Source organism: Agelaius tricolor, unplaced genomic scaffold, assembly GCF_023055355.1.
Source record: "Agelaius tricolor isolate 1412-34295 unplaced genomic scaffold, bAgeTri1.0.p SCAF_2, whole genome shotgun sequence".
Taxonomy (NCBI): domain Eukaryota; kingdom Metazoa; phylum Chordata; class Aves; order Passeriformes; family Icteridae; genus Agelaius; species Agelaius tricolor.
This window is the reverse complement of record NW_027269262.1, coordinates 65,737,172-65,809,260: the sequence shown is the minus strand read 5'-3', so window position 1 is coordinate 65,809,260 and position 72,089 is coordinate 65,737,172. Positions and strand designations below refer to the sequence as shown.

The 72,089-nt window shown below is 35.2% G+C and overlaps 2 long non-coding RNA genes across 2 annotated transcripts; both read right to left on the bottom strand.

Moving 5' to 3' along the window:
* Positions 1-31,224: 31,224 nt before the first annotated feature.
* LOC139600810 (uncharacterized) lies at positions 31,225-35,621 on the bottom strand. The gene is made up of 3 exons (XR_011682677.1): positions 35,408-35,621; positions 34,482-34,509; positions 31,225-31,816 (listed from the first exon to the last, which is right to left on the bottom strand). It is a non-coding gene; the product is annotated as an uncharacterized lncRNA (long non-coding RNA).
* A 7,324-nt stretch (positions 35,622-42,945) lies between these two features.
* LOC139600805 (uncharacterized) lies at positions 42,946-67,028 on the bottom strand. The gene is made up of 5 exons (XR_011682675.1): positions 66,894-67,028; positions 47,677-47,740; positions 45,830-45,933; positions 45,076-45,145; positions 42,946-43,672 (listed from the first exon to the last, which is right to left on the bottom strand). It is a non-coding gene; the product is annotated as an uncharacterized lncRNA (long non-coding RNA).
* Between the last annotated feature and the right edge of the window lie 5,061 nt (positions 67,029-72,089).

The following is a 72,089-nucleotide window of genomic DNA, read 5'->3' as shown; positions in this document are numbered from 1 at the left end:
ATGATTTTGAGCTTCTGTCATGGTTTCCTCTCAAAAGTGTAGGCAAGTATACCTCAGTGGGATCTGATACTCAGGACAAGATTCAAGTATTTGGTAGGTGACATATGGAATTCAGAATAAACTAATAACTAAGATAATTGCAATATTTCTGGTCCTTAAGACACCTTCTGCTCATGAGCCTCAATATGGTGCAGATTGTCTGTAATACATGCCTGATTCTTGAGGCTTGTTGTCTTCTGCTGTGTCTGAAGATTGGATCTGCCCATTAGGTCTGCAGACACAACCATCTAAAGCACTCCTTGCATACTTGAAAGACATTGACCAGATGTAGGAGACAGAGGCAAATGCAATGGTCACTCAGCTGCTCTTCAGATTCTAGCTTTCTCACTAAATGTAAATTATTTTAAAGCCCTATATAGACACAGTCTGAGGAAGTCTAAATCCAGTTTAATTTGTAGTCCAAGACTCCAGGCACAATCTTTCTGCTGCTGCTGCATCATTGGAAAAGGCGCTGCTCTGGAATGCTGTCAGACAAGACCATCTTCATAGGTGCTCACACATTTCCTTCACATATTCATGTCACAATTCAGCTGGTAAATTCTTCTAAATTAATTACTTAATCTAGACCATTTTGATTTAGGTAGATGAGAAAGCTATTATAAGAGCAATGGAGCTGGAAAAAAATGTTTGGTAAGTTAGAGTGAAGTCATAAATACTTAATAAATTATAATCTTTCTCACATGGCACAGATGCAACAATAATTGTATATTTATCCACTGTGGAAAAGACTTAAAGGTCTGTCAGAAGAAAAGCAAGAACAACTGAGGTACCCAGTATTCTCAGGAAATAGATAAACTTCTAAATTACATATAAGGCTGCCATTTAAAACTCTTGTAATGTAAAGTGATAACCTTTGAATGTTAAAAAAGCATGAATGGTGATTTCAGAATATGCAGTGAAGTGTCTGTCAGGCAACTTTGAAACTAACAATCTTTTCAGATAAAATTTATGTGAAAGTCAAGGCTTATGTTAAAAGAATGTTGTTCAGGTTGAAGAATACCCAAAATTTAGAAAATTTAGGTAACTTATGCATATGTGGAATAGCATGCAAACCCAAATGACAGGATCACATATTTAAACCACTCTCAGTGGCCTCATTTTATCTGTGTCCAAGACAATCCCTGACAATGAGCCTCTTCAACATTTTTATTCTCACTGCTATTTATTGGCAGCAGACCTTACTGAATGTGCACTGCCCACATTCTGTTCTGTGGTCACAAAGGCTGACTTCCACAAAGATTTTTCTGTGGCCACTCACTAATGTACAATACACCTAATTCAAAATGTTAGCCAATATGTTTCCTCTGATCATAAGTCGTGAGAATTTCACTACTGAGTAACTTCATCTCTTTTGGTAAAAAATAAGTATACCAAATTATCTGAAAATCTGGGGAAAAGAAATTAAAGCCAGAAATACATAGTAATTTTAGAAGGCCAGCTTAAGACCTCAGAACCTGATTTTTGAGGCACTTCACCATTGCATTGCACTCTATAAATATGGTACACAGACCCACCATTTAATCAGTACTGTAGATTACATACTAAGGTTTTTCTCCTCATTGAAATGAGGGATACCTAACTTTGGATAACCTGAAAACTTGTTTTTTTTTTAATTTGGCTAACACTACATAGCAACTTGAAGGTGTTTCTTTTTGTCCATAGCATCTTTGTGAGAGAAACAGGGCAAACACCAAATTCATGGCAGGTTTCAGTTACTGTTGCCATGGGGGAACGCTTCCTTTCTTACTGGAGTTACTGGGGTTTACTTAAGTACCAAATTGATTAGAGCTGTTATACCTTTTTGTTAATCTTAGACACTTGATAATGCACTCTGGCTCAATTATAATCCCAAGGTCTTGACTTCCCACCCTCACAGAGAGGAAGATGCTGATTGTGTCAGTTTGTGCTCTGAAGCTTCTCACCATTCCAATCTTAGATGTTACCAATAAAGATCTTTTGGTGTCCCATGACGTCCATCTGCATGCATCTCTCTGAAATACAGGATCTTACTCAATTCCATTAATTTTTCTCCTGCCTTTTCATGTTCCAGCCTCCCTTCTTGTTTGCTGCAACCAGTTCTTCCTTTCCTGAGACCATCTTTTTGACCCCTAGGCCTTGACTTTTCTGGGCTAAATAGTCTACGTGCAGATGTGCAATGCATGATCAGTCTTCTAACAGACAGCTATGCCTCATGTCTCTGTATTAATTGGAGAATTTAGGACATGCTTTTTTGCTTCACCTTGCAAGGTGCACTGTTTTCAAAGTTTAAAATCATTGCCTACCAGTGGCAGCTAATGAATGACAAGCTTCTGCAAAAGTGCCAAGGTTCATTTTGGGGAATTACCTGCCTCCTCCCTGTTCCCATATATATTTTTCACCCGTGACACAGTGCGTGCTAATTTTTTGGGGGTTTGTAAATTTTTGAAATTTGGAAAGATTTTTCTAGAGACAGTAATATCTAAATCCATAGTTTTGGTAAAAATAGCTAACTTCTGTAGTTTTAAAATATTAGTGGATATTTATTTTTCTTCCTGTCAGGATCACCTCCCTAAGTAGCCCAGCCCTATGTGAGTAAAGAGTCAGTGGTAGAGACAAGCTCTCAGAGGCAGACCTTTGATTTTTACCTGATTGCTAATTCCAACTTTCCCAGACACAAAGGAAAGTGTTAATATGGTGAATTTTTTTTAATAAAAAGGAAAATAAATTCTTAATATTTGTTTATCACCAGCGGACATTGAATGGAATCCATATTTAGACAACTTGCCTTTTAGTACTTTTGATGACAATACCTAGGTTTGAGATATGCCAGAGCTTAATTATAGCAGTTTCACACAGTATAGGGCTAACTGCTTTTCACTATTTGAAATATCTTAGACTAACCTCAGATTTACAGTATCTTCAGTTCCCTGTGAAAATATCTCCCAATATTGCACCAGAACATGTCTTATTAAAACTGTAATTTTCTAATCATACACATAATTTTACTCGTACTTTACCTTTTTTTTCTTCCCTGTTTTCATATTTTCTTAAAGATTCCTTAGGATAGAATTTTTTTTGACGTATTTTGAAATCTTCCAATTCATGGAAGTGTTCAGGGCTAGGCTAGAGGGGCCCTGAGGAATGTTATCTAATGGGTGACATCCTTGCCTTTGGTAGGAGTTCTGGAGCTAGATGAGCTTTATAGTGCCTTTCAACCCAAACCATTATATGATTTAAGATTTATTTCTCCAAAATATTTTGCTAATTAAAATTTGGTGTCTGTTTTTGTGCTAATTACTTATCAAAATTTTTTCTAACACTCTTCTCTGAACTACCAAATATAAATTGATTTCAGCACACTCATTAGATACTAATTTAATTAGAATGATGGTGCCCCTTCTGTTTTTACAATTTAAGTTATTAATGTATCAAAATGATCTTAAACTTGAAAACTCATTATTAAACAGATGTAAATGCAGAAATGGTGCTTTATTTGCATCAGTCTCATATTGTGGATTGATTCTTTGATGAAAATGGGTCATTTTATAATGACAGAATTTGTATATCTCAAAGGTTAGTCATGAAAAGACACTAGTAACTCAATCTGAATCTCACAAAAATATTGTCTGTACTTTAATGACTTTGTAATTGCTACAACTCTCTTATGCTACTAGTATTTGTTACTTGCAGACCTGAAGGAATATTTTCACCTACCAACCCACCTTTCCCTTAGGAAGAAGTGTGGGATATAGGTCAAGAGTTCAATAGTTTTCTACACAGTAAAAAAATATCAGTACTCAAGTCTCTTCCAACTCCTGACTAGGCATAAACAACAGTAAAAGAAACTGAACCATACCCTTCTGTACATTCAGAAGACAGCTCTTAAGTGTGTGAAAAGGAGGCAGAGTAATGAACATTCAAACAGGATGCTACTCTCAGAGGACTAGAAAGTTAACAGTCAGGCTGCCCTCCTGCCATGTATAAACTATGGAATAAGTCAGTCCTTAGCTGCATAAGGAGTTAATATTTATTTGAAAAGTACTTTATAGAACAAAAATGGTGGGTTTAGTTTATTGTTATGTTAAATATTTTAGGTTAAGATATCCCATTCCAATGCAAATATATGTAAATATATGTAATTCCTGTACAATAGCTTTTGCAAAGGCAACTGATAGAGCCAAATAAGGTTCTCTAACTTGGTTTTGATGAAGACAGTCAGTCAGTCAGTCAACTTCTGCCTCTAGAATACAGTATGGATGTCAGGTAGAGACTTAGGTCATCTGGTGGCCTCCATGCTACTGAGTAAAAGTCAACAGCTGCAAGCAAGGATGATGGACACTTACCACTTGTAAGGATGATGGACATTGATTAAATCCTACTGGGAAACTAGAAGCCAAAAGGGCTAGTGGAGCAACAGACTACCCTTGCCTCAGAAAACATTTAGAAAACTAGCTTGGTAGATGTGCTGTTCACTCACGTATATACATGTATATATATATATGGTACAATTTGCATCGTTACAATTTTTAATTAAATATTATCCTATAATCTGTTAAAGTGTTAAGAGCAAGCAGATGCCTGGTGAAATTTAGGAAAGAAGTGTACAATAAATGTAATGGTGTGAGTATATGCATTGCCATATAATCTCCAAATCACTCTGTCGTCCCAAAATTGTTCTATAAATGCATATCTGTGTTGTTTGAGTGTTGACTGACAAAAACTCAAGGCAGGATGTAATCAAGAATATTGCAGAGCTCTGGATGAAACAGAATGGCTTAATCATTTCTGAGACCTGGCAATTTTGGAGCAGTTCTATTGCTACAAAAACTGAAGTTTTACTTAGATTTAAATAAGATCTGTAGTCACATTACATTGTGAAAGATGGACAGAGAAACAAAAAGGTCAGTACTGGGGGCTGTGTGAGGTATTGCTTTTTTTTTTCTTAATCCAACTAATATAGGTTTCTTGTGCTATGATAAGAATGTTTGATCAGTGAAAGCATGTTTTAATGCCTTGAGGTGTAAAAGATGTTTTCTAGACAGACACAAGACAACGAGGATGATAATTTGGACAAGATGTTTCTAAAGGACCAACTACCAGCAAAGTAATCAGCTTCTGGGCAAAGAAAACACTAGGGGAGGAATGACACAAAATAAAGTGACAATATCAACAGAAGACAACGGAGCTGGAGGAAATCTGTATTACATTGTGCCATCCTGCTAGTGTAGACAATGATATAATCATACTACAATTTGATAAAAAGCAAAATAATCTTATTGCACTTACTTGAATGCTTAAGGCAATTATGGCTGATTACAGTAACTTATTAATATGCCTGTACTAGTAAACTCTTAATTGACATTTGACTGTCAATTTAAGGCCAAAACTCAGACTGTAACAAATAAACCTAAAGTAAATAAATGTAATACAAAGTTTATTAAAACCAGCCTCTATCAGTTTATAAATTACTTAATTCATACTGTGAACACAGCGTACTAAAATATTTGCAGAAGTATGGTACATACATGAAAAAATATATAATTGAATATTAAATTTAAATTCATATGCAGCTACATATTTCAATAATAAAATCAAAACTTGAATAGAAAAATACCAAAAGGAGTTTAGTCTTTGTTTTAAAACCATTGTAATTCAAACATCTCTATCAACAATAGTACTATATATGCATGATGTCTAATTTTTAATGAAAATGACATGATCTGCATGCATGGTCAACATAAAAGACAATTTAGCCCTTTATGTTTATAAGAACACAGAATCACTGGCTGTGGGTGACAGCTAATTTCCTCTAGACTCTTTATGCCCTGCAGCTATTAATGCACACTGATCTTCAAGAATTATTGGAAAAAATTAAACACAAACATAAAAAGAACAAAAAGAAAGCCATCAATTTAAGGCTAATTTCAACAAAATAATTTGAAATGCACTACTACTTTTAAAGAATATACAATATAATGCTGGACTAACAATTTTGTATGAAAAACAGCCAAGTATCACACACACAAAACTATTATAAAGTACAGATGTTCTCTTAGATTGGGAAAAAAAGCTCTCTTTTGGTATATTTAAACAAACCATATGGGATTCATTTTAGTTATTTCAAAGCTTTTTTAGATACTTCTTGTACAAATACTTCAGGCGAATGATATGGGATGTGAAAAAACTCCCTAACATACTTTTATTCCTTGGTATTAAAAAGGTACAAGGCAATAATTTAAGAACTTAATACCAAATGGATTAACTAGAAACCAAAAACCAGTAAAATAAGAAAAATAAAGAAGCAGAGTAAAATTTTCTTCTGGGTTTTACTGCCTTTGCCAAATCATTTCCTATTTTTTGTTTAAGTTAAATTACTGCGGTATATTTCACATCTAAATTCATTCACTTTTACTTTCCGGTAATCTGTGCTTTCCTCTAGCTGTGCAGAAAGTTGTCCAACATTTTATCCAGTCTGATTTATTTGTTTATCCTTGGTTGTTCAGCATTCCTTCTCAATAGAAATTCCATTTTGCCCTTTGAGGAAACTTTTTGGTTATTTGATTGCAGGATGTGTGTGACAAAGTTGTGATTAGAAGAAAAAGTCTCAAGCAAGTTGATATCATTCTGCCCTTGCTTCTCTTTGTATTGAGCTCCAAGACATATATCCTGATTACAACTAGCTACCTGCAGTTCAGATTGCTGACACTGATTTCAGGTTTGAAATTGTGGTTTTGCCTGTGCAAGTTATTCATTTTCTCAAGATGTACACTGAAAATAAACATGAATTATCTATATTGGATATAGCTGATATATCTAATATAGGACGTGTTGTTGTTGCAGCTTATTTCTATGGAAGAATACGAAAAAGAATGCAATTCTCTTAGGTGGTCTTCAGGGTTCAAGTTTTGTTCCTTAACCCCAGCTGAATGAGCCAGGATTGGTAGCCTGGAGAAGAGGTGATTCAGTGGGATCTTATCACTGTCTACAGCTACCTGAAAGGAGCTTGTAGTGATGTGTTGGTCATTGGTTTCTTCTCCCAAGAAAAAAGTGATGGGATGAGAGGAAATGGCATCAATTTGCACAAGGAAGGATTTAGATGGAATATTAGGGAAAACATCTTCACTGAAAGGTTAGTCAGGCCCTCAAACAGGCTGCCCAAGAGAAGTAGTGGAATCACCAGTCCTGGAAGCATACAAAAAGATTTGTGGATGTGGCCCATGGGAATATGATTTAGAGGTGAGCACAGTGGTGCTGGGTTAAAAGTTGGACTCAAGGATTTTGGAAGTCTTTTTCAACCTTAATGATTCCATGGTTCTACTATTCCATTGCAGTTTCCAATCTTTTCTGTGAAACTCCAGTAAACATCACAATCACTGAATGAAGTGACTTTACTAGATGGATATGTTTAGTCAAGGGTGTCATACATAAGCTCTGTAGCCAATTTGAAAATGGTCTAAAGTCCAATATGTAGATTTTGGGGTGAAATAACATAGTGATCTTTTCCACATCAAAGGCAAAATAAATGCAGCATTTTATTGAAGAAACTACAGAAGAAAGGAATTGTTTGGTTTTAAAGATTGGTAGCAGGAGGTAAGAGCTCATGCTTCCAAACCAATTGCACACAATCTTTTTTTCATGTCAAATGGTTATCTGAGATCTACATACAATTAGTGCTGTTTTTGGCATATTTTCTAGTGAAGAGTTGACCTCGTCCCACAGTCCATAATTATGAAACAGTTACTATCTGTCATTCCATCCAAGCAGGATCTCATGATTAAATGACTCAGCAAACTCAAGCTGCCTTAACAAAAGATGTTTGGTCATTTGCTAGTGGCATGAAAGACAATGAAAACCTTGTTTAGTATACTTAGCAGAATGGCAGTTTAATCATATATGATTGGTATATGACTGGTAAGCATTTGCATTCTATTCAGACTGAATATTAACATAGGTGAATAATTGGAAATTATCTGAAAGAGCATGGCTTCCAAAAAGGAAGTAACAACATGGTGATGTGCTTAAATTCTGAGGATGAGAATGCTTGGAGATTCAGATTTTATATGAATTGGGACACTCAGTGTTCCACAGAATATATTCTGAACTCTTACAATGGCAATATTGCATGTTGAGGAATTAAATTTTTAAATTTTCTTTTCTTAAGACTTAATGACACTTTTTTTCTGGTTCAATTTAATGTGAAACTTTGCTTGTTTGATCATATTCTAGATCAACCTAGTATATATAATCTTTAATAGGTAATGGTATAGATTTCTGTGGATTGGATACTTTCTATTAGCAGTCACTCAAATTGCTAGATTTAACATTGTCATTAGTGATAATTATGATTCATTTTGCTACATGAGAAAACTGAAATAGAATATGATGAATCACACCTTTGCAATGTCATGACATAATCTGTTGGCAAAAAATATAGCATATAGTTTAAACTAGTTTAATTTTTATTCGTTGTGCTAATCCTCAACATTTCAATCAACTTAATAACAATAATTTTTAGCTCAGCCCACGTATTTCCAAAAATAAATACTTATATTAAAGCTATGTAATCCCATTTCCAGAAACATTTATAGAATGTCCATGTAACCATGCTGGTCAGAAAAGGGCAGTTACTTCTCTCATTTCACTTAACACATTTTACTTGCAAATAAACATTGAAAATATGTCCTTTTTAACACCTCTATACATTTTTGTATCCTGGCTGTGTTGTCTTGACTGCTGAGATTTTTTAAAGGAAAGAAAAAAAATTAAGTCGCAGTACCATGGCCCCATACCAAAAACATATTGCTGTGCATTCAATTGCAATATTTCTCCTGAGGCCAAAACACTATTTTCACCAAGAATAATGGTATGCAAAATAACAGGAAACATACTGTGAATAATGTCTTACATATGGAACCCTTGGTACTGTTAGTAAAACATTGGTTATGTGCATGCAAAATTAAATGGCTATGAAGAAGAGACAACATAATAGTTTGTGGATTTATGATGTATTAGCTAATCGCTATTTTATTTTATTTTAAACACTAATATTTATACTTTAAAAATATTTCTAAAATTATTGCATATACCCCTACTGTTACACAAGGCAAAATGAAGTTAAAAGTACATTTAAAAAAACTCCAATACTTGCAAAGTGAATATAAGGAAGGTACAGATGAGCAAATACCATTTTGACAGCGATGCTGGACTTCACCTTGAGTTCTTCCAAAAACTAGATAGGTCAAAATGATCAAGCTTTTTATTAACCTATCATAATGGATTATTAGTTTGGTTTGACTCAAAAATGCAAGGACTTACCCTTCCTTCTGAAATTACTACTGCTCCTATATCTGACGCACCTTTCTGTTGAAGTGGTTTCTGTAAGGTCACTGCCAAAATGTGAGGAATCCTGCTCTCTGAATTCCCCTCCCTCTCAAATTCTGGCTGAGGTATCATCAAATAATATCATCAAATTTTTGGATACCATAACTCACCCTAAACACTAAGTCTTTATATGTAAATAGAACAATGACTTCTGAAAACATTGGTGCTTCCAAGGTTCATCATTGCTTCAATGCCTTTTGGACAGAAATAACATAGCTCCAGGGAATCCACAAGTCTCTTTATCAAAGACTGAACTGTCTGGTTGCATATCACATAAAAACAACCACAGTCTCAGATTTCCAGGAGAATTTTTGAAAATTTTCTGGCAATTGAATAACCTAAGAGGCATGGGTTTATAAAATCAGGCAATCATAGAATGGGGTGAGAGGGAACCTTAAAGATATCTGACTAGTCCAATCCCTCTGCTGTAGGAAGGGACATCTTTCACTAGATCAGGTTGCTCAGACTCCTAACGCTCCTGATTTTAATGCATTGATAAATTCTTTTGTCAGGAGAACCTGTTCTAGTTTTGCCTTACCTCATCAGAAAAACCTTTTTGCTTATGTCCAACTAAACCTGACCTCTTTCAGTATAAAATCATGGCTCCTTGTTCCGTCACTACAGGCCCTAGTATAAAATCTCCCTCTGGCTTACTTATAAGCCCTCTTTACAAATTGGAAGGTCACAATAAGGTGTCCCTGGAGCCTTCTGTTCTCCAGGTTAAACAACCCCAACTCTCTCAGCCTGTCTTCACAGCAGAGGTGTTTCAGTCCCCTGATCATTTTCATCAACTCCATCAGGACCTCCTCTAACAGATCCACGCCTTTCTTTCATTGCAGGCCCCAGACTTTGATGCAATACTCCAGGTGGGGTCTCATGAGAGATGGAAGAATCACCTCTATCAGCCTGCTGGCCACGGCTTCTTTTTGGTGCAGCCCAGAATATGTTTGGTTTTCTGGGTGGCAAGAGCACATCATCAGCTTAGGTCCAATTTTTCACCCACCAGTATCATCGAGTACATCTCTGCAGGACTACTCACTATGAATTCAGTCTCCAGACTGTATTGATATTCACTTACAGAAGTCCAGATAGACAGCATCTGCAGCTCTTCCCATCATCATCTTCCCAGAGATGAACTCACTGCATATTAGAAGGCCACCAGATTATTGTGGCACATAGTGCCCATGGTGCAGCAGTGTTGTCTGTCTCTATGCATCTCTCTTTCACATATATTTTGACATAACTTTCAGGAGGGCTTCATGATCTTCCCAGCTGTAGAGCTAAGACAGACTTATTGCTCAGCCAGGGTGAACTTTTTTTAAAAATAGGTGTGACCTTTCCCTTTTCTCCAGCCACTTGGGACTTTCTCTGACTGCCACTTTTTTTCCTGTATGATCAAGAGTGGTTTGGCAACCACAGCACCACTTAAGCAACACTATCTGACCATTATCACAGATATCTTCACACTTTTTAGACACATACCTTTCTGGTATATGAGCTACAGATGCATGTGATTACCTTTCAGTAAGGATTTTAATATGAATAGCTAAACTATATCTAGAAAAAAATATAATCAGAAAGCCATACTGTGTTGACTGTCATATCAGACTGATACTTGCTATTTTTCCTAGATTCTTTTCTCACCAGTCACACTAAAATGATTGCACAAAGTCACAGGTTTGTGCTTTATTGCTAAAATCAAAACAGTTATTTTCTTGAGATTTCTTAACACTTTCTTGCAAAACACAGTGACATCTCTTCTGGAAATATCACTCTGAAAAACCTCACAGGTCTGCTTCCCTAAGGATGCACTTTATACATTTTACACCTTCTACACATTCTTTAACTATATTGGTCAATGCCTTGGGCATGATTGTTACTGGCTGCAGAAATAACTTCTGACAATCTTACATCAGAATTTACCATAATATCACCACAGTTACACTGTTATCACCATTTACTACACATTCATTACAAAGAAGAATTTTTGACAAATAATCCAAATGTTCTAATTTAAGGAATATTCTATCTTTCTTTTTTCTTTTCCTCTTTCCACAAGCAAGTAAGATCACAATAACCTTTTAGTACCAAGGGTAACTTCTATATTTAAGCACATGAATAATGCCATCTACTTTTGTCAAGAAAACTTAGGCATAAATTATCCTTTCTTGTATTTCTGTAGAGCCCACACCTTGAGAAATTAAATAACTGAATTAGAAATAAATTCATTCTAGACAGATTCTGGAAGTGTGCTATCTTGTGTGTCATTTCATTGTAATTCACATGCTGTTTCCTGGTACTGTGAAGCCTCAAATATATGAAACTACTCATCAAAGAAGAGGTCATTCTTAAAGAGGAAAGAAAGCATCAAATGCACAGTCACATTACACACAAAAAATTACTCACAAAAAATTACTCACAAAAATACACAAAGCAATCAAGAGAACACAGTCAGAAGACATAAGAAGATGCTTATTCTTCAGTTTGCTGTTATCATTATGGTATTTTATCATAAAGTCAGATTGTGAAGAACTGAACCAAAAAGAGATTTTATTCACCTTGGGTCTGTATGAAATGGCTAGGACCCTAGGAACATTTGCAGAAGAATAGTTAATTTTAAAGATAGAGTACTCAATTTTCAAATAGGTTTCAAACTAGACTTCTCCCTTTCTAGGTATGTGAAAGACCACAATAAATGCTCAATTTTATGTAAAGACAAAATTATTATGTTTATTATTAAAATTTTATTATTATTTCATTTAAATTATTACCTTGTTCTTGTCTCAACCAATGAGGTTAATTTTTTCTTTACAATCTTCCTCTCCACAGGGGGATATTTGCGGGGAGCAGTGAGAGAGAGGCTATATGGTGCTTAGCTGCTGGTTGGGGTTAAAACACAACAGGGAATTTGGCTGTGAAACAGAGGCTATATTAGCTCTTGGGCATCAAGGAGGTGGAGCTGCAAAGACTGACCATTTTACTTAATGCTTTAGTCATGAAAAAAACTAGCTGTGATATAGGATTCTGGCTTGTCTTTTTGACAAATCTGATCCCAGGTCAATGCTGCAGTCATGAGGACATGGCGTATAAGAAAGGGTAGATATCTGCCTCTTCTTTGTTTCACTAAGTACTTTAAATATAGGCCTAAATCACCACTCTTCTGTCTGTCCAAATGACTAGTTTAATATGATTAAAAAAGCCAACAATGTAATAAGAGGCCTAACTGGGACTCTTAACCAATCTGGCTAAGAGGCTGCCCCACATCTGCTTTCTTACTCCTCCTCTCAGAGGAATGGATAGGAGAAAATAGGGAAAAAAATAATAATAAAGCTCATGAAAAGGAACAAAGACAGGGAGATAACTTGCCAAATATTGTTACAGGCAACCAAACGATCTGAGGAAAACTAATTTGTTGCCAATTTAAATAAATTTGTGTAGTGAGAATCATAAGCAAAAACCAAACATGAAAACCATATCTTTTCTTCCACTTTCACAGCCTCAGCTTCTCTAGACTCCTTATCTTACACTAAGTGGCACAAGAGAAGTGGGAAATAGGGAGTTGCAGTCAGTCCATAACATCTCTGCTGCTTCTTTGCTTTCACTGTTCCCGTACTCTATCATGGGATCTCTATAGGATCAATTGTTCAGTAATGAACACCTCTTCTGGCATTGGGTCCTCCACAGTCTGTAGTGTAGATATCTGTTCCCCTATTAAATTCCATTTTCTCCTCCTCCTTTTCTCACTTTGGTTTTACCTCTTCTGTTTCTTACTCTTTTTCTTCCCCCTTTTGTGTACCTTTGTGGGGTTTTTGCTCTTCCTTGAATATGTGTTCTCACAGGTACTGCCATCTCAGCTGAGGGGTTCAGCTGTGCTCTGTGGTGGGTTAATTGGAGCTGGCTGAATATCCAGCACAGAACAAACCCTGAGTTCCTACCACAGAGGCCATCCCTGAACCCCTCTGCTGCAAACACCTGACTGCTATACCCAACACAAATGTCAACTCAAATCTCTGCTTGCAGGATAGGACTGCATACTCTAAGAAACAAATGAACAAAATGGAGAAAAGGAAATGTTCAAAGGGGAGGAAGTTCAAGGCTGTGAATTTCAACTGAGAAAAGATTTTCCTAGAGCTACAAAGAGGTTAGACACCATATACTCTCTTTTGTGTGTCCTGTCTGCATGTACATATTTTTTCTTATGCACTCTGAGCAAGCTAGATCCACATAGATCACATGAACCTTAAAGTGCATATGATCCTGACACTGGAAAGAGATTTATAAGGCAACATGACAGTAGAAATTGCAAGCATACTTGATTAAAACTATATGACTGGAGAATTTTTAAGATTCTTTGGGGCACTTTTCATTTCTGTCAGGCTGCATTTCTGCCCCTCTACATTTCTGAATGAGCGCCTCAGTATTTGCTGTAGAAGATATCACATCCTGAAGATATCACATCCTGAATGACATTTCACTAGTGATGCTCATGCAGCAGGGTGACGTGAGACTGACAGCATTGCCTGCCCATGCAGGTTTAGTCTTTGCCCTCTCTCACATTATGACCTCTCCCTCTGCTTTGTTCAAGGTGGGATCTCATTCCTTGCTCTTAGAAGTCTAGTCCTCCAAGTTCACCCAGCAGGGATGTGACTGCAGCAGCACAACTCTGCTTCCACACCAGGGCTTTGGTGACCTTGAAACCTTCTCTCTTTTCCATACTGTTAATGTATTTTCTTTCCTGAGATCTCAAGAAGAAAATCAAAGCAGTATCTTTTCCCTGTCAGAGTTAGGAGGAACCTGTTCTGCTTTGAATTCATATATTCTTTCAAACTTAACAGGTCACTATAATTTCAAGCTTCATGCCATATTTTATGGATGATGTATTTTAAAAATATTCCATGCATGAATATCTCAACTAACTTGAAAACAATATCCTGGTTTTCCTTCTTCAGAGAGACTAAACATGATACTAAAAATACACAACAGATATGACATCCTTTTGTTTATTTCAGCATTACCACTTCCTTTGCTATCTTTCTGAATATTAGAATGTTTTTACTGTACAAACGTACACAGGTGCTTACAGTCCAACTTGTATTTTAACACATTAATTATGATTGTTGATCACAATGCAGCTTTCACCGCAGATTTCACATGGCTTTCTCTAGAAAATTGGAGGTTACATTCTAAGCTTTTTAAGAGTACGTTGCCTTTTAAATAAGAGCAGTTTGGAGAAGTGGGTGTGTCTTTCTTCTGCGCTGTGACTAAAAGAGCTGTTTACTTACTCAAGCAAGATCGTTTCTGAAAGAAGACATGACTTTTTTTAATGGTAAAATACTGTAGTGAAAAGATCAATGTATGTTAACAGCAAATGCACCCTTAATTACAAAATGGTGCAACCTAGCCAAGATTATACATATTGTATGAATGAGTACTTTTCTAGATTCTAGAAAAATAGTATCTAGCATTAGGATTCACAGGATTGAATGTCACTTGTCTAAAGGAACAGACATGCCTGGCAATAACACCATGAATCAAATCAATGGAAACAAGTTTCAGTAAAGGCCAAGGTAGGTTGGCCTCTTACTCAAAATGCCATATGTCATAAAGAAGTCAGTCCTAAAATTAAATCTGCCTATGGCCAGTTTAAGTGATATAAGAGTGCAACTTACATAATAATAAAAGCTTTAGAAAATAAAAAAGGGATAATATATCCATTGACACTTGATAGTAGAATAAAACAAAGATTAGAAAGGGAGTAATTACACTAATTACACTTGTAAGTATCCCTGAGTGGCCCTCCACGTATGTGGGAAATCATTTATAACATAACTTGAACTTCTTAGTCTTAGGGGACTCATGAGTAGAATTCCCATGTTGGCTGTGATGACTGACAATGATAGGCACCCTTGTGAGGGACTCAATTTGATGACCTACTACCTACTTACATTTCAGGCTTTGGAGGACTGGTCTCCCAGATAAGGATGGATTCCAGCCAATGTCATTACTGGGTTCATGAAACATGTCACAGAGATGAGAAAGAGTTTTCTGTGTATTCACAGAACAGTGACATGATGGGCAACTGCAACCTCTAAACACAATGCAATGCTGCCTTGAAGTGACTGTCTCTGGGGACAAGAAGCTGTCTCTCCCTTCCTGTCTTTCCAGCAATGGTTTTGGCATTGCTGCTTTTACCATAGTAAATCAACACCTTCCAAGGAGCTGGTTTTTGAAATAAAGTGTTTGTCTAAAAATGTGCACTGTCAATAATTGCAGTTACCTCTTTGGTTTTTGTTTTTTTTTTTTAACTTTTATTCTAGATATTTAAGTGCATTCTTAGAACTTTTTATAGTTCTTGAGACATTGCATGCTATTCAAAGTGCTTTTCACAGTCAAATGATGAACAGCTGAAAAAAGATTTCTAAAGGAAATACTTGCACATCCTTAAATCTAATAGCAGTGCCAGCTACAGATATTGTACTCAAGAGAAAGGAATCTTCTGTTCTTGTAGATACTAATTAAGCTGTAGTGTTCATGGGACAGTAAATATCAGTGACCTCTTTTTTTCTTTTTTTTTTGTTTAAGTCTTAACATGCAGATTATGACAGGGTAGTTTGGTTCTCACTCTTATGGCCATTTTCTTATCGTTATTATGCAATATAATAAGATATTTCATTATTATTTAGTCTGAAACTTTTGCTAAGAAGTTGCTGAAATTACCTCAAAATTTATACTTGAGTTACTGGACTCATTATTTCAAACATCTTGGTCTGAATCAATATCAGTAATGATTCATTCTTTTGATTAAGAAGTGACTCCATCTGTAGATGTCAGATAATTACTGAGATGACCTATAATGAGAACATTTCACAACTCTGACTTAAATTTCTTATTCCCTCAACAGCATAATGACTTCCTCCTAGATCTTTTTATAGTGTGTCTATGCTCCTGGGGTTTCTTTTCATGATCAGTCACTATCAGTGGTTGCTTCTATCATCTTTTTTTTAGTCAAAGAAAAATAGTGGCTCCATATAAAAAAAAAGTGTTTTTACTAGGATTATATTTTATATTTTTTCTTTTCCTGTGTATTACCAAATTTTGTTCTAAAAGCTCTGTTATACTACTGAATGTTTAAAGCTGACATGGACTGCAATGGTAAGAGATGATAGAAGATACTCTTTGTTATTCATTTAAGTAGTCTAAGGGGAATCAATGTGTTTTTAAATATAAAATATTAAGATTAGAAATGCAAGATATTCTTTTGATCCCAACAGCTGGGAATATGGTATTTAAAAGTTTGTAAGAAGAAATGATAACTTTCACTGTGGGGCTTGCTGCAGTACTTGAAATTCATTGCTATGGCAAAATACAAAGAGTACTTTGTAGTTAAGTCATACATTCTTTGTTATTTCTTTTGATTCTTTTGTGAACCATTTCCAGGGAATAGAAAAATTACATCAACATCAGACTCTGCCTTTTGACTCAAAACATACCATTTTTTACTCATATATATTCACAAATATTTAATATTTTTCTAATATAGTCATGTAAATAGATTGTGACTATCTGCTTTTACTAACAGACTCTCTGGTCTCTGCTCTCCTTCTCAGTATTTTTTGTGTTGATTTAACAAATGCATTGATTCAATATTGGCCTTTAATTTGGTTAGTATGTCATCCATGGCTGCCAGCTTCTCTGCCAAGAGATTCTCCAGTGCATTCCTAATGCCAAAAAAAAAGCTACCTTTTTTGAGTTCATACTGAAAACCAATAGGTCAAATATATGTTAACTATTTAAAATACAACTATTCAGACAAGCAGTGTAAGGGAATATAGTCCCTACTGATGACTGCATTTTTTTCTGAGTGAAAGAAACTTCAAGCTCATTAATTACTACCACTTCATTCTTTTCCTATGATTTACATTCCTGTTATGTGACTGGACTTGCTTAAGCAGTTGGAAATAATGAAGGCCAAAATGACAGGCTTATTTCCCAGCTTCCTTTTATAGGAAAGAGAAAGAAATTTTGTCTAACAATAGACCTTGAGTACAGCAGGTCAAAAGCTTCAAATATACTTCTATCACAAAATATCTTTAACTGTACATTTACTGCATCAATAGACATGTGCTGTATTAGTATCAAAAAATGGAATTATTATCCCTTCCTGATGTACATATCAATTTTAGACTTTACATTAAAAATACATGCATGAATAAGACCAGCAAGAACACTAATGGATGAAACCCATCTAACTTAGTAGACCTGGTCTCACTGAACTGGGAAAGAAATCCTAACTGATGACTACCCCTTTTGTAATGGGTTTTGTGTGTGTGTGTGTGCATGTGCTTTTGATGACAGGAAAAAGAAATAGAACAATGATGAGCAAGGAGGAACAACCCAGATAGAATTCAGTGATTGTTTGAAATGGTAAAAATCATCAAATATTCACAGTAAGAATTGGAGCTTCTTGCAATGAAGTCACAGTCTGGTGGGTCCTCAACTACTGGGTTCTATACTTCTGCTGTGCTGCTCCATATCAGAAATCACTTGCACATTGTGTATTGTCTAAGCTGCCAACAGCTTCATAATTGTGAGAATATCAGAAGTGCAAAGAAACCAGATGTTTAAATAGATGGATGAGGCAAAATTTGATCTCTAGAACGACAAGGTCTTAATAAAATAAATCTAATATAATACTAAATCTTAAATTTTCTAGAGCGCATTTCACTTTTTTTAATCGGGATAATGGGATAAATTATTTCATTTTGTGTGAAAATGAACATCCAATAAAGTAAATTGTTGGTTTTGATTAATTCCTTTCCATTGCAAAGAAATTACCAGTACCTTTCACAAGTATCCCCCTGCGTGTTTGTTGGTATCTTACTGAGAAAAAATTCTCAACTTCCAAGACAGAATCATTTTTAAGGAGATTCTCATATATGTCAATTATTACAGAGTACACTAATTGTTACCAACGTTAATTGGTTCATTTCTCTTAAGATTTGCTTATTTGAAATTGACCTAGATTTTGTTGAGAGATCAGCATTAAGAATTTTTACCACAAGATATTTTGCAGATCTGGCAAATTACACTGGTGATTTGAACTCTCAGATAAGTATTTCTCAGTATCATAATGGAAACTCTGTTTAAAATGAGAACATGAACTTCACTAGTTTTCTCCCATGAAAGAGTGTCTATAAGAACACAGTAAACTTCCATTTATGTTTTTAATTTATCATCTTGCACTATGGACCTTCAGATTTTACGCCATTATTGCATCCTGCATAGTGTGTGTCTCTAAAAGCTGAAGGTTCTATCTTATGGAAAGAGTTTAGACTGCACTATCACACATGCTGATGTGGTTTGGCCTTCCTTATAAACACATACTTCCATGTTTGCCTCATACAAAAGACAAAACTTTCACTCCTTCCTTCTGTTTTGAAATAACCAAGTCAGGCAATTTCATGCAATTCAGGAATGTCAGGCAATTTCTTTGCAATTTATGCACCTTCATATTTAATGTAACTACCTAAAAAAAAAATAAAAATCCCAGTGCATATATGTAAGATGTTCATGAAATAGTAGTTGTTTTAGAAAGAATAATTCAGCTTTCCTGGAAGAAATGCATGAATGAAATTCCAGCCAAATACTGTGCTTCTGCGACCCACTGCTGAGAAAATTATGCTCTTCAGATAGGTATGACTAATTTTTAGAGTTCAGAAGATTCTTTTCTTTTTCAATTTTAATCCCAGAGAAATTTATGCATCAATTTTTTACAAACAAGAAATACTTTTAGAATGAGAACAAAATGTGCTTCTTTTTCAGTCAGAAAATAAAATAAAATAAATAAATAAATTGAGCCTTAAAATTCTTTCTACAATTTGACCACTACTTTATTAGGTGCTTTCCATTTGTCTTGATATAATAAATACCTAATTTTCTCTTGATGCAATAAGTGTAAGGTTTTCAAGTAACTTTCTCATGCACTTTTGAACAGCTCGCCTCGCTTCCCACCCATTTATTCATTTTTTTGCAGCTACTTACTGTTTAAAATTTAAGATCAAAATAAATGATGTTGAAAAGATGATAACAACTTGACACTGAAATATTTCCTCCTCTCTGCAAGTGAGTCATTTCTCCTTTCATTAAATCTCAGGTAGGTAAGAGTCACTCTCAAAACAGCTACAACATTCTCTTTAAATAACAATGAATAATTTAAAGCTTAAAACTTCAGGGCTTGAAGGTTTTGATATAGAAATTTAGTAACTCAAGAAGTTACTAACAGCTTCCCAATGAAACCTAGTATATCTTGCCACAGTTGCCAAAGTCAAACATATCAGGCCGAGCTAAGTGTTTCTGTGGTTCTTTTGGAAGTTTGTATATTCAAACAACATAAAAAGAAATGCAAGAAATAGTCTTGATAGATTTTCAGTAATTTTCTCTGCATCTGTTTACAAAGTAGTTGTCAAACATAATGTCTAACTCGTTTTAATGTTCCATTCACAAAACGAATTCTTTCCATTTTAACAAAAGAATTGTAAGATTAGAAATATCAAATTAGGTGGTCCAAATTATAATCTCTTAATAAGAAACTTTGCCATAGTATCTAAGAGCTTTTAAGAAAAAATCACCATGTTCTGAACAGCTTTCAAAATAGAGAATAAAGGCTTTTTCCATCACCTTATCCCAGCCCCTGTACCATGCTTAGTCAGATGACTAGCAGGGACTATTTTTGAAACAATCTCATGTTTTCAGAAGGAATTCAGATCCTTCCATTGAATCTCATATAAAAATGATCTGGTCTTCTAAATCTTCCTGTTAAATCATAATCTGCTTAATTGTTTGCCACTTTCTATCCTCTCTCTCTCTCTCTCTCTTTTGCCCTTTCTTTTCATTTGCTGATGAAAATATTTTAGCCTTTTAAAAACATATAATGCATGGATTGCTCTCTTTGCAGTTTTTAGGCACTACTGGGCAAAGCCATTATCAGTGTAAAGCCCAGTGGGAGTTAAAGTGAACAAAATAGAGGAAATATGTACTGCTTTTTTGACAATGAACCAAAGAAAATTTCAGAATTACTTTATGATGATTTTTTCAATTGCAATAGATAATTGCAAAGACAAAGGTAAATGATGAAACAAACAGGTGTAAGCAAGTTTTTCTCATATAGATTCTGATGAAATAGAAAGTAATGATGTTTTGTTGAAATATGTTCTATTATCAGCTATCAACAGAGAATTGTTTCAATGCTCTCTATGTCATGGCATGCAACTGGAACAGCACTTTATCACTACCATGGTACCCAAGAGTTAAAAGTTAAAAGTTAAATACAGAAACTTAAATCATTTGGGCAGATTAGCTACAGTGAGACTGTTCAGTTTATGGAATTGTGACAACAGTGCCCTGAGAAGGTTGACAATTAATGAGATGATTAAGTTTAAAAAGTAAAACTAAAGAAAAATACATGTCTAAGAAGTTTTCTTTTTCTCAGCCTTTGGTATCTATCTATAGATACTTGTGTAAGCTATATGGATAAGCTTCATGACCTTCAGCACTAGTTTTTCTCTTTTCAGACTAGTACTGTTTCTGTCTTCAAATTAAGACAAAAATAAGGTTTTGCCTTCCTCTTGCATACTAATACAAGGTCTAGATTGTTGACCAAAGGGGGTAGCAGAGATGAGTTCTAATTTTTCTTCATTCTGAGGGGTTTCAAATGATACCTTAAAGTTCTGCAGATGCATATGCTAAACACCAAAATAAATTTAGTTCTGGACTGTGCTACACTGCTTGACTCTTCTGTTTCAGTCAATGTGTAAATGATGTAAGATTCAGAAAGAAGGTGTGCTAGCCAGAAGCAGCACGAGCACTGCACCTGCAAGAGAACCTTGCCTGAGTGGGGGGAATCCAGGCCTTGCCCTCACTACTACAGAAGAATTTTGCATTAGCAAGTCATTGGCTTGAACACTCTCATTCTACATTAGGCACATGGTGAGCGAATCTACATGACTAGAGACTAGGCACGGGCAAACTTGTTCACAAATCCTTCATAGTCTTATCTGGAAATCAGGATTTGAATCATCTTGCTCAGTAGCATGGTAAAGTCTTTGAACATGTTACAGAGATACAGATCTCAGGACCTAAGCATGTTTTAAAATTGAAATTCAAAGGGATCAGTCTACTTAAATGCTTGCCAGTTTGTGACAATGTTAAGTGTTGGAATTTGAGTAAAAGTGAATTTTAGGAGCCTGCATCACACTGGGACTAAAATGCAAAATTGAGAATTTAAGACATTCAAATCAAAGATGTTTTTGAGAAGGTAATGTCTGAATTTACTGAATTCACAACTTTAATGAATGTCTAAGAAGTATTAAGTATGTTTAGTCTACAGTCTCACATGTAAATAAGCACTGTACAATAGCTTAAACTTTGATTAGGTATTAGTTTGGGAACTTTGCTGGCCAATATAGCAAAAAGTATCAGGTTCTCTGAAGCTGTCCAATTTTAGCTATATGGATCTGCCAAAGAGAAAGGAAAATAGAATATCTTGTATATCGGTAAGGAAAAAACATGTTTATGAATAACATTTGAAGAAACACAGCATGCACAGCACTATACATGTTCAGCTATGTTGATATGCACACACCAGGCACCTGCAGATAAATACCTACATAATGCCCATTGACACAAGAAAAACTACTAAGGTGTATATATAAACATATTTATGACTGATTTTATTCACAAATTAATTAAAATGAAAAAATCTATGGAAAACCAAATATGAAATTCAGATAAAGTGTCTTCTGAGAGGACAAAGAACCATCATAGGTGAAGAAGAGAGACAAATTTCATACTCTGTATTAAAAGCCCAGCTTGTCAAGAAGGGAGTTGTTACTCCAGTCCATGTATTTCTGTGATTAGCAGATTGAAATAAACAAAATCAAAACCACACATTAAAATTAATATTAATTAAAATATTGGAATTTTTAATAGAAATATATTATATATATTATTATTTAAAATTAAATTGGAATTTTAATAGAAATATATTATTTATCTTTTTAAATAAAGTAAATTATAAAACATTTTCTTTTACATTCCTTTCTCCCCCTGCAGACTTGTTCATATTTTCTGCAGGGACAAAAGATAGAACTAACCACATTAAAGACCTTAAAGTAATTATGAGTCACTACAGTGAATGCTATATTTAACATAAGGAAAGCAATGCATTTAAGTGTGTGAGGAATGTCTGTAATTGTAAGTGCAGGGTCTAAAAAACCCCTGTGAAATTCTATAGCTGACTAGCAAAACGGTGTATCTAGTCTTTTGTAAAAATTTCAAATATATAAATACATAGCTGCATAGCTTTATACTCCAGGGATAAAATCTATTTTACCAAGTGCTGTATGATGCACACTCTAATTTAATTGCTTGACAAAGATAAACTTTAAAAAAAAAAAGCCCAAACCTTTAGATAAGTTAAATAACACCACCAACCAGATCCTTTGCCATCTGTCTTCCCATGATGTGTTTAAAACACTCATCTTCAGGAATGTGGGCATGTGAAGAGAGAGTGCAATTACTCCACTTGGTGAAGCATCACATAATCCAGTGATGTTGCTGGAGAAACTCTGTTCATGCTCCTTTTCTTTTTTCTAATCAGTGTCTGCTATCATCTTTATTTTTAAAATTTGATTGAAGGCTCAACACCAACGCACCCAAGACAGCTGGTCACCACCATTACAGATGAATGCAGCCAAGAAATCATGTGCTAAAAATACCAAATATTTCTTACCAGTATGTCACTGTTGCAAAGGCATCTATTACACTCATTTAGCAAGCAGCCACCCTCTAGCTAGGTAGAATTGCACTCATTGTTTCTTCAAGGAATGAAGTTTGGGTAGCCTATCGCTAAGGAAATCTTAATTTCATATTAATATTTTTTCAAAGAGATTAAATATTTTATCCATGCATTCCAGATTCAGTGAATATGAAAAATTTTGAGCTTAGGACTTGGTGTTTATAAGGGATCTTAAAGAGGATCTAATAGCTCAGTTTTGTGTTTTTAAAAATGGTTGACACTCAGTCCAGTTAAGGGCCTTTGAAATTTATTGCAATGTAATAGCTCTTTAGAAATGCAGAAGAATTTAATTAATAGCCTAACAGGAAACCTGATTTTTAATGAACACAGACAACCTTTCTACTATTGCATTTTTTTGCCTGTTTAATCAGAAACTTGTATAAATAATAGCTGAGAATGTTCCCTGGAAGTGTCTCTTAGTGGAGATGATGCCTTTTGTTGTTGGTTTGTGAGGACACTAGAGGTGTTCCATATCTTTTTCTTCATATTTATCTGGGGTTAAAATATGAGACATCTCAAGCGTTGATTTGCTACCATTAATCAGAGTTAAATGTTCTCAGGAGTTTGGTAGATATGCAAAGTCAGGTTAAAGAGCTGTGATTGGAAGCAATTCTTGAAAATTTTGCTATAATAGCAAAGGATTAATCTCAATGAAATTTTGAATTGCTGAAGTGCATAAAATTCCCCAGATAGCAATGGTTTGAAGAGCTGGAATATGGCTTGAGAAATGCTTGTTTTGTACAACAGTGTTGGGATAATGCTCTTTCCTTACATTTGATGACCTTTGGTTATTAAACAGGGTAATATGTGAACACAGTGTGGAAAAAACCAGCGACCTGAAAAACCCCTTGCCAGGCTCCATCACTAAGTGGTGGAGGATTATATTTACACATACATGATTTGCTTCATTTATGGACAAGGACATGTGAAGTATGGTTCCCATTACAAGCCTTTGGGAAACCAGTGAAATGAAGACTGCAAAACAGTCCTTTACACACAGCATCTCTTGACACTGTTCAAACTTGGTAGGAGGACAAGACTTTTTGCAATGAGGTTGCTGAAAGAGTGGAACAGGTTCCCTGGAAAGATGATATATGTCCCATTCCTGGAAATGGTCAAATCAGATTGGATGGGGTTCTGAGCAATCTGATCTAGTTGAAGATGTTGCTACTCGTGGAAGAGAGGTTGGAGTTGATGAACTTTAGGTGTCCCTTCCAAACCAAACTATTCCATGATTCTATGAGTCTATGACTCTGTATAGTGCCTGAAGTTTAGAGTTATTATAAATTTTACTGGAAATGCTAATTAATCATTGACATCTGAATGCTTTTGTAAACTGCTGTCCTTTTGTTTTCCTCACTTTAATGACAGAAGTGTTCAGCATCATAGAACCAAGTCCTAAACTAACAGAAACTAAGAACCATCAATGATTGTCAATGTCAGCACATGACTAGGGAAACAAATACTACTCTGCCAATAAACCTACAGTTTTTGTCCTATAATTTCAAATAAATATTCAGTGTCTTTGAATAATATATTTTTTATGTTATGTATAGAAATGCCAAACACTGTCATCACTAAAAAAAATTCAACTCATTTCCTTAGTGTAAAAGATAATATTGTTTATCATATTTCTCTGATTTTCTTTGGTAATGAGTACTGAAGCACTGGGATTTCAGATTTCACTGTGTGTGGGAGAACAAAACCCTTCCTGATTTATTTGTGGTATGAAGCACTGGAAGTGATAGAAAAAAACAAAATAATCTGGTTTTAGAGTGTGCTTTGTCTTTCCCTGTATAAACAAGCTGAGAATTCTTTTTAAGTGTAGGATTTTCATACCTGGATGCAATTTCTAACCAAGGAAAGAAGGAAAAGAAAAGAAAAGAAAAGAAAAGAAAAGAAAAGAAAAGAAAAGAAAAGAAAAGAAAAGAAAAGAAAAGAAAAGAAAAGAAAAGAAAAGAAAAGAAAAGAAAAGAAAAGAAAAAAGAATGTCAAAAGGAAAAGAAAAAGAATGTGAAAAGGAAAGAAAGATTCCCCTAGCCTCTGCTTCTAGAAAACCTTAAAGTTATATAGTTAAGAATCTGTGTTAGGAAATGGCAAGGAAGCCTCCACAAGTAATCTTAACTCTGCCTCTTTACAGGGATTTGTTACAATACTGATTAATTCTCATTAATGACTAATTAATATTCATTAATGATCACATAGTATTTTTCCAATAATAGAATATAATTTAGTTTTATGTGACCTTAGATGCATCTACTTAGCATCTTGGAATCTATTTATTTTTTTTTCCAGTGTATTTTTTACTGTCATAATGAAACACTCATGTTTATTAACTATGACTTTGATTTAATAACAACATATAATTCTTTCCTAGGCTATGACCACTTTGGGACTCTGAGGTAAAATTTAAACAGCTACCTTCTCTGGCTTCAATCTAGCTAGTTTGGTCTCTAATTGCTCAGAAGAGATGGCATGACTCAGTCCCTTAAGGAAATATAAACAGATTTCTTGTGGACTTTTACCTTCACATGTTGAAGTCCATGCTTTTGCTATTGATATTTGCAGTACCTAGTGTAAAGCTAACTCAGGTGTATCACTGTGTTGCAATCACCAAATCCTCCTGCTGCTGTGCAGACAGACCAAAGATATGAAATTTCATGATCTGGGATACTTAGAGTATGAAACACATGGCAGATTGCTGTTTCATGTAGAGCTGGAGTTCTTTCAGACAGATCTAAAATTATGGAGCAGAAGTTTGGGTCATCAATTGTAATTTATATAGTTCATGAAGAAAAAAAGCATAGCATTACCTTACCACACTTAGTTACAGTTGGATCATGCATTCTCAGCTCTGACAGGAAAATCCTGTAGATCCAGAGAATGAAGCTGAATTGAAGTGATCTGAAAAGAGATGATGGGAAAGATGCTTGAGGCCAGAGCTGAGGAAGGGATGTGATGGAGGAAGGAATAAAGGAGCTCAGGAAATCAGTGTTTGGATAGAGCCAGGTTTAAGACTTGAAAAAGGACAAGGTTAAGCAAAACAACAGTAAGGAGAAATGTGAGAATCAGAGGAAAGCATAAATTACAAAATGGAGCAAAAGAAGCCTTCAAAATGTTTACCTTCATCCCACAGAACAATTGAAGCAGGTGGTTCTTAATACTCCAAAAATAGATTTTCTATAAGAAGGTTTAAAAAGGGATCATTAAAGGTGAAATGAACCTGAAAAATGAAACATAGGTTAAGGTAACAGGCGGTCATCTAGTCTGGAGAAAAGTTATGAAAAGATCCAAGAAATTAATTTCCAGTTCTTTCAGGCAGTTTGTAGGGTTTTTTTTTTTCATTTCACATAATTATTTTCCTTTAGAATATTTCTCTTTCTAGATGATCTTGCAAGTTCTTGTTGATTTCATGCAGACTTTGAATCATGTACTCCTCACCATAAAATTCTGGTACAATAACAGAGGATATTTGCTGGCAGTTTTCAAACACTTCCAGTACTGCTGCAGAATCAGATTAATGTTTTTCATCCATTGGTTTGTAATTGATCTGAGAGCTTTTTAAATTAATTAGGTATATTTGCTCCATTAAAAATTGAGAAATAAATTGACTACCTAGTGCAGAATTTCCCTAACTGCAGTTCATATGAATAGAAAATGCAAAGAGCTGAGCAGTAGTACAGAGGGAAAGCAGTGAGTATGGAGAGGAAGTATAGAAGTGTCCTGCTTTGGTTAGGCTAATGGTGATGACAAAAACAGTGCCCTGCTTCTTGGAAATCCAAAGAGGTGGTCTGGATTAGGGTGTACAGTTAATCTAGCAGACTCACCATCCAGAATTTTATTGCATGCAGGAACTCATGGGGATTGCCACATTACCAGAGTATAACAAGCTGTTGGAGTGATCTCGTGATTTCTTTAGTAACATTGACCACAAAGTGACTGTTGAAAAAGGATCCTCTCATTTGGAGTGCTAAAGATATGCTTTCCTTCAGGAAAATAAAGGTGTTTTATTGGCTTCTTGACCAAAGTAAGCTTTGGGGCTTTTAAAGTTTAACATTAATTGCTCTTTTAAATTTTAACTGGGGTTATTTTTTGATGGGTAGTGTTACTATTATTATTGTTGTTGTTGTTGTTGTTGTTGTTGTTGTTACCACTATTACTACTTTTGTGGAGGGAGATGGATTCAGTGTGAGGTTATAATGAATAAAATATTCAAAACCTGATTCAGTCCCATGCACCAAAAGCAAACTCTCTGAATGAGATATGTGGAATTCAGGGGAAAGGATAGATAACTCCTTTTTCTGCAACACATCTGTTTTACCATTTCACCAGACAGTATGACTTGTTAAAGGTGTAAGGTATTTCATCCAGGTGGAGGGTATTTTCTTTGAGATTGGGTTTTTTTTTTGTGGGTGGGTAGCGTTTATATGCATTTTGGCGAGAAATTGTATAACAGACAATGGTAGCTACATTACCTGCTTAAAATTAATTAATTAATGTGCAAATGGAGTTAATACTTTCCTTAAAATCACAGAGACAAATTCTTCAAGTTAGTCCGATATTTAGTTTTCCAATGCGTCATTTTATCTTCATTGCAAAGTGACTCACCTGCACTCAGATTGAGTAGGAAAAAATTACTGAGCATTGAAGAAAGTTGTGGAGTCACACACCTTCCTTAGCTACCTCTTCTGCAAGGATGTGTCTGCCTTCACAGTAGAGGAAAATTGACAAGGAAAGCCACAGATGGAGGGAACCTCGTTGTTCATGAAAGCCATTCCCTTATCATTTTCAAGAAAAAATACAGAAGTGTACAGACTTCTTTCCAAAATGCCTTGTTAATTTTTTTCATCCTGCTTTTGCTAACATCGTGCTCCTTGATGCTCTAAGGAACACTCCCAGCTGCTCCCCTGTGATATGGTCTCCTTGGCTTGACTTGAAATGAGACATGGGTTTTGCTGTGCCCTAGGGTCTGTAGTTCAAATACTCTCCTGTACGTTGTTAATGGGGGCAGACAACTCCCTCTGTAAAATATAATGCTTGTTCTCTCTTGATTCATGTGCTTCACAGAGACACAAGGTGAGGATACCCTTCTAAATACGAATCAGTGACACAGAGGTAAAACATTAGTCTGAATTAGCACTGTAACTACAAGTCACAGAAAATATGAAAGGGATCTTGGAAGGTAGCAAAAACATATTACTGAAATGACATATACAATGAGGTTTGTGCTGCTTTGGATGTTTGCTCAAAAGGAAAAAAATAGTGAAGCTCCCTGAAGCAGGATTTTCTGAGATACCACTGTGGTAGCTAAGCAACATTATGTTAAGTAACATAATAAAATTAACTAAAACATTCATTCTTTCAAGTATGAGCTGGTTCCCTGTTCTCCAGGATATGACAATTATATAAGACAGTCTGAAAGGAATTCTATCATCACTATTTTGGAATTTAATTCCTGTCTTTCACCCTTGATTAAATCAATGAGAGCTAGACACCAGGGTGTTTTTGAAAAACCTATTAGGTGTGCCTTTTTTACCTAGAGGTCATGAGATAACGTTAAAAATCTGGTGTTTAGGACATATGGCTACTTCAGAAGTATACATTAAAAAGAGTTGTGTGGCTTTAACTGCTATTCTGCATTTTGACATATCCTGGAGTAAGAAATTGGTAATTTAAAGCTCATGTTGAACACAAGCTGATCTATGTATTATAATTACCAAATATACACTTTTTTTTTAAGACTCTAATGGCATGCCTCTTGATTACTATTGGCTGCATAGGACAGCCTGATGACACCATGCTCTTGACCACGGTAGGGACTGTAGGCAGGATGTCACCCATGTTACTCACATCATGTACAGCTCTCCCAAAACTCACTCCCATTGGTGGAACCAAGGGATGGTGGAACCAAGGGGTGCTGCAACTCTCACTCAGATTCCAAAGATATTTTTGTGGTTGGTTGTTGTGGCCAAGTGTCCCTGGCACTCCAGCATGGACTAGGAATCAGTTATGATCCTGTGTTTGCTAGTGGGGATTGTGAAAGTTACCTGATGAGCATGTTGTTGCTTGTCTTTTCTACTGTCCCAATGAAGCTTTATTTTACAATGCGTTGTCAGACTCCAGTACTGTTCAAACTGCAAAGCCTTAGAACTTCTATGCTGATTATAATTCAGATAGCTGGGTTGGAGAAAAAATTATTGTGATTTCCTTGGAGTCAGTGCAGCTTGATAGGCAACTATTGTGGGGCACCCACCTTGTAGAATTTCAGGTGTATTTATATTGTATACTTGAAATATTTTGCCAGAGGATTTTGTTTAGCAGTCATGAGTTTACCTTCTTACCTTCATCAACGGGATAAAATATTGAAGCTGTTACACAAATTTTCTAGTAAGAATACATTTTTGAAGGTACATATAATTTTCAAATATTCACATATAATCAGATTTAAAATGTGTTCATTTTTTCTCTATCACAGGGCTTCATCCCACCCCAGATGCAATATAATGAAATCCTTTGCTGGATAAGTAATTATGAATTCTAGGAGGAATGATTCACTTAGCTTTGGATTTGACTCTTTGTGATATTCTCTAATCAACAATGAGAATATTTCTTTCCATGGTATGGAATGACAGTTGATGCAGGTTCTTCTAAATCCACCACCTGCTCTGTAATTTGCCTTTACGTAGATACAACATTTTTCATAAGGAGATGTCACGCTTCTATTTGATAATGTATTTTATTAAATGCAAAACAGTGAAGTTAAAGGTCTGGATTAAACCAACAAAAGCAAATTTACTACTTCATTCTTAACTTACTCCATATGACTAGTTAATGCAACAGATAATAAGAAATTTGGCCACTGCACTAAAACCATTGCCTTATCATTGAAACCAATTAAATAGCTTTAAAAGCTATACTAAAGTGTTGAAGCATTTCCTTCATTATTGTCTACTTATGTCATTCTCATAATTAGTTTCGTTGTTGGGTTTTGTTGCTGCTGTCATTTTGACTTTTTGTCATTTTTTTCACTAACTTATGTACACATTGGTTGCTATCAGAGCATGCAAAAAAATTACCATTCCAATACTTTTCATGTCTTAAAAAAAAAAAAAATTAAGTCAAATCCCATGTACTAAATCTGATTGGGAAAAAAGTGTGAAATTTCAACAGGAACATGAAACAAAACCAAACTTACCTCTACCACTTTTCCTGTTTTCCATCTTCCATTCATTCTTTGATTTATAGTTTCTCAAGGTTTTCCAAACATCTCTGGAGTTTTAGATTAACATTCTATGATTTTTTCCCCTTAAGAACTATAGAATGCTTTTTATTTCCAGTTTAGCCTCTTTTCTGCTATATTTTATACCTTATTTCATGTTTTTTTTTCCATCTTCCTTAATACTTAATTATTTTAGTTCCCTTTTATATTACCTTTCTTCACTCATTTTTAATCATTTTCAGTTTAAATATCATTCTTCAATTTCTGATTATTTATTGGCAGCCTTTAAATCAGCTTACTTTCACCTACTAAGAATTTTGCATCTTTTTACTATCATGATTCTCTCTCTGATGGGTGAGACATGGAAATCTCAAGATGGCCAATGAAGACCCTCCTGTGCATTGCCTGCTGAGTGAAACTACCTGATCCTACTGCTGATTTCCAGCAAGTTGAATGTGAATAAACAGGTCCTAATTTACCAAAGGTAACATTGAAAGTCAAACCCATTTTTCCATCGCTGTTTCTGAAGTCACCCTCCAGTGTGACTCTACCTGGTATTCTACTTTCTAGCAATTAAAACATATTTACAGTAGCCACTGGGACTGAGAACATCTGAAGCAAGTCCCAAGTCCTTGCTATCTGTGTTAATGTACTGTGACAGTGTTCACAGGGGTTCTTGGATGAGGCAAGAGATGAGAATGTTGACTCCATGTTCAGAACGCTTGATTTTTTATTTTATGAGATATATATATATATATATATATTACATTATAACTATACTAAAAAGAAATAGAAGAAGAGGTTTCCTCAGAAGGCTAGCTAAGAATAGAATAGAAAAGAATGATAACAAAGGCAGCTGGCTCGGACAGAGAGTCCAAGTTATCTGGTCTGTGGTTGGCCATTAATTGTAAACATTCAAAATGGCCCAATCACAGACACACCTGATGCATTCCACAGCAGCAGATAACCATTGTTTACATTTTGTTTCTGAGGCCTCAGCTTCTCAGAAGAGAGAAAATCCTAAGAAGAGATTTTCACAAAAAGATGTCTGCGACAATGTACCTAAAATCTAATGACAATACTTAAAAAACCTCTTCATAAATTTGGATAAATTAGTTTTCAAAGTCACGTTTCTTCTAGCTTACCATGTTTTGCCTTGGTTTGGCTTGGTCTATTTTCTTTTCAACAACAACAACAAAAATCCCCAATTGTCTCATCCTCCAAACAAGAAAAAAAGCTTTATTATAATCCTTGTTGAGGTAAGTAATTTCTTCCTTGAAAAATGGTTACTTGCTTCCAGAGCTATTTCCTGTGATAAACATCTAGGAAACAAAGAATAAAAAATATCACCAATTACCAATTAAAACATTTCTATTGTCAATTTTTTACTAAAAGATGAAATTGAAGGACAATTTATGTGCAAAGAATGCTGATACTTAGAGGACTGTATATGTGCATAACTGCAACAAGCTCCTTTAGGTATAATTCAAAAATTTACAAGGGAGGAAGGGCTTGTGTATTGGACATGTGTGTGTCAGTTGTAGAATTTTTTGGTAGCAAAAATTGAATTGTGCTTCTCTGGATATGTAAGGAATGAAAAATAGAGATTTTTTTTAAGTCCCTACTAAAGGCTTTCGTATTATGTCATTGAGAGGATGGTTGGATAACAAATGAAATAAAATGTTATTTTATACATGACATATTTTTAAAACCAGCAGTGATTTTAATTTTAATTTTAATTTTAATTTTTATTTTTATTTTTATTTTTATTTTTATTTTTTTGTTTGAAACCCCCTTTTTTCTGATAACTACATATATTTCTAGAAACTCATTTTCTTTCTTAATGATTTTTGCCCTTTCTAATAGGCATAATATTCATGCACTAAGCAATAACTACTTTTTATGTGTGAATTCTTGTTCTTATGATTACTCCTACTGAAAAGAATCTGGTTTATTTTTCAAAAGCTCATTTATATTTTCAATATTTCCTTATATTATTTTTTGTAATTGTATTCAGTTTCATAATGATCTCTGAAGACAGATCTTAGTCTTTTTGTAAATGAAAAAACAAACTAATGTTTTCCAAAATTTATGGACAAAATAATGGCCCTTTCAGCATTTAAAAGGTTTTTTTAATATGGGAAAAATGTTTGATGTATAAGTAATCTACACAGAATATTTTTTGCAGATATTTAGGTATGATCTGAATGATATTTACAAAACCAACATTGTGTCAGTGTTTAGATAAGAAGTTATATGCTAAACTATATATCACTACTAGCATTTTGGAAAAAAAAAATAGGAGACCAGATTGTCATGCAGTCAGGGTAGAAAACATAAATGCAGTAGTTCAGAATTATTTTCATAGATTTGCGACAACCAAGATCTCTTGTAATCTCAGCTGTATAAAACAGTCAGGACAAAATTTGCTTGCCTGATCAGGCAAGTTAAAAATTTGTTGAAGAAGGGTAAAGCCTTCTGCAGATCCTGTGTGTCATGTGACAGCTACATGCAGATGACTTGGAGACTTTTGGACTTGCTAATGGCACCAGGAACTTGTGTTTAAGCCACTGAATCCCCATGAAAAGTTTGATTCAGTTCCAGATGATGCCTGCACTTAAGTACCTCCATATGGGTTAGATATCAGTACTTTTGTTACAGTTTATAGACATCTACTGAGAATAGCAGGTGTAATAGAGAAATATTAATCTGACAATAAAATCTCCAAGAAAAAATGATAATATTCACCATTGTGAAATCATGTGAGGTATTTTAGCCGTGATGAGTTGTTCTTTATTTTGATACTGAGGTCTCCTTGGAGAAAAACATTCCTGCTGGGGAAACTTCTGGTAATACTTTACTGACTTCCTCTCAGCTATTCCATCTTGGCAGAAGCTTGAAACAGTTTCTGTTTGAATGACACTTCTTGAATCAATGAAAAGGTGTCATAATCATGTTTACAGAATGTACTCTTGTCCATGGTATCAAGCATATGGCGTGATAAATATTGTACCTACCATATGGAGGTTGAATATTACAGGAAGTGTAACTCATTAGCCATGTCTGTACTGGTGATTAGATTTAGTATGCACATACGTTCTGCATATTACTGTGGTTGTAACTAAAAGTAGGACACTTAGAGTCTGTACTTATTTACTCCACAATGTCCTCCAAGAAAATTCCCTCCTTCCAGCTGGGCCAGTAGAAGTTCCAATAACTTTGTCTCAGCTGGAAATTGCTCTATGCAATAAATCATGGTCATTTCATGCTTTGATGAACCATACTGAAATGTGTCAAAAAAACCCCCCTAACAACTTATACAAAGCAAATTCTTTCTATAATCAGCATAGCATATTTTTGCTCTAATAACTAAGAAAAAAAATCAACAATTGCGAACAGTGATATAAATAAGAGTTTGTACAAAACTCCTTATATGGCATTGAGCTGTGCTTTGTACAGGCTAAAGTGCTAAAGGCTTTTTCTATGTGTTTGAATGTTGCTTTGGCTATGTCAGCAGACAAGGGTATGACATAATTGTTCAGTCATATGTACTCAATAGTCTTAAAATGAGGGGTATTTCAAATAATGTGTTCATCCTAGGGGCATCCAGAAATGTTTTACTTTTTAATGTTTTCCTTGATAGTAGATTCCCTAAAGGATAGCAAGTCTGATTATTACTGCAATTGTATAAATACTGTGTTGTAAATTAAAATAATTGTCAAATATATTTGCAAAAGTATTAGAATTACGGAATAGTTCCAAAGAAATGTGAGGACAAAGAACCCTGTGTAGAAGTAATAGTCTATATTTTCTCAGTGGTAAATATGAGCTTTGGCTTAAAGATGGCAGTCACTGCCAGCTGTTTTGAATTATCATCCTCTACATCCCTGTGGTCGTGACAGATTCTATCCCCTTTTGACACACTAGTTTCAATTTTCTAGACAAATGGAACTAGACTGCACCCATTGGTGACAAGGAAAGTCTTACCAATTTCTTGTCCACCAGGAAAGGATAACTGTAAGAGTAAAAGAGAAACATGATATTCAACAGAACATAGATAGGTAGATAGATAGATAGATAGAATCAATCAAAATATCTGATTTTCTCAATGTGACAGTAGCACCCTTCTGCTTCCATTGTTTGTTTTTTTTCTTAATTATTTAATATGTTACAGCAGAAGCAGATTCATTTCATGTTATACATTCCTTTTGGATTGTTTGAAATAATTGGTATGGTATTTTCCACAACAGCTTAATTACTATACATGCAATAAACACACTCAGTTCACATTGCAAGTGCAGGCATATTCTGGAATTATGAGAAATTCTTTTGATCTATCTTTCCTTGATGAATTACAGACAGCACAATATATGTCTTTAGTAAGTGTCACTGTTATATAAGTGTAATCAAATTCTTAGAATATTAAATAGTTGGGGAAATGTGCTTTTAGTGTAGTGGGAATACCTCAGAAAAAAATGTAAATGCTGAAGTGTTTGAATGGCAATTTACTGAAATGTCTGAAATCACAGAATCATAGGATGGTTGTTGTTGGAAAGGACCTCTAGGAGTGTTCTTGTCCCAAATCCCTGCTCAAGCAAGATTACCTAGAACACACTACCAAAGAACACATCCATGTGATTTTTGAATATCATCAAGAATAGACACTACAAGCTCTCTGAGTGACCAGTGACACCTGAATGTGCCAGTGCTTGGTCACTGTCATGGAAAACCAATGTTTTCTGATTTTCAAATGAAGTTTCCTGTCTCAGTTTTTGACCACTGGCTCGGGTCCTTGTTCTGCCCTCTTTGCCACTGCCCCTCATCACACCTGTAGGTATTTATACACATTTGATGAGATCTCTTCTGTGTATCCTCTTTTCCAAACTGAACAGGCTCAGCTCTCTCAGGTTTACCTCTGAGGGATTCTCTAGTGCCTGGATCATTTTTGCGGTCCTTTGTTGGGCTCTCTTTGGTATATCCATATCTCTCTTGATCTGAGAACCCCAGAACTAGGCTCACCACAGCTTAGTAGCGGGAAAGGATTTTGACCTGCTGGCAACATTGAAGAAAGTAGGAGGAAAATGGGAATAAAAAGACAGAAATAAGGAAAAATACAGTTATGTGCAATTTTGTTCTTATTTTCTTTGTCTTAAGAGTCAGGAGAGGACATATTTTCAGCCATGAAAGTGTTTATTATGAAGGTACAAAATAGTTAGAAATTAGGCAGATCAGTACCTACAATCTCATAGTAATCTAGATGGTGAGCATTTTTTCATAACTTTATAAGTTATTTATATTACAAATAATGACTATGCACTCAACAATACTCATTTATGCCTTGTGGAAGTATATGCTTCCAAAGTACCTTATGAAACTTGTCATTATTTAGGTGGAGAAAATTATGCAAAAAAATGTTAAGTGGTTTGTCAAGAGTTTCAAAGTAAGCCAGTAGCAGGCTTAAAATAGAACTGAGGTCTATAGGGACCCTTCTGATATCCTCTCCATAGGAATACATTTTGCGTTGGACATTGGTTAGAACAATTCCATTTTTCATTTCAATTATAAGTTAAAACTAGCATAATTAATATTAATTGGATCTCTTATATTTTCCAGCTTGCTGATTAATCTAAAAATATGCAGAAATATTTTTTGCGGATAAAGATATGACATAATGAAGGTTAAATTGAAATATATTTTATTTTTATGTCCATTTGTTGGATTTCAGCATCCCTTAAAAAAAAGACCCAAACCAAACAAATCACAACACTACAAAACACAAGAAGTCGGCTTTTTTTGCATTAATTGCACTTTATATTAATGGCAGATTTCTGCTTTCAAAGATAATTCCCAATAAATTCCCTTAGGGAAGGAAGTTCATCTCAACTTATAAATTCTAACTTCAAAGAGAATTAGCTTCAATGTGTTGCAAACAATTTTCAGGTGCCTGCAAATTCAAGTCTTTTGCAAATTTTACTTAAAGCTTTTAGATTACATTATTTATGACCTTTTGATGGCAAAGAAAGGCTACAAAAACTGTAAACTGAAAGAATACTTTTATTATTGTTCCTTAGTCCCCTGTATTCCAGAACTGTTATACCACCAACATGGTATATATGCTGCAAACATCACTTTCAGGCCAACATATAACTCTGTATGGAGGTGAATATTTATTTTCCAATTCACAGTTAGCTTACAGTTGCATAAGTAGACTGTAATTAGACAGAGGCATTTCATACTTTCTGAACAAAAGTGCTTCTGAAAAATGGATGTTGGATATTCTTAAATCCAGAAATTTAATAAAGAATATATCTATGTTTAAAAGGATATAATCCCTCTCTGATCAAATAAATATTAGGATAATTCAAGAATCCTAATGAGCAAAGTAGTGACGAAAGAATTCTTTTAGACAACTGGTAGCATAACTATATCATGTAGATAATTTTTGTTATGTTTTGTCAAAGAATCTTAAATTTTTCCCTATCTTAACTTCTACAAATACAAATGACAGATCTCTTTCCATATTCTCTTCAATGACATTTGCAGTAAATTTAATTTATAATATTGTACCAAGTATCCACTGCTACACTGTCATTGAGATTATTGAAATGATAGTTCTGCTAGATAATCTATCAATCCAAACTGCAGGACTTGGGCCAATCTCGTCTATATTAAAATTACCTTCCCTGTAAGAAGGACATAATTCTTCTCCTTTCTTTCACAACTTTGCCTTCTGTTTTGAGTTTTATGAATAATTGCTTTCTACTGATCAAAACCAAATTCTAATATACTGCACAGATGGTCATTGATCACTATAAGCACTAATGTATAAATAAAAATATGTTTATGTTTCAAACTAAAACTGACATCTCTATAATAAGACCTCATACAGGCAAGCTAGTACATTACTATACCATACCCAGAGAGGCTGATTGCTCAGCTTCTGTGAGAGATTTTCCAGCTGAAATATGGATCCTATATTAATGAAATATAGAAATATTAGTATATATTTTCTGTGCAAAAAACCCTCTATGTATTTGATTGTTAAATTAACTGAACCCTAGGATTCTCCATTAATTAAGATAGTACTGCAGGTATATATTTTAACCAAAGTACATTTACAACTTTGTCTTGGTATACCACTATAAACCTGTTTTCTAATTCTGTTTTAGATGAAAAGTTGTCTGATATTCCTTTCCCAATCTCTAGTGGATAATTACCCATGCCACATGATCACCATGCAATTTATGTACAATTGCTCATCTGTTGTTGATAAAGGTCATAAATAAATATATGGCAAGTCAGAACTGTGATGCACTAGAAATGCTTTGAGGGCTATTTGCCCTTGAAAAACTTAAGTAAATATGAGTAAAGGGAGAGGAGAGGAGAGGAGAGGAGAGGAGAGGAGAGGAGAGGAGAGGAGAGGAGAGGAGAGGAGAATTTAGTTCAGTTTTTAAAAATTACCCGAGCATGATTTTTTATTTCTCATGCACCATGTAATCTATATTAGGTTTGACAAGTGTAGACCAACAGTTTAGAAATAAATGAAAACAGGTGTCTACCCTGAAATTCTCCATACCTTCTCTGTAGAGAATTTTTCCTTGCTGATTGTAAGAGGGGCTGCTAAGTGTAAAATCCAAACCAGGACCCCAAACCTATTAAAAAAAACCAACAAAACAACAAAAAACTAAAAAAATAACTAATCAAAGCTTGTTACAGAAAGGTCTAAATTGAAAATAACTTATGGCTTTGGTAAGATTTGAATATTTTGTATTTCTTTAAATACATGACTTTAGTTCATCCATTAACTAAGGTCTTCTTCCCAAAGTTACTGTGCTATATAATGTGCTTCTAAGATTAGGCTGCCTTCACTGAATTCTGAAAGTAGCTCAAGTGTTGTAAGCATTGTCTGCTCTCCTTTTCCACATAGAAGCAAGGAAACTCATAGAAAGTAATAAAAATCTCAGTGGTTTGAATCTAACCTTGACAATGGTATAGGAAGAGCATTTTTCTTTCTTGGGATATTGTCTGCTTTCTTCTTATTGGACTTGAAAGGTTCTATTAAGTAGGTCGGGATAGTTCTCAATTCTTCTGCTCTTAGGTGTTAGATTGTGAGACATAGAAAAAGGATCTTAGAATTTAATTATAACTTCCCACTCTGGAAATTTCCCAAGAAAGTTCTTTGTTTTTTTCCTCTATCCATAAAGAGAATTTTTTTGGTCACTTTGGCAAATAATGCACTTCATTACTGCAATAGGAAAAATGTTGTTATTGAGCAGTATTTTAAAGGAAGATTATAAAAAGAAAAAATCAGAAAATACAATTTTTTATCCTCTTTTTATCTTTTTTTCTGTCCACTTTCTATTTTTTCTCTTCAAATGCTACTTCCCTTTTCTAAACCTCACTAATCAAAGCACCTTCTCTTTTCTTTAGGTGTCTCAAAGAGAAATGAAGCTCATGATTCATGCCACTTAAAAATGATGCCTTCCCAGTGCTACTGCTGAGAAAAAAAAAGAGAGAGTTTTGTCTACAGATTGTTGGCCAAAATAAGGTATGTAAGGATGAACAGAAGAAACACTCTAGAGTGAAGAAAGAAATAGAAATTTGCAGATGAACATGGTGTCTGACTGGCAACTACTTACCTGTGCAAGGTACAAAAGGTATTGTAAGAAAAGGAAACTCAGTCCCCACCTTTTGGGGTATATATGGCAGAAAAAGGTATATAGACACTGGAATATATAAAAGACAAAAAAAAATGTCTAACACTTGCCACCGTTTGAAGAGTGTGTAAGCCATTAACTGATAAAAACCCCTTCTTGATTATCCTGCATAGATGTGAATCTATGACTGAATCTTATCAAATTTCTCCATAAGAGCACAGTTTGGTAATATTTTCTATTTAGTGTTATTATGCTATTTTTTATTATAGTGCTTTCCAAAGTAATATCTAGGTTTCTAATGGGCAAGTTGTGGGCCAAGTCAATTCCTATTGCTTTCTATTCTTTCAGCAACACAGGTCTTCCTAACAGATCTCTTGGAGTGCTCCAATCATGTCAGTGAGACACAAAGTCAAAAGCATTTGAGTTCCTGGAACCAAAAATCTCAAAATGGAAAAGCAAACCCACAAGCTTTGCATGGTGAAACAATGAGAGGTCTCCTCCTGAGTTCTGCCCGGATCAAATTCCTCTATTACTGTAAGAGTGATATATTGCCCTCATAACTGATGCTCAATGGCTATAAATATTGATGTCTGCCCCCTTCCAATTATGACTAAACCCAAATTGCATAAGAGAAGTTTACTTTAAAACACAGTTAATATGCAGAACAGATTTCTTTACCCTGTCAAGAAAGCCATGTGTTGTTATGGCTTGCCTTTCATTCAGGTTTTGAACTAGTTGCTAAATAACCATCATTGTTATGAAGACTTATTGTATGCTCCTAGCTTCCCACTTCCCTTCCACAGAGGCAAGGCAACTGTCACTTTTACATTCCATCTTACTGGATACCTTAGATCTCTCAAATGACACTAGAAGTCTGTGTGGAGAACCAACTCTGTGACCAGCAAAGAGCACTATTCTTACTCTAAAATATATATTGCATTAGATGTCAAATCTGTGTTTGAATCTTGCTTTAAAAATACTTAACATAACGAAGAACTCAGGATAGTTGAATTGCTAAGAGGCTTTGTGTCAAATATATCAACATAATTTTATAAGTAAGAATCTTTAAAACATTAAATTCCAAAATCCACGTACATCCAAGCTGTAGTCCATTTTATTTTCCAAAATATAAGCATATGGTCCATTTAAAATTAATTAGTTGCCTACCATGGCATTTTTATTACTGAGTATGTGCACTATTTATCTTAAATATATTCCAATCATTATCATATACTAAAATCCAATAAATTTTAAATATAACACAAAATAAATATTTTACTCTGTTCCTAAATGCAGCCTGGTTACAGAATAATTACCGATTGATAACAAATGTTTAATTTAGTATTTAGGTGTATTATAGGCCAAAGTAAAGGCATACATGGGACATGGGGCCACATTCCATGACAGAAAGGTTCCAGAGAAATGTTTGATCATTCTTTGTGATGCATAAAATATGTCACAGCTGTACTATAAAAGATATCAGCCATCAGGTAAGGCTGTCATTTGCCCTTGCTGGATTGTATTGGAAAAACACAGTGTTTCTGCCTTGTACTTGTGTGGGATTACTGCTGGAGAAAACACAACCTATTTAGTCTACATACATATTACCATTACCTTGCTCTATTTCAAAAGAAAGTAGTCATAAAATAAACATGGTGAGGAGAATAGATCTGGTTGATATTTTGTTTCAACATACACCCATTTCATAAGTTGTGAATATGCTAAGTACTGGTCTACATTAAAGCTAGGTTCTACAAAAGGATTGCATATTTCTCTGGGGACTAGTTCCTTTCATTTGATTTCTGTTATGCACACATCTTATTTTAGTTCAAAATCTAAGCCTATGTCACAAATAATATGTATAACAAAAGAACAATGGCAGTAAAAAAAGACCAAAATTTATAAACATTTACTACATTTTCCGTTAACTCACAGATTTTTTTAAAATGTATTTATTAAAGCATCCATACTATTAACCTACTCATCAAAATACATAGAAATTATAACTGCTAGAATTTTAGTAGAATTTAAAGATTTTGTGCGCCCTATGTTTGCCCATCAGGAAACACCTTTATCAAAAATTAATACCTCATTATTTATTGGGTAGAGAGGAAATTTGATACTCTACCATAGCAAAAATTGCCTGTTACAATAACCTTGGAGACTGGCCTTTGTGAACATTTATTAAATGTAGTATGGTCATATAAAATATAATATTTTAATATGGGAGATGTAGGAAGCACACCAAACTGTGCTGGGTAGACCAGTAGTTAAAGTTTATAACAGCTATTGCATCAAACAGTATCTTTACTGAGATGTAGAGATAGATGCTATTCTCTTCTTCTAGTTTAATGTATTTACAGTTTGAAGTAATGAGTTTAGTGTTGATGATTTGAGAATTTTCTCTGGGGTCTTTTGGTGTTCAAAATTACTTTAATTTACAGAATGAAACACTATCATTAGTTTAAAAAAAAAGCCACAAGAAAAACAGAAATGCAAGCTAAGGAATATTATCATAAAGGTAAATTTATTCAGATTCGCATGAAATGATACACAAGCTGATGAATAACAATCACAGCTTTCAAGACCATTAGAATCAATTTTACCTGTTGTGTAAACATCTTGGGGCTTTCAAAAACTTTTCAAACTTAAACAGACGTATCTAAATCACAGTTTTAACATTAGTTGCTCAGTAAGAAAATGAAAGTCATTATTTTTTTAATTGAGTTTGAAGAAACACTTTTCAGAGAGAATTAACATACGGCACAACAGACAAAATCGATTAAGGCCCGCCATCTGGCAGAAGTCTAGAAAAGTTGCTGCCATATGTTTTGACCAAGACTGCAAAATAAACTGTTTTATACTGTCAGCACCTCCAGTTCTGTTTTATAAATTACATTTGGTTTTATTATATATATGAAAAAGATTAGGAAAGGTTTCATCTAAGACTGGCTGCTTAATTGGAAAACAGACGCTGTATAAAATTTTAAAACAGGCACAGGGTGATTTGAGCTCAGTTTGAAAGCTGTTTGACAGCTGTAAGTAACAAAAGTGCAAGGATTGCTATAAATTGTTTATTAGGCAGATCTTTAATTCTTAATAGGTTATATTTAAATCATTCTTCAAGATTCAACAATTGTAGCTTTTCTTTGACAATTACAGAAGAAAGTGTAATACAAAATTCCTAGGCAGAGGGAAAGAATGTTCATGAAATTCATAGGTAACATCAAGAAGTGGTGAAATGAAAAAAAAACGAACAAAACACTTTTTTTCTTAAAAGGATGTAGTTTCATAAAGAATAGATTTTAAAAATCAGTATATATGTATGTTTCTGTTGGAGAAATAGCATCTCAGGTTCAAATGAAATTTAGGAATGTTAATCTCTTTTGCAGCTGCTATTTTTGTTTTATGGTATTTTTACAGCTGTTTTTAATTTCTTTTAAGAAATACTAAACCTTTCAGAGTATTCCCAAGTGAAACACCATGGTACAGATAATTGGTTTCATTGCAATTCAGATTATGAACATCATTTTTCAGTTGTTACTTTCAAACTATATACACAGCTAAATCTGTAAGCCATTTTCTTTATTTCAGCTACTATCAAAAAAGGAGAAAATAGCATAAAGTATCACAAAACCTTAATGCCTTGTGAGGATTTGTGATGTTTGAAAGTGTTTACTCTCTAATGAGAAATGTTCATAGTAAATGCAAAACTATCTTCTAAGATATTTATATATATATATATATATATATATATATATATATGTAAACAGATCAATTAGTCCTGGCATAAGGCATTATAAATTGACCTCTGTATGCATCACAAAATCCCTGAATCCCTGTATTCTGAAGAGGTCCATTCTGAAGAGAATATGGGTAAAGAAGAATTTTAATTCAGTTTTGAATAAGTTTCATGACAACTGTAACAGAAGAGTTGTTAGTAAAATCTACAACATAGCCTCTGTCCTGTGCTTTGCACACACCACATACTAGTTTGCTGTCAAAACTCTTGTAGGAAAAAAAACTACTTTTTCTCCCACCCTTTCCCTCCCCTGAGCCTCTGGAAGTACAGAGGACAAAGGGCTAAAAAACACCTGGATATTTCTTTTTATCCTTATGTTCAACATGTGGCTCCACATTGTATTTACGACATGTCCTCTAAACTCTGAAGCAAATAAGCTTTTATTTTTCTTCATGGGCTTCTATCTATGTCATTGCTGTAATATCATTGTGTTTCATAAGGAGTAATGAATTTATTCTCAGAACACTCTTATGAGATCAGGAAATACTTGAGTGAATATTTACTATGACAGAACAGAGAGAGCCACTGAGAGGTATAGTGACATTTCAAGCAAAGCAGAAGCCCAGAGTACTCAATTTTAACCCATGGCATCTTTCACAAGACAACTCTCAACTTTTCCAGAGGATCTTAGCTCACTCAGGTTGATCAAAACTTGCTTTATTGTTGCCCAATGGAGGTCTAACTCATACAGATCTGAACTTGTACAGTTTGATTTTGACCTGAAATTAAATGGAGAACAAAAGTCAAATACTTATGTGATCAAATAATAAAGGACCTTATCAAAACATGTGCACACAAGGAAGTCAAGTTCATGCTGCATGTGTAACCTCAACTTTGTCATTTCCATACACCAAGTGTTTCTCTTTTTTTGCACATTTCACTTAACACTAGAGGTAGGAGGCAGTGTCGACATTAAAATATTTGTAAAGAGCACTTGACAAATGCAGACAATCAAAAATATTGTTGCTTGGCAAACCCACAGTGAAATTTTTACTCAATATATCCTTTATCCATACTTTTTTTTAATATCCTTATATATATTTACAAATGGTGAGACAGACAGGCTCATTCCATATATATCTATAATATAATTATATCTATATATGTCTTTGAAGTCTTGCTTTCATATGCATCTTCACTTAATTAAAACAAAAGAAAAAGAAGGACATTTTTAAGTTCTGCTTTACTCCCTATGGACTGTCACTCATTTTGGAATTTCTGTGAGCTAGACACGTGCAGAGAACCACAAAGAATATAAAGCAGACATTTATGACAACAGTTACAGATTTCACCATTAATTCATGTAAACCCTTAGCCTGCTTCACACATCAACACCAATTTCACTGCGGCACTAAGAGACAGTAAGGATCAGTAAGACTGATCCCCAGGCCAAATTTCATTTCTTTAGGCAAATACTCATTGTCATCTTGGTGACTTAGGAACCCCTCTTTTTAAAAATGGAATATACAGGAGTACATTTATCTAATCTTAACTTATAGACAGTTGAGACTTAGGACTTATTAAAAGAGGAGAAAGTGATTAGAAGAACAATTAAAAAATATATCACGCAGGAATTTCTATTTTGTAGCTAGCTATTAGGACCTTGCTTGTTTGCTTCCAGCTCAGGTCTTCATTCAAAAATAAGTTTTGCAATTGAAATTGGTAAAATAATAATTCTTCATGAGCATTCTTCATCAAATTTCTCAGGAAACCATGTTCTAAGGTAAAGTGTTGTTTTTACTGACAGCTACTTTGTATTTTTATTGATAATCTGAAAAAACATTAAATTTTTACTGGCAAAGCTTTCAGGCCATGTAAGAATTGATGAAGAAGAAAGTTATTATGAGGACACGTTAGTATTAGCAAGTGATATATATTTCTTGTGTAACTGATCTCAGACCAACAGCATACACCTTGTGGCAGACACATGGACAGTTGTACATCTGGCAACAGAACTGGATGATTATACTTTGGAAATTAGTCTTAATTAGTATTAATATCTGTATTAGATATTAATATGTGTGTTAGTATTAATATCTGTGACTACCAGCACTGTTTGGTCACTATGGTGGACCTGGTCCCTGGTTATATAGACAAGGAAATAATGAGGATAATATTCAACCTTGTAGAGTCAGATATTGAAGAAGTCCTCAATTTATTAAGGTGATGAAGGTCCTGGGAGTCACCAGTTCCTAAAATAAAAGAATTGTATAAACAAGAAGGTTTTCTTACACATTCTGGGCATCTTTGACCATAATAAATTTGTAGAGCCAAAGCATTTATATAGAAAATAGAATGAGAGAAATATGGAAATTAATGTATATTTTATGAAAGAATTCATTGCATTATGTGCAAAATTAGAATAGAAAATGTGGATTTTTTGGCCAATATTTTAATACTGAAAAAAAAGTAAAAATATATTATATTATATGGTTCAGTATTTATAGCAATTACTTCTGGATCAAAATTCTCTTTGGATATACTAAAAGTATAAGTTATAAATAGCCAAGTTGTTTTCAGGTAGAGGTTTGGTTTGTTTTTTTTCTTTCTTAAAGACAGACTCAATTTATAACTCACATTTTATAAGAAAAAAAAAACCCATATCCATCATTGTTATTTATAACACATACTTAATATATCTAAAGATTACAGAATGGAGACATTGTGGGCATTTTTATTTTTTCTATCTTTTCACTTTTTGCTACTAACAGGATTTGGCATATGGTTTTTCATAATTTCTTTCACACAAGCAATCAGGTGGTGTTTCTTTTGTTTTATGAATGTTCGCCAGGGGAATAAGAGACTGAACTTTACTCTCACCCCCCCCAAAAATACGAACATATAAAAGAAATGATATGAAAACCACAAAAGCTTACAGAATAACTCAAGGGGAAATCTCCTGTCTGACTGTTTTCCAATAACCTGGATTCAAAGGCATAATGTCCTTAGAACACTAAAGACTGCTCCATTCCTGAAATGACTGAATGGAAATTTATCAGGCAATATAATTATAACATAAACAAAAAACAAACAGAGCAACAGTAAGAGTAATATGAGAGAGAGAAAGAGAGAGACACACACACACACACAGACAGAGAGGGAGAGATTTGGTAAATTAAATGTCAAGGTAAATGGAAGCAAGATTCAACGGAAAGTTAATTGCTGAAAGCAAATAAGATTTAGAACTTCACAATAAGATACTCAAGTGAAAGATATACATGGAAAGGGACAGGTTTCAAAGCATCACTTTCCAGATTTATTCATTTTAACTGAAGTAGGGAATGACTACTTCTCAGAGCTCATCTATTCTATCAGGTACAATGGAAAATGTAAAGATGAAATGTTGAGAACCACCTAAGATGAGGTTTGTTCACTTCAACCCATTTTTTACTGCTCTCAAGCCACAGCTAATGAGGGACCATGACAGGGCTTCTGAGGGTTACATGTTCTTATTCACTGCTTCTTCAATTTTGTACTTCCTTACTTCCTCCACATCCTTTACAACTTTACAAGAAAATAATATATTCTCCTTTACTGTATGATAATACTGAGAGTCAGTAGTACTAAGCCAGAAGAGGGTTTTTGTTTTGTTTTGTTTTTTTGTTTTGTTTTTGTTTTTGTTTTTTTACAGATTCCAGCTGAAAAAATTTAAGGAAGGAAGAATACTTCAATTTACCAAACCTAGTAGGTTATCCAGCCTTACTCAGGGTCTTAAAGGGCATGGATGAGTACAGACATGCCTAACATGCCTAAACTCCTCTTCTGATATCTCTAGTTGTTTCACAGGAAATCTGCTTTAACTTAAAAATCACAGAGCTTGTTCATTTTTCTGTCTAAACTTGAAGGAATTGTTTGGCCTGATGGCTTTAAATTTATTGCCTTGCTCCTTCAGTGCTCTAGCAAAAGAGCATTTCCCCACATTAAGTTACTGTTGTTTGGTACAACTGTTTTAAACAGTGAGGTTCCTCTGAAAAGGGAAAATACTCCCTAATCCTGGATCCTGGACATCACTGTGATTGCAACAGAGGTGAAAATACATTCCAGTCCTTAAACTGTCTGTTCTGCCAGAAACATGGCATCTTAGAAACATGGCATCTTAGAAACATGGCATCTTAGAAACATGCACATAGTTGAGAATGGAGTGGAAACAATGCCTCTCTTCATTCTCAACCAGAATGCCAAGACAGCTGCAGAATGCCAGCACAGGCTGAAGATAAGGGCCATGTGTCCCATCATGTTCATGGAGGCCAGCATGCTTTGAGACACGGAGAGAGAGGCTTCAAGGAGGCATAGGTTATATATATCTATATGGCTATCTATTGGAATCTTACTGCAATTTAGCTATTAGAAAGGCTAACTTACAAAGCCATAAATGTGGAATATGTACATAAAAATGTATGTGTTTATAAAAAGCATTGTTGAAACCTGGTCACATGGAATAAAAGAACAGAACCAGATTAGGATCTGTAAATTTTCCTGAATTTTGAATTTTATTTTTTTTTTTACATTTGTGGTACTTCTTTTGGTATGATGATTTTCACTGATACACATAAACAGACTAAAAGTGAGTAAAGATTCCTGCTGCAATCAAGAATTAAGTGTATTTAACAAATAAATGCTATTTTTACTGGAAAATAAATGTTATACTACTAAACTAATACAGAAAATGACACGCAAACAAAAAAAAGGTCTTTTTCACCTTAAAAAATAAAGTGGCACTTACCTTTCTTTTCAGTAAGACCAATGAGGAGTGGATTTTGCGCTCTCATCTTCCTAGGTTTTTTATGCTAATACAAACACATAACAAGAATCTGTTTAGGTAGCATATTATTCTTTTTATACTTGGAAATAGCTTACTACAACAAAGTTAGAGTAAATTATTTAATGTTTGTCCTAATTTTTCAAATCAGTACACCACAAGCTCACAGATAGCCTGCATTTCTTATAGTCCTTGCTCTTGATAAGGTATTAATACACACCAAGCATACATCTATTGCTCAGGCATCAAATACTTTATTATAATATATCCTAGAGATATTGCAATTTTGAGTCTATATTCAACTCTTTTGAATCTGAAATACTGTGTCATTTAGGAACATGAACACTTTCTGTCTCTGCCCTGAATTGTGAAGAGAGAAAAGTTGTTCCTAACTCAGGACTTAGTGACACGTTACCTTCCTCTGTAGAGCTCAGAGGGAAATGTATGCACAAACAGAATACCACCTTAAGGTCACCATTTTCCTCGTGACACACTAAGCATAAAACATGTTATTCTGGCAGGGGCATTTTCTGTTTTTGTGAAGTTCACTTTTTAAAACCAGACATAGATATGCCCATGGCCATAATAGCATCTCAAGGGGGAAAAACCAGCACTTTCTTTCTTGTCTGTAAAACCACATACCCCCAGTAAAGCTAAATTGAACAAAACTACCCTCATGTTTTCAGGATTTTCAAAGAAATAATGTAACAGTAGCCTACAGGTGGTAACATTTTAAGAAAAGTGCATCTGAATGGAGACCAAAGATTCCAATGCCCGTTACAGGACAAAAAGCAGGACCTGAAGGAAGAGGAGGTGCATGCCTCTATTTAACATAAGTCCCAGTGTTGAGCTCTTCATCTACAGCGGGAGGTGGCCCCTCCTAAGGCTAAGTGCCTTAAATTGTACATGCACAGTTCAGAAGTGGGGGTCTCTGGGGAAAACTTCATGAGGAAGGAATAATGCTTTTTAAAAAAATTTATTTCCAAGTAAAGTAAAAAGTTTAATTCAATATACAGATGTGCTTTTTTCCCCCCTCTTTGATCTCTGAAAAGCTCTGGGTAAACACATCTAACAGCTCTCAGCTGCATTTGTTTAGCTTAGGTAGCTGGAATTTTACAATAGGCAGTTGGAAGAACAATTGGATTTCTACTGCAATTGTTCTGAAAGAGACTGAGCAGTCTTTTCAAGCTATATAGGACTCCAGAACAGAAATTTACCTGTTGTAAATTTAGATTAATTGCAATCGAGATAAACAGAACTACTGATGACTTATTCTCTGTAGCTGATTCCAAGTTTGATCTGTAAATCTCAAACAAAGATAGAAAATGTTACTATGCTCAAATTTTGAACCATGTATTTTTATCTTTAAAAGATCCAACACACAACAAAATGTATCCCTGGTAACATCTATAATTTTTTTCCTTGCTGGTCAATATCATATTCTTAAAAAATCTGCACAAGTAGCATTAGGTTGTAGGCTTTTACAGTTATTCCCCAGTTTTCTGGAGTGCATCTGATACCAATACACGAAAAAATTGAGTCTTTCAGTCAGAAATATGTTCTGAAAAAGGAATCATAATTTTTAAAAGCGGTGGTGTTGTGGTAGTGATATGGTGCATTTGAGATGTGTATGCAGGCACATGCATACAGCAGATTGAAATATGTGATGTAGAAAGGCTCTTCTGGCAGCAGCCTGGAGTGCAAATGTAAATCATTTCCTCTTTTTAGCACTTAGGCAAGTGTACAAAATGTTGTCTTACCATCATCTGTAGACCAAATACAGAGCATTTTATGTATACCTATGCATACCGATACACACACACACACGCACATGCAAATAGTGAAATATAAAATGCTTATAAATAAATCCACATTACAAAATTGTGTTTATATGAATTTACTTTGCCACATAACCATAAGTACACCCATACAAACATATGAATACAAATGTATATTTTCCATCAAAATAGAAATAATTTATTTTGAATGTATGCGTCCTTACTTCTTGTAAAGTATATTAAAATACCTTTGATCTCTTTATGTAGTTTGGCTAAAAATCTATAACACATTTTAGCAAATGCTGACAGTGAGTTTTCAGTTGTTGAATATCTCCTCAGCCTCACCTGATGTCATTAAAACTAAAGGACAGGGTGAACACCTCTATGTGAAAAAAAGAATGTGCCAGTGTGAATTATTCTGAGGTGGTAGATATGAGTCTTATCCCTTTCTTCTTTAAAATAAATGAAGTGATTTTAGCTTTTCCTAAACTCAAATGTACAGTAATGGATTTTTCCCTGAGTATCTGAGTTCCCTGTAATAGATCCTATTTTAAGGATAAAATGTTTGTACTACCAGAAACATAGACCGGATCTAACTTAGCACTAAAACAGCCAGACTGTCTTAATACCAGGTCCCTAGTCAAAGCACATGAAAACAATTAAAAAATAATTAGAAAAAAAAAATTAGAAACCCTATAAAAACACAGACCTACATCTAAGTTATATCATTAACTGTTAAATAAGTAAAATTAACTATATTGTTGCTGCTGAATAGAGTGGACAGAAATAACAAAGGGACAGCATAAACTGGTCACACCCTCACATGTGTTGATTTGATGTGTAAGATTCGGAGTCACATTTGTCTAAACTCAGTTTTGCTGCTTCTTAGTTTTTTAACAATAAAACTAAGCCAAAAAAAGCTTAACTGAAAGATTTTTTTGGAAAATATGTGACAATGAACAGTACTGCTGAGAGAATGTGTTAACCTAAGCGAGAGTTTTTTATAAAAATGTAAACATTTTTTACACTGATTATCTTTAGCTGCCATAATGAAGCCATATTCTAAAACATATTTTTCTCTTATGTTAGTCTTCCTACTAATAGCAATTTCAAAAAACATCTGTATATATTGAACTCCTAACTCCTTCAGGTACCTTACTTTCAGAGACAGACATGGCTCCCAGGGCAATTATCCCACTCATCAGTTCTGGTTTCATTAGCAATCACACCCTGATAGATGGAGATTCCTCTGCCTCAGTCTCTGGAACCCAAACACATGGACTCCCCTGACCCATGTCTCCAGCTGCTGGCACACCCCATACAGTCACACATACACATCTTCACCCTCAAAAAGAAAAATGGAGTTAAATTGAGAAGACAGGACAGACTGCAGTGATGAGGCCACAGAGAGGCAAGTATTGACCAGGTAATTGTTCAAATAGGACTAGCCTTAATTATTCAATTAACCACCTATTTTCCTGCTTTACTGCTTTTCCTTCCCCAAACTTAATCTCCCTTTCCCTGGCCTTGGTTATTTCTTTAAACAACCAATAATAAGGCCTCCCAAAATCCCAAATACTCTTCCCATCATGCATCCCTTAATATGTTCAATGCTGTAGGTAGTAATCCCCTTGATCTGTGAGGTGGCCCATAGAGCCCTATGTCTGACTGCTGGTGCTCTCTGTTCCATGGATATGCAGTCCTAAGAATGCCCTGCAACAGCCCTTGGAGAGGTCAGGCAGAGATTTTGTCTCTTTGACCTGGATATTGAGATTACACTGCCCAACCATGTACTCCTGAGCTCCTCTGGGCTTGGGGAAACAGGACTTTGAGGGCCTGATATCCCAGGAGATTATTATTTGGGTTACCCAACCTGCCATAGTCTCTCTGTGCTCCTTTGTACATGTGCAGGGAGTTTCTGTTGCATAACCTGATAAAAGCCAATGCAATGCAAGTGTGTTATTTTTCCCATGACACTTTACCTCAGGATTGTGTCCAGAGAGTTTTCGAATATTTCCAGCAAGGAGATTCTACAACCTCTGTGGAAAACCTTGGTCACCTCCACTGCAAAGTTCTTCCTCATGTTCAGATGGAACTTCATGTGTTTCAGTTTCTGCCCATTGCCTCCCATCCCGTTGATTGGCACCACTGAGAAGAGCCTGGCTCCATCCTCTCGGCACCTTCCCTTTAGTTGCTTGTAAACCTTGATATGATCCCCTCTTAGTCTTCTTTCTTCATAAGTGAGGTGCTCCTCATCACCTTTGTAGTCCTCTGCTGGACTCACTTCAGGATCCCCATGTATCTCTTGAACTGGAGAGCCCACAACTAGACACAGCACTCCTTATGTGGCCTCATGAGGACTGAGCAGAGGGGCAACAGTCACTGTCCTTGGCCTGCTGGCAATGTCCTTCCTAATCCTCTACAGGATACCATTGGCCTTCTTGGCCACAAGGTCACACTGCTGGTTCATGGACAACTTGTTATCCACCAGGATCCCCAGGTCCTTCTCTGCAGTGCTACTTAAAAACCTCAACAGTTCTGATTCCTTCAACTCTTGAAAAAACTTACTAAATTACTTATTTCATGGCTGGCACAAACTAGCAAGTCATTTAACAAAATGAATCTTAAAATCACACCTACTTCCAGAGAGAAGTTCTGCTTCTCAAGTCTTTGCTCATCTGGGATTGCAGTGTAAGATGTAGATCAATTTGTACTACTGGAAATTTCTGTCCAAGGTTGTGCTTTGTCATACAAGTTCTGAATTTATTTAATAGTAAACAGACTTGTATCGTAGATGCAAAAAGAGGTTGTTTGGAGCATTTGTTCAAGTACTTTGACTGCACTAAAATATTTATTGAAACCAATAGAAAACTAGTGCAACTCATACGAATGCAAACAAGTGTTATAAAAAAAATCATTGCCCACTTAGCAGACCACCAGCATCATCAGCATCATAGTATCCCAATTTAATATCTGTTATGAGTATAATCATGTTGAAGCAACCCGTTCTGTAGGTAAGACATATATACTATGACATGGAAGTTCATATCTGAAAGAGAGAAATACAGTTTTATTCAGAAAAAAAGCCTGATCTGTAATTGTGACCATTTAATTTAGGCCAGAGATTTGAGATGCTGCAGTCTTACAATAGTAGCAAAAAAATGATCAGATATCCCTTAGTCAAATGCATAAAATCCTTGTCTCTAAACTGGAGAGACATGGATTTGACAGATGGACCACTCAGTGGATAAATTTTCCAGATGGTCATGCTCAAAGATTTGCAGTCAACTCAATGTCGAAGTGGAGAGCAGTGGCACTTGATATTCCTCGGAGGTTGATATTGGAACTTGCACTTCTTAACATATTTATTGGGACTGTATGCACCCTCAGAAAGTCTGCTGATGATACCAAGTTGGGTGGCTAACATGCTAGAGGAAAGAGATGCCGTCCAGAGAGACCCTGACAGGTTTGAGTGGTGGTCCTGTGTGAACCCCATGAAGTTCAACAAGGCCAAGTGCAAGGTGCTGCACCTGGGTCTGGGCAATCCCAACAGAAATACAGGCTGGGCAGAAAATAGATTGAGACTACCTCTGGGGAGAAGGACTCGGGGGTGTTCATAGACAAGAAGCCCAATGTGACTTGGCAATGGGTGCTGGCAGCCCAGAAAGCCAAACACATCCTGGGCTGCATCAAAACTCATGTGAAAGCAGGTCAAGAGAGGTGATTCTTCCTCTCTACCCTGCCATGGTGAAAGCCCACCTGGAGCGCCACATTTTGGGGCTCCAACACAAGAAGGACATAGACCTGTTAGAATGAGTCCAGAGCAGGACCATGAAGATGATCAGAGTTCTGGAGCACTTCTCCTCTGAAGGCAGGTTGAGAGAGTAGGAGTTGTTCAGCATGGAGAAGAAAAGGCTCCAGGGAGACTTTCTATGAGTCTTCCTCATATAAAATCCTAAAGGGATTTGACAAGTAATCTGGAAAGGAAGCTTTTTCAAGGGCACCTAGTAATAGGATAAAGGGGGATGGCCCTAAGCTGAAAGAGGGCAAGTTTAGGCTAGATGTTAGAAAGAAATTCTTTACTGTGAAGGAGGCACAGGAACAGGTTGACCAGAGAAATTATGGATGGCCCATTCCTGGGAGTATTCAAGGCCAGGCTGGACAGAGCTTTGAGTATCCTGGTCTACTGGAGAGTTTGCTGTCCAAGGCAGGAGGTTTTGAGCTATGTGGGTGTGGTGGTTTTGCATGGGAGGCACTGCTGGGATTTGAACCCCGGTCTTTAAGGTCCCTTCCAACTCTAATCATTCTATGACAAAAAAATTTATCAACACTGCTGTTCCTTCCTGTTGCATCCTCCAATATAGCAACATCACCTTCAGATTTATCAGCATATACTTTAACTAACTGGATTTCATTCTTTGCGAGACCTCCCACAGATAGTACTTTTGCAACCCTTACTACTACATAGATCAAGGAAGATACAGTTATAAAAAAGATCATCAATTTTCAGAAGTAAGATGGTCCTCCTCAACTTTACTTTGTATTATAATGGATATATTTTTACTGTATCAAATGTCATTAACTCCTGTCTCCAGCTACTACATCTGTTAAAAGCATGATTTTTGTCTGTGCTTTTTTGTTGTTTTTGGAATTCCCTCTACTGAAGGGAATTCTGAAATAATACATTAAATAAAGTACTGAAAGTATTGAAATAATACATTAAATAAATAGGAGGAAAACATGAAAAGGATCTGTCAACTTTTGTACAAAGTATTTGGTATTTTGTGATATATCCAAAAGGATTGCTAAAGAGCAATTTGCATCCATTTACTAGCCCATGAGACTGAAATATACTGATTTTTTTTTTTTTCTTTCAGAAGAAAAACTGAAGTTTCTTAGAATTCATAAAAAATTTCTTTCATGGGGTACAGATAGTTTAGGAAAAGACTGAGTAGATACATTATTCAAGGTTTTTGAAAACACAGTGGTAACATAAAGGTGCTTATCCTGATATCTTTGAGTGTGTCATAGGCAAGTATTCATGGCCTTACAAAAAATACTCCAGCTGGGGAGCCAGTGTATTTCTTGCTTCTGGGTTATCCCTTGGTGCTAATCCAAATGATTAATATCAAGAAGTTAATGCAGCACAGCCACATGCTATATAATGGTGCCAGATTAAAGGCATCAGGGTGATATAATTATCACAGTCATAAGAGAAAGATTTCAATTAAAGGTACCATAGCAGCATGCCACTAAAAACAGCACAGCAGCATGCTAATTAAACTGCAAAAATCCACGGCAAGCATTGTGGCTTATGCTACTTGAGGCAATGAAACAGCCAACAAAGCAGCATAATAGTATTCTAAAATCCAATAAAATAATGCTAATAAAATAATTATACAGTATTATAACAATAAAGGATAAGGTCAAAGGTTTTAAAGTTGTTTTTTGAATGCTATGGACATTCTTTGAACAATTTAATGAAAATGTAGTTTTGGGATATTTTTTACCTTATATAGTAAAACCAACCTGAAAGCATCCAAAATAACTTTGTTTTCCTGTTCATGAGGTATTTTAACTCTTAGAGTAATATATTTCTTTTTCTCTACAATCAGAAGAAAGTAAGCATCAATCATATATCACAGTTCCAGAAAAACACAGCAGCTTTGACTGTTGGACTGAGTGAAACACCACTGAGAAAACAACTATGTGGGGCAATGTCATCTTATGGAAAACAATGGAAGACAGTGAGCTAAATAAAATGTATTGTCTTCAGAGAAGCAGTTTGGAAATTAATTTCAGTTGTTGAAGCTGTACATCACTTCAGCAAGAGGACTTCATCAAGAAGAACTTGAAAGCATGGCTTATAGAGAAACAGGAATTGTTCAATCAATTGTTCAATCTGATATTGTCTGAGTGCTAAGCAACTACATTTCATTAAATAATTTACAAAATAACATGAGCACTTCATACATAATGTCAACACTTTTGAGGTTCCCTTTCCTTACTATGCAGAAGCATAGAGTATCTCCAGCTCCTACCAGCAACAACTGAGAAATGAAAATGGCCAGAAGAACCAAGGAATGTCCCATTCATCCCTGGTGATACACAGACTTGCAAATAACTTTCATATTTTGATGGGTTAAAGAAAGAGCCAAATTTCAAAGAGGTACTTGCTCAATTCTACCCCTCAGCAGGACAGGGGGAAAAATAGAGCAAGAAAGCTCATAGGTCAAGGTAAAAGACAGGACAACCACTTATCAATTACTGTCATGGACAAAACAGACTTAATTGGGGAAAAATTAACGTATTTCCAATGAAAATATATATGAATAGTGAGAAACAAATATTAAAGCAACATCTTTGAGCCCTCATTGTTCCAGGTTCAATTTGGTTCCTTCATTCCTGTTTCATCTACTCTCAATCCCCAAGCAGCTCAGTAAGATGAGAAATGGAGTTTAGGGTCAATCCATAACAGTTCCATCTATCCCTCCTTCCTCAGTATGCTTTTTCCCTGCCCCATTGCAGGGCTTCCCCATGGGCTTCAGTTCTTCAGGATAAACCTGCTTCAGCATGGGCTCTCCACAGCATGGGATCAGCTCCTTCAGGAAATATCTAACTGCTTCATGGGCAGCAGTAGGGATATCTGCTCTGGGGTGGTCTTCTCCATGGGCTGCAGGGGAATCTCATCTTGCAATGAATATATATATATATATATACTGGGCATTGTAAAATCAAAGACATTATTGTCTATTTTTTGTGTACTTATGTACTTGTCAGTTTGCAAAAGCTATTAACATGGCAAAAAGTAATACGCATAGAAAGGTTATTAATCACAGAAATAAGACATTTCCTCAGACGATATGACTTTGTGCCTTGGACAACAGGCTATCTGTATGATGAGAAATCACTTCCAAAGTTGAACACTCTCAGTAGTTTTAGTTTGATTCCAGAAGTGTGTACATGTATGAGAATTCAAAAACAAGCAGAATGGAATTAGCAACTTTAAGAGATACTTGAAGGAAACTGAGAGTGACATCTCAGAAGCCTTTTCTTCTTAGAAAGTCAGATGACTTTCTAAATATCTTGTGAATTTTCTATGTTAAATCACCTCAAAGTTCTTGAAAATTTCAATAAATAGTAGGCATGTCATGTGAAATATTTATATTTTCAGAGAAAGAAAATTTAAGGGAGTTATTTCTCTCCAACAAATGACACAGAAAGAATATAGATAAAATGAAAGAGTAGAGTTATTCCTGTGCTTTCTTTATATTTTGCTATTTATCTGCCTAATTACAGTAATGGAGAATCTGTAAAACATATTCTTCTTTCCTTTAAATATGTATCAGTTTCTACGCTAGTTCTATATTTTGACTACATAGAGGAGCAGTGATGACTTCTGTGCTGGGAATGTCACAAAGATCTGTACAAACATTATTCAGGAGCTCCCGGTATCCTAATGTGTGTTAGGATAAATGAGTAAATCATGAGTAAAAGAAGACATTCAAATTACCTAGACCAGAAAATTTCTTAATACACTCCAGATGAGGAATATGGTACATTCATACTTGTTTGGAAAAAGAGATTCAATTTACTCAGGAGAAGAGAAAGAGCTTGCCTCATATCAGGTGAAACCAGGAATGTCTGTAGGGACAATACATCATTCTACTCTGCTCCCATACCATTCCTGCCCTGTTCCTCCATGAAAATGTTCATGAAAATGGAGCTATAGCTAGAAAGAACTATCAAAATGCTCAACTCTTCACCTTTTCCTTCTTTCTCTTACTCTCATCTTACTACTTTTTCTATTTTTTTTAACCTATATGCTCAAATCTTCCCTTAAACTTGGTCCCCTTTTATCAGATCCCTGTTACTGCTTGTACCCTCAGTATTGCCAGTCTTCATCCACTTACCTCTTAGTACTCATGAAAATGTTCCTATGTGCAAGTTGTTTTGTATTAAAAATATTGAATTTTCTCCTCAATTCAAGTGATATTCTCTCAAAAAAAAAAAACAAAAAAACAAACCCCAACCCTAAACCCCACTCTTTGACAAATCAATCCTGACAAAAGAAGCACTTTTTCATCACATGCAAAGGATTTATCCAAAATTTTCGTACATTTTTCTACAATCTACAGTGACCTTTCAGAATAATCTCGACTATTTTTCTGAGCTCCAGCAGGAGTCCAGCCAAGTACTCCTTGAGCTGGATGCTACTAACTCAGAGGTGGTCTGGTATAAATTAAGGCAATGCAGACCCTTGAAGAATTAAAAAAAAAAAAATAAATAAAAATTGGAAGGCTTGTCTGTATTCCTTGGGGAAAAAAAAAAGGGCAAAGGAATATGAGAAGATGGGACCATCAGATAAGGATGGTCTGTACACGAAAAGAGAAATTCACCTGCAAAAAGCTAAACCCTGTAGAACTGGGCTATCTGTAAAAGACATTTTGCATTCTATTTCAGTTTTTTTATATGTGGTACTATAACATCGAATAAATAAATAATATTCATGGAGTGGGGGAAAAAATACCATATCAGAAATTCCCATTCCTGAGGGCCTGAAACCACTTTCATTCTTCAAATATGTTATGAATTGTAGTCCTTCAATCTTTTCCCTACAACCATATTCCCTAACAAACCTCAATGTTTAAAAAATATGGCAAATCAAACCCCCTTGGACTAAAATTTCTATAATATTTATTGCATTGATTGACTTAGAAGAAATTCTTCTCTTTGGTGGATATATTTTCTTTTTCTGTTTTCTGTCTTGTGGTGCCTGCTAATTTTATCGCAACTAAAAAATGATTGTTATTGCAACTAAAAAATGGTTGAACACTTTTAGAAACCTAAGGGCTAATATAAATAGCTTAAGCAAAAAAGAAAGGTAGTATAATGTTGGAGGAACAGCCTAGATTAACAGCTTTAATTGAAACAAAAGTTTTCTACACATCAACTAAGTAGCTACTGTACAGATGATGGCTGTACAAGTTTCCCTATGATAAAAATCTCAGGTCTGTTCACAAGGGCCCACTTTCATGGATGAGAGGGAAGTTTAAGGTAAATTCTTAACATCTCTGCTAGAATTCCAAACAAAAGTACAGTTTTTTTAGTAGGACTGTTGTTCAGCATTCAGATATTTTGTGAAGAATTCTGGATTGCATTCCTGTGGCTTAGAAGGAATAAAGGTGTTTTACATAATTCAACTCTCTGCAGACAGTTTATCAATATATGCTCTTATATGCTTCATTACAGAGTAAAATAAAAATACTATTTTTTACCTCTTTTTGTACATTAAATGATCTTCTGGATGAAGGTCTTGCTGAATATAGAGACAAGAAGGTCCTGGGAAACCACTATATTAATATTCAAAAACATTAAAATTTTTTTGGAAAGACAAGGAATTTTCATTTGGATCATATATACTTGATCATTCTAAATATTTATTAAAATCGTGGCTTTTTAGTCACTAAATAACGTCTTTGGCTCGCTGTGACAAGAATTCACCTCAAGTGATATACCTGAAATCCTAAGGGATGAAACAAAATATTTTTGTTCAGAAGTAGTAAGGATTAGGATTATTATGTTTCACTTTTCAGGATGTAAACTTCTTACTTGGAGGGAAATAAGCTTCCTGTGTCTTTGATGCTTTATTTTAATGGTGCCTAAAATATTTCTAACTGATGGACACTGACAGGTTATATAAATTTGTTGAAAATATAATTTTATAGCAAATGCTAGGTTTTGTTCAGGTGAAGTATAAAATACCTATATCTCTTCCTCAAGTTTTTAAAACCAGAAACTTATTTGAAAAATTACCTGAATACCAAAAACACTTTTATAAAGTATCTCTCAGAAAATTCTTTTTACTCTTAAAGCTAATAAACATTCAGATACTTGTAGAAAAATACAGAGGATGTCTACTTAAAAAGGATTTCCTTGAGAAATAAAAAGAATAATGTAATAGCCACATCTGAAAATAAATTAGTATTTAGTGAGGGAAGAAATGCACTATTTCAAAGATTTAGTGAGAAAAGCTACAATTATGTAGCCTTCATAAATGATATCATAATGATAGTGCTTTATCTGATTCATAGAAAGTGATTCAGCTTGAGACAAAGGAATAAACAATAATGAAACTCAACAATCTAAAGTTAAATGACTAAGATACTCAGCAGTAGTTATGTCTGTACAATAGATGTTTCTTTTCAAAAGACTGAAGAAAACACTCTGGGACTGGAAGGTTTAGGGAAGAGGTAATGAGATACAGAGCCTTGCACCTCTAGGTCATTAAGTTCAATTGCATTTCGGGTTGCTACTGACTGAAATTTGCTTCAGCTGATGGGTATTCAATAGTCTAATGTGAAATGAGTTGGAGGCCTCAATCCCATCCCTACTACAAAAGTAACCACATAAGGTTTAGCAGTCAACAGCCATCACACCTGCAGCACGTACAGTGCACCATCACCCCGTGTCTTCCAAAACAAGTCATAAAGGCATCAAACTTCGCTGCAGTGCAGGAGTCACTCATAGTGTTGAGAAAAACAACAGTTCTGACAAAATTTCACACAAAAATTTCATTGCAATTAAATATGAAAATTAACAATCAAGTCTTCTAATCTCAATTATATTTCCTATGGGAATTTGATCATCTTATGTTCCCCCACATAAATGTTTTTTAGCTTGTTTTACGATTTTGCACCACTTATACTGCCCTGTGCAGTACCCCTGATGAGAGCATCCATGAGATGTTCACTCTGTCCTTACACTGTTTTTCTGAAAATCTCACATCATAAATTCTCTCTTGTAGGCATTTTCTGAAGTATGCTGAAAAATTAGGGAGTTATGCATGGATAGGTTGAGGTTAAGGAACCTAAGAAACACTGGAAGGATTAGAAACTTCTAAGAATTACAGTGCATGAACTGTCACTACTACTAGGCTGTAGAGAAAATAATTCACCTAGGTGGTCATGGCAACATGATATTTGTGGCTTCCTTGAATCTATTAAAATAGGATTTCACTGTTTTGGAATTGTATAGTCTTGGTTATTTTATTCTTCAATAGATCTCTTTGCTTATGTATGACATTTGCCAGGATTATTTCAGACTTGCTATTATAAATCCTGAAAGGATCCTGAGCAATCAATATTTTTTATATCATTTAGAAAGTTACATCACAGTGTAAGGAAAGAAAGAGAAACAGCCACTTCCACTTTAAAAGTAGTCTGATCACAATATAAATATAAATATTAATCAAACAATGAAGAAATAGACAAAAATGAAATTACATTCAATATCCTTATGCTTAATCACATGAAGAGAGAAGTAAAGCTTGTACGTGTTTGGAACAACAGTACACAGTTTAAACACATGCCATGATGTTTCTCAACTACTGATTTTAATTTGGATCACAGACTGCTTTTGGAGGAAACTAAAGCTTGGCTCAAAATCTGCTTCGAACAAGCTTCACTGACACAAAGTTTGGAGGAAAGTCAGTAGTGGGTACCCCAGGGACTGACACTGTCACTACAGTTTAAACTCTTCATTACTGACTTGGATGATGTGGAAGGGTGAAGGTCAGGAAATTTGCGATGATGCAAAACTGGAAGGAGTGGCTAGTAGAGTAGGTGCCACTACAGGGGACCTAGATAGAGTGAGTAATTGGGCTGAAAGGAGTCTTATGAAATTCAGCAAAGGGAAATGTAAGCACTTGCCTCTTGGGAGGAATGACCCCAGGCACCAGTGCACTGCTATAACTGGCTGGAAGGCATCTCTGCAGAGAAGGATCATGGGTTATTGATGGTCAGCAAATTGAAGCAACATGTGTCATGAACCAAAAATGTCTGTTGCAAAGAAAGGTAGTGATATTTTGAGATGAATTAGGAAGTCTTGCCTGCAGAGACTTAGTAGGTCAAGAGGTGATCCTTCATCTCTACCCACCACTGCTAAGATATCTGAGTATTGTGTCCAGTTCTGGGCTCTGCAATACAAGCAAAATATGGACTTACTGGAGTGAGCCCAGCACAGGACCACAAATATCACCAAAGGATGATCATCCTTTGTATGAGGACAGACTGAAGGAGTTTGAACTGTTCAGCATAAAGAGATTTGTTACCAATATGTACAAATATCTGATTGAATAGAATGAAGAAGAGAGAGCTAGACTCTTCCCAGTGATGCCTGGTAATACAACAGGAAACAATTGGCATAAAATGAATCCCATGAAATTCAATACAGAAAAACTCTTTTATTGCGACTGTGATCAAATGCTGGAACAGGTTGATTGGGAAGTTGTGGAGTCTCCACCTGTGTAGACATTCAAAAACTGACTCACACGATCCTGGGCAATGTGTTCTACCTGGTATTACTTGAGCAAGAGGGTTGGATTAGACAGTCTCAAGAGGTGCCTTCCAACCTAAATGATGCTGTGATTCTGTTGTATTCTGTGAACTTTTTCAACATATGATCAATAAGAGGGACTTTACTTGTGATATCTCAAGTTGTTTCTTGCTCTTCATTATATCAGTCCATGGTTCTGATTTTAACATCAACTACAAGATATGAAATCTCTGAGATGTAGCTGTCCCTCTTCTATCCAACCTCTCTTCTACCTTTCACATAAATTACCCTATTCTTCTTTGCCTATCTTATTTTCTTTTGATGTTCCTCATTACTAAATCCTCTTCTAAAATCCTTTTCTGTTATTCTGTATCATTCTGCTCTGTCCTGAGGATTACACCAATCTTCTGAGTCTTCCAGAAAAATCTTAGATGGTGTCAGCTGTGCCTTTAAAAAGCTGTGCCTCTGTCTCCTCAGAAGCAGGGTAATCCAGCAGCAGAAAGAGTCAGTTATACTCATGACTTCCCCTTGATGAGAGAATGTTGCACATAGTTCAAGGAGATTACCTTGGTCACCTTATCATCTTAACAGCAATTGCACCTGGCACATGGCATGGCAGATATGCTCCTATTATGGAAATATTGAAGAGGTCTTCTCTCAGGGATGTCTTAAGACAAACAGATTGATTCAGATCCTGCAATTTTAGAAGAGCCCAGAGGGCGTCTGTTGCTGCTTCAGGTGTCATTTTCTCGACCTGGAATAAAATTACTGCAAGGCTCATCAGTTTTCAAGGGAAACCTTTTTTTATTCACTATGCACTAAAGTCAACACCAACCCTTATGGTTAAAGCAAGTAAGTCATAATTACTTCTTTATTTGCATGATTTCATTATGGGATGAGGAAAGAAGTTGGAGGGAGGAACTTCTGGTGTGGGCAGTAGTTGTCAGGTCTACAGAACACACGATTGCTGCCAGTCTGATCATAAAGGCTGTTGTGCTATTGAAAGTAAGTCCACTGAGACCCTGAGCTGTGAAATATTCCACATAGCTGTATTGGAGAGTACCTGCTCAATCCTGTGTAACTGCCTAATTCCACCCCTGCATGTGAGTACACTGTAATGCAGTCCCCCTGGGCTTTTTTGCTACCTCTTCCCAAACACAAGAGTTGTGGTAATGGTGCTATGCAGAACAACTTTTAAGATCTTGTGTTCTGGGTGAGGTTAGAGACATAAAAAAAAACAGGGACTGTGTATCCTTTCTGTGGCATCTTCTGATTTGTGTGCCTTGCAGCTAATACCCTAGGACAGGCACTAAATTGAAATGTGCATCTTGTTGGCACTGCCCAGACAGTTAAGGAATCAATGAAGAATAAAGCCCTGGACGATCTCAACATCTCTCACTTGAACTGCTGAAGCCATGTTGAATAGTTAACTGCTGCCTTAGAGGGCCTGTGTCTGACTGCCCTCAGTGAACTTGTCCATCCCAAGCCAGTTAGCACTGGAAAATGGAGACAAAAGTAAAGAGAATCTATGGTGGCAACCACCTCTTTGGGTACAGGCATCTACTGCCAGAATTTCATATGGGCAGCAAAGTTCTGTCCTCACTGCAAGCTGTCCTACAGAATAGGCTATTCTTTCAAAATCAAATTCATTGTTTTCATGAAATCAAAACCTATCAAGAACTGTTAATTGCTAAGAAACTGTAAATTCCTGGTTCAGAGGAATTGGTAGAAGTTGCTAAGGAATTATAATGGGTGAAAGACAACTGCATCCTGTACTGTTCACTGAGCAGGGACAGGACACAGTAGTCTAACCTTGTAGTCATGTCCGTCAAAAATTGGGTCCATCAACACAGTCGTCTGTGATTTTGAGTTTTTCCATATTGCTATAATAATAATTTATGTGTAATTGGTTCAATGATGGAATAAAATAACTGTTTTACCAACATTAATTAGATAACCATAGAAGTAACAATGAATTTAAAGTAAATACGAAAATGTTCAGTCCAGGAATAGAGTAAGGTAATTTTTTTAAGGGAAGATATCCTCAATAAAATGGTTGCAATAGGAGAGGGGTTCATATTTACAAACATTACAGGAAAAAAAGGGAAAATAAATCAAACTCATGTATTGTATATATGTCACTGAAGTTAATGCAAGACTTGACTTACTTTTATTTTGTTTCTATGGTGTGGACAGATTGTTAATGATTTTAAGGCAAACCTCCAGCTGGTCAAGAATCAAGTAAAGAATATGTGATCACAACAAAAGTGAAATTTTATCTGTATTCTGTTTCAACCTGCAAAATTCTAGCAAAATTTGAAAGTAGTGGTATTAATTTTAGATTGCTATTTCCATACTAAATATGAAATTATGTTAAGAGACAAAAATTATATCATTGCAATGTATTAACAGCTGCAGTAGAACAACAAAAAAGGACCTTGCTGAGCTGCCAAAATGCACTTCCACAAAAGTGCAGGCAGACAACTCTCTTTCTTATACAAGAGACAATCTCAAAGACAGAAAAAAATCTAAATCCTTGATATTTTTTTAATTGGATAAGAATTTGGCTTTCAAAATATACATTTGCATGCCTCAGTCAAAGAACAATAAACATCAAGATAGATGACTTCATTCAAGCCATTTCTTTCGAAGAAAAGAGCCTCTATTCCATATTATTGCCATTCCAGTTGATTAACTCCTACGTATCTATTCCATTCACTTTAATTTAAATTTCATTAAATCTGGTTCTCACGGAGTTCAAAGAAACTTTTATTTTTAAACTTCCACCATGAAACTAATTTGTTCTCATCAATATCATTATTTGCTGTATCTGAGAATGTCTTTCATAAGAGCTACTTCCTTGAATATTATAGTCAGAGAATCATAAACATTAAAAAGATAAAAGACTTCTTATACTGCACCCAACCTCTCCTTTTTCAGGAGGCTTCCTCAGGCATATTGTAGATCTGAAAAGGCACTTCTAATTCCACTCACTCTGTGGTCTGCCATCCTCACAATTCCACCCTTGCAATGTTACTGTCAATGCTGCATAACCCAATTATCAAATCAATAAGAAAAGGTAAATTATGAAGAAGGCAGACATTTTCTGAACACTGAGAGTCTCACTCATGCAGCCTACCACAGTGGCCAGGATCAAGTTTGACATCTCCTCTGGCAGCAATGAACAGGGCAGGTCAGGTAGTATTTAGAACCATCAGATCCCAGTCTATATTTCTGCATCTGTGTTAGCAAGCTAAATGGTGTCGGATGATATTCCCAGACTCCCAGACCAAAAAGTACAGAATCATTTGTGCTTGTGCTAGATTCTACTCTTTTAACCTCTAGAAAGAATCTGCCATATAGAAAGTACCTGCAGGAAATTAGTCATACCCACTTCCAGAGTGCTTCCTGGGAATGGCTTCTGTGAGTAGTAGCTGATAAATGAGAGCCTCTCCAGTAGTGAATCAAAAATTTTTACCAGACCAAACTTTGTTTTTAAGGTTATATTTTATGCTAACTTAAAAAGGATTCCTTTAGCTACAATGCTTATTTCTCCAGTACATTTTCTATTAGCGAAAAATGAAAAAAAAAAAGCCCCCATATTCGACTTTTCTGCAAAGGCACTAAGAGAAGAGGAAGGCATCAGCATGACTGTACAAAGATGAATCTTTATCTCCTTGTTAATAACTTGAATTGCCAAATCAATTTCAGTGTACGTAAAGGATTAATCATTTCTATATACTGATTGTTATTGAATACTGTCTTCATGCTTCTGTTGACAAGTAGTCTTTTTTTCTATTGAGAAATGTTGACTCTGACAAGATTATTTTATATCTCCAATGAAAAAAACATAAGTTAAACTATGAATTCTTTCTCCAGAATATTTTTTAAAAGTTCAGACATAAGATCAGAATATTTGAGAAGTGATTTAAACTTTTTGAAGAGGTCTTTTTTAATATTCATATCTGTAATACTGAATCTAAATGTTAACCTAGTCAATACATATTCAGTGCTCTAGATAATTATGGTATTTTTCCTCAAAGCAATAATAGAAACTAAAATTGACAGTTAAGGACTAATGAGAGTTAATACTGAGAAAAAGGAAATTGAGATGAAGACAAAACTTCAGCTAAAAGTTATATTTTTTGTGTGACAACCAAGGCTGAGAGATAAATGACATCAGGAAATATAAGGCATACATGATCCAAAACTACAAGAAGATATAACTGAAGAGTTTCACAGACTGAAAATAAATAATTGTTGAGAACAAAGAGCGCCATCGCTGTCATTATTCATTGAACAAAATTCCTATTAATAATTAATACTGGCAGTTTTGATAGAACAAGGACTGAAGAATTTTCCCTTCAAAGATAAAGAAAATTGCAAATGTGAGAAGTGCTGTAGAAAAATCCCAGCTTTCTTGTATTTAATGTTGAGAACTCTGCTGCTCAAAGGTCAGTATTTCTATATGTGTTCTGAAGTTCTAAAGCCCAAGTTCACTTCCTTGGCTTTGTTATAACTTACAGTCATAAATTCAAATCTAAGTTATCTGCATAAAAGGTTCCCAGCATATAATCTTCTCACTCCTCTTTCACCCTTCCTAGATATTTCTACAGGTCAGAAATATCAACATTTTTGCATATATTTGAACAAAAATGCAATTATATTTGTTATTGGCATAAACAGTTTTTGCTTGTGGGTTTGTTTTTTTTTTTTAATTTTTAAATACAGCCACAATTACTTCATTAGTGTCAAAACCGATAATTCACAAGATTTATTTCACAGAATCACAATCACTAGGTCAGAAGAGACCTTAAAGATCATTGAGTCCAACCCATGTCCCAACATCTCAACTAAACCACGGCGCTGAGTGCCGCATCCAATATTTTTTTAAACACATCCAGGTATGGTGGCTCCACCACCTCCCCAGGCAAACCATTCCAATACTTTATCACCATTTCTGTAAAATTTTTTTTCCTAATACCCATCGTATATTTCCCTTGGCTGGTTCCTCATGTTCATCTACACAATCCAAATACCTGGGGAGCATACCCAAGCAGTGCTTACATGAGGTGGAAGATCGCAGAGTTGCCTTCTCCACGTTCATGGCAGTGTAAGGATGAGCATCAGCAGCAGCACAGAATCATGTGAGAGTCCATTCAGCAGATCTGCACACTTGCAGCTCAAACCTGTCCTGTTAAAAGAGGAAAAGGGAAGGTGTCTCATTTCTACTCATAAGAAATCCAATCTGCAAAAATTTTAGACAGAATTTTTTAAGAGTGGATGAAGATGGGCAGGGGTGTGAATTATGCATGGAAAAGCTTCTCAGGAGAACACAAATGATTAAGTAACAGGAGGACAGGCCGAATATGAGGGGAGATATTTCAGTCTCTGGGGAGAGAAAAACAAAGCAGAGACACTGATCCCCTTTTTGAATGTTTGAAATTACTGTAACTGCAGTAAAAAATAAAGCCCAGGTTTGGGGATGAGGATGATGTAAACAACTTAAAACTTTTAACACTTACCTTGTAGAAAAGAATACAAAAGAGAGAAGGAACAACTCATTGATTCCTACAAGGAGGCCTTGAGATTGAATTAATTCATTCTAATATAGGACTAAACACTTCCTATTTGTTCTGCCCATTAAAAAGTAAATACACATGTTATGACCAGATTGGACTGCTGCTAATGAAGGCAGAGTTAAGACTGCATGTGTTTTCTGCATTTCCGTACTTCTTGGATTTAGAAGTCCGAATTTGAAATTCTGCATTTCTCTATCTACAGCTGTTTCCATTCAGTTTGGATGTGCTCTGGAAGAACATGAAGTGCCATTCCACATCCTTCCTTAATAATAATTTTTTAGCAAATTATCATAATTTTTTAAATATATGTGAAATAAGATAAAACCAATGATGGCACCTTTTGACTCATCTTTTCAGTTAAAATCACACATATTATACAATATTGTTACTTCACAAATTAGAGAATTAGTAGGTTTTAGTTTGAAGATCATTTTTGCTTAATCCTAACATTATCATTTGCTATAGTTTGTTTTGGTTTTTTTTCAAATCTCAGGCCAGCTGGCTGCCAAATATCTCCCTCCTCTGCAGTAATCAAGATATAGGCAGTAGGATGTGCTACTGATTAGAGATTTTTTCAGTACATCTGCAAACACTATTTTCCACTCTTATCTGAAGAGACTGTTTCACATGAACTCCCACTAGGAGCCCTTAAGCCTGAAAATATCCCAGCTTTCTTCAAACATACAAATCTAGATGCTTTCCTTGCATAAGAATACAGAGGAATTTTCTTTTATTGAAAACATCATAAACAAAAGCTCCAAGAAGCACAACTTTTAAAAGTGAAAATCAAACTTCAAGACAGGGTTTTATGTATCTGTCAGGAAAAGTTTCTTCTTCAGTCTTTGCAACAATTAGGAGGAGAAAATCAGCTAAGGCAGAATATTTATACTGCAGAAATTTCCTGGTTTTTTTTTTCATAAGATCATACATATTCAAATGGAAGAAAAATGACAAATGCTGGAGGTAAAGCATTTTAGGTTTAGCATTATTTTTAAGAGAATTGAAATATTGAGAACAGCAAAAATACATCAAAGGTTGTTTTGTTTAATTTTTATGAAGAGCAAGAATATTCACCTCTTTAAGGCCAGAATGTTCTTACTAATGACTGCTGGCAAAAAGGGTCTGGTGACCCTGTGTTTCTCTGATATGCCATGTTACCAACACCTGCAGGCCAGAGAGGAAGAGGAGGAGGAAGAGCAAGCCAGGCATGGATCGACCCAACCTCAGTGACTCACTGTTGACACAGAGGACAAATCACACTCAACTGATTTGATGCATAGACCAAAGGAGCTTTGTAACTCACATGAGTCCTTGTGCAGACATGTAAAAGGGTTGGTCATTTAGTAACAAGAATAATTATTTAATATCATCTTTAATACAAAAATGCACCAACCCAAATAGATCACCTTAGTATCATTTTTGCAGCAAATATTTTTATTTTGAAGAACCCAGGTTCTGAACCTAAGGCAATGTAAGATTTTGCAAGCACACTGATGAATACAGTGATATCTTATTTTAGTCCAATTTAATCTGTAAAACCAATTAATATCAGCTTGCACACAGAAATTCTTTAAGCAGTAAGAAAGCCTGCAAAGAGTTCTATAACTCTCTTTTGAAAATTTTTTAATTTATATCTTTTTATGAGGAAAATTGTAACACTTCTAAAAAAATGATTACTTCTAATTTTTTATTTCATTGCTATTAAATTAACATTTTATGTGAAAGGTAGCTCTTTTTCACCCAAGGTTACTGATCATTTCAACCACAAAAAGAGTCAGCTAAAGATTCTCTCATTTATTCTGTCTGCATCTGTCATCTTATCATAGTCTAAAGAAAAAAAAAAAGAAGAAAATAAAAGAGTATATTACTGTCACTTGTCGAAGCTACTGAACATGCAGTCAAACCATGAGCTGGGTGTAACAGTTGCCTTCAAGATCAAAGCTGGCAGTCTGCAACCAGATCATGGTTCATAATTTGAGTGCCACTAATTTCTATTATAAAGGCAACAGATAAACTACATTTTAAAAAGCTTTTTGCTTTACTGGCTGGACAGATTAGGCTTTCCATTTATTCTGGGACTGTAAATGTAGCTGTTGCTATAGTAACTGTATATCTCTTGAAGAGTAAATAATTGTGTTAAATGGCTAAATAGCAAATAGGTTTATGGCTACTCTGGTACTGAGGAACTTGAATATGCTAAATTTTAACTGTATTTTTAAAGATCACCTGCACAGTGACCATACTGTGTCCTGTATGGAAATAATTTTTTTTCCTAATGAGTCTTTTCAGCATTATGCTGCTGTGCACTGAATGAATGCCTGACAAATTTTCTGAGTCTCAGAAAATTGAGGATGAATCTTATTCTAATATGAATCTCTGTTGCAATGTTTTATAGTTCTCTCCAAGCAAACACCATAGGAAAGTAATGAAAACATATCAAAAGACTCTGTCAGAATTAGACCCTTACGTTTAAAGATTAGAGCAACTAAATTGACTGCTGGTGATTTCAAAAACTCCAAAAGCCATGTAAAAATCCATGGACTTTTTCACAATGCATGTTTTCATTAGAAAAATATTTATTGCTACAGGCAATCCAAAGTAACCAATTTATGCTCCATATTTCTATAAGAGATTTGGATGAAAATGTCTTTGACGTAACCACCTAAAAGCTCCAACATTCAATTTCTATAAACAGATAACTATTCTATGATTTGATGATTCTATGGTTTAATTCAGTATTATTACACTCACACTACATCTCCCACCCCTTCCCCTCGCCTAAAATAAAAAGGCAACATGGAAAGAATAAATTTGCAGTGCTGCCTTTTACAGAGAAAAATGAGAGATTATACATTTGAATCATCTCAAGGTAGTGTGTTAATGTCTGTGAATTAAAATGTAAGCAAAAAGACATCAATGTTCATCATGATGAACAATGAAGAAAAGGGAAATAACCCTGTCTGTTACCAGATGACTGGTCCCATAATGTTATAGAGCCTGTTGTAACAGACAACATTGCATTACTTCGTCTTTGACACAAAAAATTTCTGCATTATAATTTTCAGTAATTTAAAGGACACACTGTTATGGTTTTTTTTAATTCATGAAATATACTCAGTCAAGCTTAAGACAATACATATCAGAGAAAGCAGAAAATATTTCAGATATATTACTTGAGAGATGATAATCTTATTAGATAAGTAAATTTGGTCCCTCACTAGAATACTTAAAAAACCCCAATTGCTAACAACACTATAATAAAACAAAATAAAGGATATCTCATGTTACAACCAGTCACGGCTGTTATGAGAGGCAAATAGTAGATGAAAGTTTCACAAAAATTTAAGCATAAACCCAAAATTCTGAGCAGGTATATCACCATTACCAAATCATGTAATCATAGAATCATTAGGGCTGGAAAAGATCTCCAAAATCATCAAGTCCAACCTTTGACCGAACACAACTGTATCAACTAAACCATAGCACTAAGTGCCACATTCAGTCATTTCTTGAACACTTCCAGGAATGAGCCCACCCTTCCCTATGCAGTGCATTCCACTATTTGACAGATCTTTCAATAAAAATATTGTTCCTAATGTCCAACCTGAACCACCCCAGCCTGTGACCATTTTCTCAAGTCCTGTCCCAGTTGCCTGGGAGATGTAGGCTCACTACAACCTCCTTTCAGGTAACTGTAGAGAGTGAAAAGATCTTCACTAAGCCTCCTTTTTCTCCACAGAAAACCACCCCAGTTCCCTCAACCACTCCTCATAGGACTTACTCTCTAGACTGCTCACAAACTTTGTTGCCATTCTCTGATCATGTTGCAGCACCTTTCTTGAAGTGAGGGGCTCAGAACCGGAGACAGTACTTGAGGTACAGCTTCACCAGTGCCTGCACTATACCTGCGTGTATATTATGTATGTATGTTTTATAACTGTATGGATCCCAAAACCTCTGCTTTCCTCTTTAAATATGCTGCAGTACTGGAGTTGCCAAGCACTTAGGTTGATTTCATTTTGTTTTAAGGTTTCAAGATCAAGTCTGGCTCACTAACAAGGACAACTGTTAGAATCTGCTTTTTCAAGAAATTATCATATATCTGACATAATATTCTAAAAACAATCATTGAATATGCAACATCAGAAAATATTGCAAATACCTTTTCATGCTTCTAGGGAAATTTTAATTTTATTAGAAAAGCTGTTATGACAAGTGGACAGTTCTGAAAAGACAAACCTGTGGATGCGCTATGAAGACCAGAGTGCAACAGCACTGCAGGAGACTGAGTGAACTTTATGATATAGCCAGTGGTGAATTTTAGCAGCTTTCAAGATTGTTGAAAGATTTATCTATATAAATTACCTGTTTTTGTAGTTATGGAATAGTACCCACCAGCACAGAAGTAAAAAACATAGTTGAGTTGTCTGTAATGTAGTGAAATTAATCTGGATTGAACAATGTAGCCTACTTTGCTGTTCTGGCTCCAACGAGGCAGGGTTCCAGAAACTGGAAGGGAGATTATTACTCTGTACCACCTCATGTCATTTCCAGGGCAAGGGGAAGGGACTTTCTTCTGGGAAGAAAGGTTTCCTGCTGAGAAAACATGGCAGACAGAATGGTCTGATATCGCTTATTGTTGGGGACTTTCCATATAAATCTTTACTTATACCTTTAGTTA